Raw genomic sequence first — 72,089 nt, forward strand, 5'->3', positions numbered from 1 at the left:
CACCCTTCTCAGGTCCCATCCAAACTATTTCTAATATCAAGACATTTATAAAATCAAACCAATTAAAAATCAAACCGCTTCCAAAATCAAACCATTTTCATATCTCAAATCATGTCATCAATTCATTTCTTATTAAATATCAATGTCATCATCAAATTTTTTCAATTCCACTTGATCACTAATAACATTCCAGCCCTGAATTCATCAAAATAATTCGGTTCTTAGCTACAGTTAAACTGACCAAATCCTAAACCAATCACAAATTAATATATCACCAAAAATCAACATAAATTTAGTCAAATTCAATCAACAATCAATCACAATATTAATTCACTTATCCAATATCAATTTAACCAGGAAGACATTACCAAAACCTTACTTCTGTAAGAAATCAAAACAACGAAAATTTTGGAAAAACTTTCTAACCGAGCCGCTTAAGAAGAAAGCCTCAAAAATCGTCTGTACCTTCTAGAACTCTAATTGGCCGAACTCAAGAAAAAAAGAAACTACATCACCATTAACTTCTACCGAACAAAAGTGGTACCATCATGTAGAGGAGGAAAATACAAACACTTTTAACGGATTAGATTTTTTATTGGAGTTACGGATTGCAAGAAATCGAAGGCGAAAGTTCAGCGGTGCCATGGAATCCCACATGACGTTCTCTCTCTTTTTTTTCCTTTCCTTTGTTCCGTGGTTCAAAATGGAGAATGAGAGATGATGTTGGGAATTAATGAATAAGGGGTATGTGTCACTTAAGGTCACGTGTCAAGTTATTAAGTTACTGAGACAGCGTTTTAAGTTATAAATATCTTAAACAGATAATTATGAAAGCTGAATATATTAAAACACAAGTAATAATATATATAAGTTACTAATATAAATGACATTAGCAACATAACAATAAAAGATATACGGTGAAGTATTAGCAAAGCTAAGTTTACCGAAAAGTACCGATATTTACTCATATCGGCGGATATTGAGTTCGATAATAATATTATTAATTAAACTCTATTTTTAAATTAAAAATATCAAATACTTAAATTAATATATATATATATATATATATATATATATATATATATATATTAATAAAATTATAGTTTTAATTGTGAAAAATATTTTATCATAATAAAAATATATATAAGAACCTGAATTTAATTGAACTCAAATAGTTATAAAATTAATTTAATTACTTATAATAAAATAATTTCTAAAATAAAGAACTTCAATTTATAAAATAAATTATAACTTATTTATATTTTTAAAAGTGTGGGTCGTTACATGTAACACCTTAACTAATGAACCCATTATGTCTAGGTCATAATCCGCTATTAACTAGAATATTATAGTAACCTTTAACCTTTAATTTAACATATCAATAATATTAACAACACATAAGTAAGAGCTTGTGAGTCGATTTTTTTTATACCAGAATAATTGATAAAATAGAATTAGCATGAATAGATGAATGAAAATAATTAAATAAGAATCTCGAATTCAATTAATACGAATTACACAATACGTAATGATTATCCGAAATCGAAATATGTACATTAGTTGACGACGGTCCTAACCTCTTGAATCTTTCTTTCTGACCAATCCAAGTCTCAATCAATCCCTTACCAATCCAAGTTTCAACCAACGCTATTCAATCTAATTTTATTCAATTCACACAATGTTCATGCTAAAATTTTACATAAATTATGAAAAAATAGAGAAAAAGAGTTCCCTTACCTCAGTCCACATGAACTTAGGTTAAAACTTTACTAGAATTTGAGCTTAAACTTCCTTTAAAACATCAAAATCACAAACTTAATACCTACCTCAATTCCAAAACGTGAAAATAGTGAGAAACAGAAAAATAGAGGGAAGTTCTTGCAATTACTCACCGCAAAATGGTATAAAAACATAGAGGGAGATGAGAGCGACGCGTAGCCGCAAACGGATCGTCGGTCAAAGCTCCAGTTTGTGAGAAAAGTAGACATGAAGGTGAAGGTGAATAGTATTTTAGGGTTCTTCTTCCCTTCCTCTCTTCACTCTCGAGCTTTCTATCTCTCTTGTGGAAAAAATGAATAAAAAAATGGAATGAAGTCACGTTTTTTACTCCTTAAATAAGGGATATTTTTGTCCTTTTGTCTATTGACTCTATTTAGGGCCAAAATTTTAAAGATATATTTTTCTACTTGTATTCTAATTAAATATTTTTTTGATCATTTTTACATTTTTATTTCTCTCATACATAGTGTTGTACATGCCTAAACATGTATAGTTAATTATAACGTCGGTACATATTTTTCCATAAATAATTGTATTTTCACACTCTAAATAAATTTTTGAGTTCAAATTTTATCTGTAAATTTTTAAATTATGAAATTTAAATTTTTAACCCGAATGATGTGTTTTTAAACACTCAATTTTATCTCAATCTTAATTATAAAATTGGCTAGTAAATTTCTCGGATCTTACAACAGACCCTTAATAAATAGAGTATCAATACGTGGTGGATTAATCCTTGTCTCGCCAAGTTAGGAAATTTGTAGAAAAAAATTGTATTTGTCTTTAAAATAGAACAATTTCTCATTAATAGCAATACTCATGAAGTTTTGTCTTTGTTGAAATTTACCTGGGACAATTTTATTTGATAGTATCATATTCATTCTTAGCTTGAAGTCAAATAAAACAATATGATCAACATTGTTACTTGTTAAAACTTCACATTTTATGACATGATTTTCAAATTTTCAAATTTATAGACTTTATCGTTACAAAAGTTATTAGATTGATTAATTTTTCTTGGTAACATGGTGTACCAAAATACCATCGTTAAGTATTAGTTAGTGTGAAGAGAAACCTATAACAACTTTTGTTTTTCAATATATAATTTATTCTATTGAAAAATAAATTAGTATTTTCTCAATTAATAAATACATTTTTTTTTAATTTCTTATACTATGTTATTTGACAATATTTGTCATTAAAAAATAACAAATGATATCACACTATCTTACAATATGATATACAAAATAATTTCTCATCTTGAAATTAATTTTAGTTAGTAAGATTAAATTTAAAATATTTTTTATTTTCTTACTCAAATTTATATTTAAATTTATTATTGATTAACAACTCATTTATTTTTAATTTCAATAACAGAAATAAATTGGTTAGGTGAAAAATGTGCAGCAAATAATTTTAATCATTTAAATTTTAGTTACCAAAAATTAGATTAAAAATTAATTATAAACTCAAAAATCGATATATATATATATATATATATATATATATATAAGTACGTAAATAATAATATTTAATATATTAACTATTTATTTTTTTTGACAGGACTAATGTATAATCTATTGAGGATTAATTTATTATCCAAAATTTTTATCATAAATTTTATAGTATGTGAAAATAATAATCTTATTTTCTATTATTATTTAAAAAATTATTCATAATTTTTTAATTATATAATCAACTTAATTAATAACTTTTATTATTACTTTTATATTAAAAATATTAATTTATACAATTTACATATTTTCTCATTACTAATAATTAAGTAAATATTTGCACTATTATATTTATTGTCCTAGATGATGACTTAAGTTATTTATTTTGTATGTTAAATAATATTTTGTATCTTAAATTCATTAAATATTAAGATAAAAAAAATTATGCAATAAATTATATAAATAGTCATTACAAAAAAAATTATTTATCATACATAATAATTCTTGATATATGTAGTGTCATGTATATATTAGGATTATCTATTTTAAATATATGAGTGATTATTGTTATTTTCACTTTTTTATTACATTAATTAGTAAATAATATTTAAAACTAAGAAAACATAATTAACTTTTTTTAATTTGAATTAAAAAATCTCTTATAAATATATCCAATTTTTACATATACTAAATGTTATAATATTAAATACTATAGCATTTATTACAACAATGACTCAAAATATTAATCCAATATATACTTGGACCTAGTAAGACCTCAATGAAAGCAAGATCAACCTGGGTCCATTATTAAGATTTCAAATTCGACTTAGGTTCATTACCTTAAATGTCCAATGTAGATAAAGTTCACATGCCCCTCTCAAATTAGCTCAAGTTGTTGAATCTCCATTGTTAGTTAGGTATGATAATCGGTACTCAGGGGAGCGTAATAGACCCCTTTTTCATCCCTTACTCCCGTTTAAAAAAAATTAGAGAAAATGACAAATAGGTCCTTGACTTTTTGTCCTGCGGACATTTTCATCCCTGACCATTGAAAAATACTTTTAAGTCCCTAACCTTCACAAAACTTGGATGGATCAGTCCCTGACGGAGACATTTGGACGGATCAGTCCCTGACGGAGGCATTTGGATGGAGGGACTGATCCGTCCAAGTTTTGTGAAGGTCTGGGACTTAAAAGTATTTTTCAATGGTCAGGGACCAAAATGTCAACGGGACAAAAGGTCAGGGACCTATTTGTCCTTTTCTCAAAAAATTAAAATGCCCCATCCTTTCTCCGTCTTTACAAGTTCCAATTTAATTATTCTCTTAGAGAACGCAGATCTCCTCGGGTATCTATGAATATTCTTTGAAAATTAAAAAAAAAATGAACACAAAAAGCATAATATAATAATCATACAATAATCAATTTAATATAATTCAACACAATTCATAACATATTTATTATGAAGAGTAACATTTCAAAAGAAAAAACATAAAAACATATTCTAACTTAATAACATAATATAATTTTTTAGGATAATACTGAGCGACGTAGTGATGGACTTGAAAGGGAAAGAAAATAAGTATGAGAGAGAGAGAGAGAATCAAGACTGAGAATGAGTTTGAAAGAAAAAGAAAAATTTGAATTGGAGGCAGGAATTAGGGTTACTAAATTTAAAAAATTGATTTATGTATATATAAATTATGATAAAGTAATAATTTTATATTTGCGTGGATTTAATGGATCTCATAGAATGGATACTTATGTCTGTGTCCCCATCCAATTCGCGTGGGTAGGTAGTAGGATTTCACGAGTCCCCATCTAGCCCCAAGACGCGAGTAATCCCCGCAAATATCTGTTTCAGCTGTTTTTGTGATAATCTCTATTGCTAGTATTCGATGATTCGTGACGTGGAGTTATTCGAACCACTTAGTAAATTCTCAGATAATAAAATCTAGGTTATATCATTCTTATAAAGTCACATGCATGTATCCTTGTTATAACAATATTAATAGAAGATAAATGGATAGACAATAACTAAATAAGTTATATTTTTCATATATATAACAATAACTAATATCACATATTATAACTTGTGAAATCATAATACTTTAAGAAGTGATGTATAGACAATTTAAATGTTGATAAGTCTAAAAATATTTTTAAAAATTAAAAATATAAAAAAAATTGCATGTTGATCATAAATTTTTTAAAATTTGTTCATAGTCTATGATTAATAACTTTGAAATTATATATATGTTATTTATCTTATATATATTTTATTTTATAGAGACTTATAATTTTTTTATCTGCAATATTAGTGGTTATAGAGAGATTTTTATCTTTAAATAAAATTATAAAAAAATTAAGAGAAAAGGACAAATAGGTCACTGACCTTTTATCCCGCGGACATTTTCGTCCCTGACAATTGAAAAATACTTTTAAATCCCTGACGTCCTTAAAAGTTGGACGGATCAGTCCCTCCGTTCAAATGCCTCCGTCAGACTCAACGAAAAAGTCTGACGTGGCTACCGTTCTGCTTACCTAGCATTACGGCTGCCCACGTGGCACGTTAGTCAAATGAAACTTTTGAAAAATGGACAAAGAAGTCCCTGTCTCTCAATACTCTCAATGCGACGTCGTTACCCCACCACCATCAACCAAAGCCACACTTTCCTCATTCCCTCTCCCAAAAATTCATTACACATCAAGTTCATTATGTTCTTCAACTTCAAGAAGATTCAGAGTCAGGGCCTACAACAACACCAGCAAGTTTGAAAATTTTCTCAACTTGAAGCCTGCCCATCAACCTAAACCCTTGGATTTTGATCTCCCATGGTGCCATCCTTTTGATCGATCTCGTTTTGACGTGATCATCATTGGATCTGGCCCTGTAGGCACTCGTCTAGCAGAGCAAGCTTCCCGCTATGGAATTAAGGTTTGTTGTGTTGATCCTAACCCTCTCTCCATGTGGCCTAACAACTACGGTGTGTGGGTGGATGAATTTGAGAGTATTGATCTTGAGGATTGCTTGGAAGGTGTGTCTCCAATGGGGTTAAATTTCACAAGGGAAAGGTATGGGGAATGAGCCTTACTTGAGAGCTAATAATTCCAAGTTTTCTACTTTTTTTTTGTATGCAATGCCTTTCAGTTCCAATCTGATATTTTTTTAGGAAACTTTCCTTATTAGCCGTCCGATTTTGTCTTACATGGAGGTGAAGAAGAGGATGGTTGCAAGGCTAAGGTACTTGGGAGTCAGAGTGAAAAAGATATTGGACAATGAGAAACAGACATGCATCCACACCATAACCTATGCAAAGAAAGTTTGATTCTTTTGCCGCAAGTGTGCCTTTTTCTAATAGTGATAGTATTCTTTATGCATATGATAGGCTTAATCATGTTTTCTCCTATAACGAAGTTCTAAATAAAAGAAATTTTAGATTAATTACCTTACATTATATAAATGCATCTATAAACAACACGAATAATTTTGAAACTAGTGCATTGCTACAACTAAATACAACCTAAAGAGAAAAAGAACAAAAAGAAGCATGAAACAAGAAAATGGAACATATACCACATAAACAGAAAGAAAATGTAGCACAACAAAAAATTGGTGGGCTAGATAATGGAGTGGTTGAAATTTCATAGGCAAGTAGTGAAAACGCTGAGGATGGTCATGCTTTGGTGGTAAAGTGTGAATTGGTTTGGTTGGTAAAATCTGAGGTACCGTTGGAAGGGCCTTAAGCACTGGTGGATTCTGCTGAGTGATTCTCTGAGCTGGTGCTGGTGCATGCGCCTCTCTTCCAAGCTTTGTCGTCGGGAAAGGTGTTGAGAGCAAGAGTTGGTGGGGTTGGGAGGGAGGAGACAGTGGTGGCGGATATACTCTTGGAAGAGACAGGGACTTCTTTGTCCATTTTTCAAAAGTTCCATTTGACCAACGTGCCACGTGGGCATCCGTAATGCCAGGTAAGCAGAACGGTAGCCACGTCAGACTTTTCCGTTGAGTCTGGCGGAGACATTTGGACGGATGGATTGATCCGTCCAACTTTTAAAGACGTTAGGAACTTAAAAGTATTTTTCAATGGTTAGGGACAAAAATGTCCGCGGGATAAAAGGTCAGGGATCTATTTGTCATTTTCTCAAAAATTAAAAATAAAATTTGTTGCAATTTTTTTACCATTCATTTAGTTTTTTATCTTAAATTAAAATTAAATTATATATTTAATTTATATTTATTTGTTTATTTTAATAATTGTATATAATAGATAATATATTTAAGCATGTGTTAAAAGAAATTATTCAATTTTATATAATTAAAAGTTAATTATAAAATTGAGACTAAGATGAAGTGAAATACATAAATATATGAGGAGTAAAAGTAAAATAAACAATTAAAAATAAGGTAAAAAATAATTTAAAAAATAAAAGAAGATAGAAAAGACTATGCGTGTAGTCGATAAAAACACATCGTAAAAAAAATTAGTATAATCAATGAATATAAAAAATGAAAGACAAAAAATCAAGACATATTTTTATTAAAAATTAAAAAAAAATATATAAAAAAGAATCTATTAATCAAGTTCTATGAAAATATTATAGAAAATTTAAAATAATAGTAAATAAAATAGTAACTCTTTTAAGAACTAATAAGCAAAATATATAAAAGCATATTCTGATTCATATATATAAAAAATAATAAAAGAATAATTCAAATTAAAATTATTTATTTATTATTATTATTATTTATGAAATAATTTAATATTTATCTTGATCAAATCAAATAATATAATTGATTAGTTATAGTTAATGTTATTTATCCTAATGGTATAATTGAAACATATTAAAACTCTAAAGATAAAATTAAAACAAAATAGCATTTGCTATTTTATAATTTTTTAATAAAAATCTCATTTATACACTTTTAAAATATATCCGTTTAATACAATGATATTTTTATTAAAAATAAAAATTATGGTAAATATCACATATATTTGATAGTAAACTATATATAAATATTTTTTGAAGCATATCACTTTTATTATATGAAAATAATTTAGATACCTTTAAATGTAATTATGATAATTAACTATATTTTATATATTATTTAATAATTTATATTTAATAATTTACCTCTAATAATATATTTAATAATGTAATGATTAGTTTGTTATATCTGTAAAATTTTTAATTATAGTAAAAATATAAGATATGACGCAAAAAATAAAGATAAAGTGACATAAATTTTTAACTAAAAAAAATATTTTTTGTTCAATTTTTAGATACGTGCCTATTTTATTTAAGTTATAAATTTTAATTGACATAAATTAATGACAGTTAAGTGTATCAAAAAAAATTAGCAATCAATAAAAAAAAATAAAATTTAAGTAAGAGAAACATATTTTAAAATTTTGAAATAAAATAAAGGCTTCCAATTATGATCATTAATTATAATAATAAATATTTACTTGAAAACTCAGAATATTAATATCTTATATTTTTTATTTTTTTAATTTTAGATTATCACAAATACTAGTTATTCTTCAATAATAACAATATTTGTAAAAAAATTAACATAATTAAAAAATCTTAAAAATATATAATAATATTTAAAATAAAAAATATACAATTATCTAAAATATAACATTTGTGTAGCAACTGAAATTTAATTGCCAATATAAAAGTTATATATAATATCATATCGTATTAAATAAGTGTTTAATCAAAGAATTTAATATTTATATAATATGATAAAATAAATTAAAATTTGAGCTTAACTATAGTAAGCACTCAAGTTTAAATTTTCATAAATTAAATTTTATTATTTTTTTTGTCAAAATGAATTATACAATAAAAAAATTTATAAGGGCATTATTGATACTCAAATAATAGAAATAAAATTGTATTAATTATATTTAAAGTAGAAAATAATATATTCATAAATAAAAAAAATTAAAAAATTATTCTTAAAAATTGAATATACAAATAAAACAACTAAATTATAACTTATAAAAATTATCTTTAGAATTTATTATATAAATAGTAAAATTGTAAAAGTCATGTATCTATATAAATTAAATTATATTAAATTATAAGATATCTAAATATTTAATCAAACTAATTAATTAGTTATAACTGATTTAATTTAATAATTTAAAAAAATTGAATAATACTTTTTAGAAATATTATGCAAATCTAAATTACCTAGATCGAAGAAAAAAAATATAACCAAATTATATAATACAACATAATATTTTTAGAAGTTTTTTTATAACAAATTTAATGCCAAAATAGTTATTATTATCTGTGGTATAATCTAATTTCACAATTATTTAAACTTTATTTTTATAAAAAAATCGCATTATTTATTTAAAAACAAAAAATATTTACTCACTATTATAATTTAAATAAAAAATAAAATAGATATTAAATCAATTTCTTTTAATAATTACTCTGTCACAAATATCCATCAGGAAGATGAGATTTAAAAGCATACAATGTAAATATAATACCTACATTCTTTACACTAACACGATAAGATGATTATCATAAGCCTCTTTAGCACAAATTAAACAGAACAACATATAATAATAAAGAAACAATTAAATCCAAAAAACTTATAGAACCCTATCATGCCCTTCGATTGTTAGCATGCATTGAAGAAGATTTAACTACTCATTCTTTTATTAGTCATCTTTTTATTTACTCTATCTACAAATATGTCAAAGAGCAAATCCATGCTTAAACCTTTCAAAATTTCATATATTTTTGCCAAACACAATATTATTATGTGTGGTCTATATATACTAAAGAACTGAAAATAACAAAACCATCCATCTTTCTTTATAGAAACTACTGAATAAAAGAACCGTTAGTAAAAAGATAAGGTTCTCTTATAATATATATAACTTTTTATTAGGATAAAATAAAAATGAAAGGCATGGAATAATATTGTGTATATCTAAGTTAATTATAATTTTTTTAATAACTAAATTTGTCATAACATAACCGATAAACAATGACAGTTAATATAGATTGGATATGTTTTGGGTATAATGTAGGATTTATTATTTTGTATAAAATAATATTAGTTTTAATTTATATATTTATTATTGAGTATTAAAAATAAAAAGTATTTCCATTGTTAATATTTTTCTAACCTTTTTCAATTTCAACTATGATTAAGCCTAAAAGCTCGCCCACTTCATTTAAAATAAATGTTATCTAATCAATTTTCATCTGATAGTATTATATATTGGCATAATCATAGGAGAATTAACTTTAACGAGTTAATAATATGGTGTTTAGTTATTATAAGAGTATTTTATACGAAATTTTTTCTATTGTAAAATAATAAAAAAAAACTTTATTTCCCCAAAAAAGTTATTCAAACTTTAATTTTTCGAAACCAACTTTTTTCTGTGTAGGCAAATTCGCTGTACTCCCAGCCAACTTTATAAAAAAATGAAATTCCTATGCTTCTCAACCGTGCTTCTAATTTGGAAAAAATATATACTTTGCAACTGGTTCTTTGCTTCTAATTTAGAAAAAAATATATACCATGATCAAAACTCTTGATTTTGAATAAACATAGTTTGGTTTAATTTGGGTGAGAAAGAAAGTTGGGAATTTGAATACTGGACAAACAATAAACATGGCTTCTTCAATATCGACAATTGTTGACGGCGGCGATGTTGAAGAAGCCATGCTTGTTGTTTGTCAAACTCCCCAACTTTCTTTCATGTCCAACTCCCCAACTTTCTTTCATGCCCAAATTAAACCAAACTAGTTTTTTTTTAAATTAAGGTATTGGAAAGCACTATTTCTACTACACCATTGTTAAATACGACTTATTCTTGTGTACTCCTATGTACTCTTGGAGATGATGATAATGATTACCATTACCGCCGACAATATTATCCGATATTCAACTTTTCAACTTTTCTTATCACTCAGTCTGATATTTATGGAGAGAGACGAAATGAGGTTCGCAAGAGGATGCGACGAATTCTATAAAAATATAGAAGTTCATCGGAGATGTAGCGAACCTTGCGGCAAGCTTAATCTAAATGCAAAAAAAAAAAAACGTATTTTAAGAATTAAAGTTTGATTAATTTTTTAAGGAAATAATGTTTTTTTTATTTTGAATAAAAAAATCCATAAATTTATTATTTTAATTATTAATATCTTAGTTGTCTATTGTATTCATAGATTTATTATTTTCATAAATTTATTATTTTAATTATTAACAAATTAATCAAATTAATTAATTAATACACATAATTAATATAATTAATTTGGTTTAATAAATTAAAAAATACTAACAAAATATTAATAAAAATAAATTAGAAAAAAATTACTAAATCAAATTGATATAAATTATAATAAATTATGTGATATTTAAATAGAAGCCTGCTACACATACAAGCATTTTGGCTTACAAGCTATACAAGTTAGCCCAAATCCAAGAAAAAAAATACGCGCACCACTCCTTTAAATTGAGCGTCCAACGCACGCGCCTTACAACACGTTTATTATGCCGTACTCTTCTTCTTCTTCCTCAATCAAAACGCAAACCGTCAAGATTCAAGCGACATTTGAAACAAACTACGATTCTGCGAAGAGTAGAAGAAATCAAGAAGAAAAGATACAAATTTTCATCAAAATTCACCAGAAAAAATGAAGAAACAAACATTATTCAAGGTACTATTTTACTGTTCTTCTAGGTTTTTTTTCTAGATTGTCTCTGCCATGTGCCTCATCCTTAACCAGCAAAACATTAAAAGATTTCAAGAAGAAATATACTGTCTCCCCTGATATTGGGTGTATTTCTTAAATCCTTTGGATGTATTTCTGTAATCCTTTGGGTGTATTTCTGTAACCGTTTAGGTTTATTTCTGTAACCGTTTTGGTGTATTTCTATAATCCTTTGGGTGTATTTCTGAAGTTCCATTATCTTCAAAACAATTTTAAAACTTGATTTCAGAAACCATGAAAATCGAAAAAATACAGAAGGAGATCGAAGGCAAAGAGAGAACGCAGGAAGGAGATCGAACAAATTTGGCAAGAAACTCGAAAAGGGAAACGAAATCTTTTGAAAAATGGAACTTATATATTCACGCATTAATTGATTTGGATTGATTTAAAAGTTTGTTAAATGGGCCCGTAACCTAAGCAGCGCATTTATAGGATTTCATTCTCTTCAGACTTGTAAAGCTTGTAAACGTAAAACACTTGTATGTAGAGATTAATCCATTTAAATATCTAATCAAATCAATTAGTTGATATAGTTAATTTATCGTAATAAATTGTATTTAATGAGTTAAAAGAAATGAATCGCTAAACACTCTCAAAAATATGCCACATCAACTCCATCATTAAGTGTAGAAACCTGATTTTTATATAATATAATAGAATAATAGATAGAATAGATAAAAATATGACATATTTTAATTATAAAATTAGTAATATATAATAGATTTTTTATGAATCTTTATTACTTGTTCATTGTTAATTTTTACATTATTACTTAATAGTTTCGGCTTATAAAACTATCAATTACCTAATATTATGGTTTAGTTAATAAGAATGATGACATCAATATTTTTTTCTAAGTCTTGTTATTATTTATAATTAGAAAAGAGTCATAAATAATTTTATTTCCTTAAAGAATGTTAATTTTGTTGTGAATTCTATATTACTTTTAAAATTTTAGTGTAATTGAGTCTGATTCCTACATTTTGAAATGAATTTATGCGAGAAAATTAAAATGTAAATCATATTATTATTACAAAATTACTTTATTAATATAATTAGTGGTGCTTACTTGAACAATTAAATTTAACTTCTAATGATATTAAAGTCAACCTATTTTATTGTCTTGTACCTTCAAAGAATTTACAAGACTGACATAAAAATCTAATATTCAAGAAAATTCATTACAATGACTATATTCATTTTAATAAATATTCTTCTATCCAATCCTATAAAAAATATATTGGCCATCTTGAATTACTACAGGTTCAACTTCCATCGACAATGATATAATGCCTTAATTGAGATATTTTTGAGCTATAGTATTCGTCAAACAAATAATCAATAATGAAACATGGTGCACGAATCCCATGTTTCGTACAGCTGAACCAGCAAGTGCACTGGGTCGTCCAAGTAATACCTAAGCGAGTCAGGGTCGATCCCACGAGGATTGTGGTTTGAAGCAAGCTATGTTTATCTTGCAGATCTTAGTCAGGCGGATAGAAGAGTTATTGGTTTGAATTTGGTTAAAATCATAAAAGGAATAAAGGGTATAAAATACTTTGTGAATTGAATTATAATCAGGGATAAGAAGATGGTTAAGGCTTGGAGTTGCTTTGTCCTTCTGGATTAACTCTAGTATTACTATCTTCTTCAATTATGAATGATTTCTTCAATGGCAGGCTGTATGTGATTGATGCTGGTTTGAGCAGCCGCTAATACTCCTCCAGATCTGAACCCCAGGGTTAGTGCGAATCTATTCTGATTGAGGGTGAAGTTCCTGCAGTCCATTCTCCTTAATGATCCTACTCAAAACGTTACAGACAAGGTTGGATCTTTCGGATCAGAGAATACTGCATCTTTTTCTAGCCTCTACCACAGAGACCTTAATCTCTCCATACCTCGGCTGAACTGGTGTTTCAAGAAGTCCCCAACGAAGTCGTAGATTAGCCGTATGAGAGATGTATAGTCAAGTTGGCGGTTCGATGCTTTCCAGTCACGTATTCACACGAACCCAAGAAGAACACGGGTGGTTGTCAGCCACGAGATCTTAGCATGAGGAACGGAGCTGATTGTCATGGATCATCCTATTCATCAAGTTGAAGAACGAATATACATCTTAGAATTGAATCAAACACGGATTGAAGAGAAACGGTAATACTTTTATTAATTCATAGAACTCAGCAGGGCTCCTCCCCTTAACCTAGGAGGTTTAGAAACTCATACTGATAGGAAATACAGTGATAAACAAAAATATGGCATAAAGGTCTTATATGATTATGTAAAATATCCCTTAAATACTAAACTAATGACTAAGAATTACATAAGAAAGGGTAAAACAATCTTTTAGTGCTAAAATCTACTTCTAGGGCCCACTTGGTGATTATTTGGGCTGGCTTTGATGAGATCCACATGCTAGGAGGCCTCTAGGGTGTTGAATGCTGGCTAGGGGGTCCTCTTTGGGCGTTTGGACGCTGGTCTACTCCTTTGGGCGCTGGACGCCTGGAATGGGCAGGAAACTAGCGTTGAACGCCAGTTTTGGGCCTTCTATTCTGAAGCAAAGTATGGACTATTATATATTGCTGGAAAGCTCTAAAGTCAGCCTTCCATAGCCATTGAGAATGCTCCATTTGGACTTCTGTAGCTCCAAAGAAGCTCTTTCGAGTGCAAGGAGGTCAGATTCGGACAGCATCTGCAGTGCTTTCTTTGTCTCTGAATCAGACTTTTGCTCCAACTCCTCAATTTCTGCTAGAAAATACCTGAAATTGTATAAAAATACACAAATTCAAAGTAGGATCCAAAAATGTGAATTTTTCACTAAAGCCTATGAAAACTTAATAAAAATTAAACAAAACATGCTAAAATCTATATGAAAATGATGCCAAAAAGCGTATAAAATATCCGCTCATCACAACACCAAACTTAAACTGTTGCTTGTTCCCAAGCAACTAAAAATACAGTAGGATAAAAAGAAGAGTAAGATACAATAAATCTCAGAGTTTCCAATGAAGCTCAGTTTCAATTAGATGAGCGGGACTTAGTAGCTTTTTGCTTCTTGAATAGTTTTGGCATCTCACTATCCATTGAAACTCAGAAATGTTGGTCTCTTTAGGAACTTAGAATCCAGATGATATTATTGACTCTCCTAGTTCAGTTCTTTTTTATTCTTGAACATAGCTTTCAAAGTCTTGGCCGTGACCCTAAGCACTTTGTTTTTCATTATTACCACCTGATACATAAATATCACAGACACTTTAACTGGGTGAACCCTTTCGGATTGTGATTCAGATTTGCTAGAATACCCAGATAGAGGTGTCGAGAGTTCTTAAGCACACTCTAAGGATCTTTGGATCCTTTTACCCTTGCCTTTTGGTTTAAAGGGTTACTGGCTTTTTGCTCTTGCCTTTTGGTTTAAAGAGCTATTGGCTTTTTCTGCTTTTTATTTTTTTATTTTATTTTTTCGCTATTTTATTAATTTTTTCGCATGCATATATTATTTTTTTATTTTGCAACATGCTTTTTCTTTTTGCTGCTTTTTCTTGTTTCAAGAATCAATTTTTGGATTTTTCAGATTACCAATAATACTTTTCCTTTTTCATCATTCTTTCAAGAGCCAATATTATAAAATTCTATCTTCAAATATGCACTGTTTATTCATACATTCAGAAAACAAAAGCAATGTCACCACACCAAGATAATTGAACTATTCTTATTATAAACTTGAAATTCATGTACCTCTCAATTCTTTTCAATTAAATTTTTTTTAAGCAAGGTGAGAGATACATGAAATATTTTATAGCCTTAAGACATAAATGAAAATGATCATGCAATAAGAACAAGAGAACAGAAAACACAACATAACAGAAAATAGAAAAATACAAAAGAAAAGGAGATAAAGAGAACGAATCCACCTTTAATGGTGGCGGCTAGTACTCCTCCTTGAGGATCCAATGTGGTGCTTGATCTCTTCAATGTCACTTCTTTGTCTTTGTTGTTCTTCCCTCACAGCTCTTTGGTCTTTTCTAATTTCATTGAGGATGATAGAATGCTCTTTATGCTCCAACCTCAATTGCTCCATGTTAGAGCTCAATTCTCCCATGGAAGTATGCCATTGATCCCAATAGCTTTGAAGATGAAAATACATCCTTTGAGGCATCTCAAGGATCTCATGCTGAGGCGACTATACAGGCTCTTGTGCATGCTCTCTAGTTTGCTCCATCCTCTTCTTAGTGATGGGCTTATCCTCCCCAATGGAGATATCTCCTTCTATGACAATTCCAGCTGAATTGCATAGATGACAGATGAGGTGTGGGAATGCCAACCTTGCTTTGGTGGAAGGCTTCTCAACTATCTTATATAATTCTTGAGGGATCACCTCATGTACTTCAACCTCACTTCCAATCATGATGCAATGGATCATGATGGCCCTTTCAATGGTCACTTATGACCGATTGCTAGTAGGGATGATAGAGCGTTGGATGAATTCCAACCATCCTCTAGCTATGGGCTTCAGGTCAAGCCTTCTTAATTGAATGGGCTTGCCTTGGGAATCCCTTTTCCACTGTGCTCCTTTCACATAGATGTCTGAGAGTACTTGATCCAGCCTCTGATCAAAGTTGACTCTCCTAGTGTAAGGATGTGGGTCTCCTTGCATCAAAGGCAAGTTGAACACCAACCTCACACTTTTCAGGCTAAAATCTAAGATTCTCCCTCGGACCATGGTGCTCCAATTCTTTGGATTTGGGTTCACACTCGTGTCATAGTTTTTAGTAACCCATGCATTAGCATAGAACTCTTTCACCATTAAAATCCCAACATCTTGAATGGGATTGGTTAGGACTTCCCAACCTCTTCTCCGGATCTCTCTTCGGATTTCCAGATACTCATTCTTCTTGAGCTTGAAAGGGACCTCAGGGATCACTTTCTTCTCTGCCACTACTTCATAGAAGTGGTCTTGGTGGGTTTTGGTAATGAATCTCTCCATCTCCCAAGATTCAGAGGTGGCGACTACTGCCTTTACTTTCCTCTTTCTAGAGGATTCTCCAACCTTGGGTACCATAAGTGGTAATGGAAAGCAAAAAGAAACACTTTTTCCACAGTAAATTTAAAAGATTTGCTTGTACTCGAGCAAAAATAAAGAAAAGAGAAGAATAGAGTAGAAGAAGAAGAAAATATAAGGAGAAAGAGGGAGAGAGAGGGCTCAGCCGAATGGGGCTAATGAGTGTATGAGAGGTATGTGTATGAAGGGTTAGGGTTCGGTCATGGGTGGGGAATTGGGAGGAAAATTTGATTTTTGAAGTGGGTTGGTGGGATTTATGATGGTTTTGGGGAAGTGTGAAAGAAAGAAGGAAGAAGTAAGGTAGGTAAAGATGCTGTGGGACCCACTGGTCTTGAGAGGCTCGGGAATTTAGATTCCCTGCCCTCTGTATTGGCGTTTGAACGCCCATGGTCTGCTTCCTGGCTGGTGTTCAACGCCAGCTATGCTACCCATTGGGGGCGTTGAACGCCCAGCCAGTCCTCCCTGGCTGGCGTTCAACTCCAACAACACTCCATCCAGAGTGTTTTGTTTTCACTGCTTAATATTTCTATCTCTGTTCTGACTGCTGCACATGATTATAAACCTAAAAAAATAACTTAAAGAAAAACAAAATGAAAGAAAATAACAATAATTAATTAAGGTTGGGTTGCCTCCCAACAAGCGCTTCTTTAATGTCACTAGCTTGACGGTTAGCTCCTTACGGAGGTGAGTATGGGCTCAGAATTTTGCCCCTTACAGTGAACTTTTTTCCTGTCTTCTCATGAATGAGCTCCACATGCTCTAGAGACAGGATACGACTCATTGTATATGGTATGACTGGTTTCTTGGTGAAGACAACTCTCATGCTAGGTGAGAGGCCATCAGTGGGGACTCTCTTGTCCCTCCAGCCTTTAGGTACTTTTTTCTTGGTACCTTTGTTTTCAGTTCTTGTTAATGGCTTCCCAACACCAAACTTAGAATTGATGTTTGGGGCCTTAGTAAAGCTCTTCACTGAAAGAGAGGGTTGGAACACTAGGTGTTGTACCATGGTCTCTTTCTTTTCAGAGGGAGAATTTGGATTAGACATCTTGAACGAGATGAAGTCCTCTCCTAGTTAGAAAACTATTTCTCCCTTTGCCACATTAATCATGGTATTTGTAGTAGCTAGAAAAGGTCTTCCGAGGATGATAGAATCATCCTCATCCTCTCCTATGTCAAAGACTATAAAGTTTGCAGGGATGTAGTAGTCTTCAACCTGCACTAAGACATCTTCTACTAAGCCATATGGCTTCTTCATTGACTTGTCTGCCATCTCTAATGAGATGTTTGCAGCTTGTACCTCAAAAATGCCTAACTTTTTCATTACAGAGAGTGGCATGAGATTTATGCTTGACCCTAGGTCACACAGAGCCTTCTCAAAGGTCATGGTGCTTATGGTGCAAGGAATCAGGAAGCGTCCAGGTCTGAAAGCTTCTGAGATAGCTTCTGTTGAACCAAACCATTGAGTTCTTTGGTAATCAGTGGAAGTTCTTCCTCCATAGGCTTTGTACCAAATAACTTGGCATTCAGATTTATGAGAGCTCCTAGGTAACGAGCAACTTGCTCTTCCCTAGTGTCTTCATCCTCATCAGAGAATGAGTATTCATCAGAACTCATGCACTATAGAAGTGCATGCAAAGGAACCTCCATGGTCTCTATATGAGCCTTGGCTTCCTTTAGTTCTTGGATAGGGATTTTTTGAGTGGGTATTGAGCACTCAGAGGGTGTGCCTTTGCTAGCATTCAACGCCAGCTCTTATGGCTCATTGGGCGTTGAACGCCCATGCTATACACCTTTACTGGCGTTAAACGCCAGTTTCCTTACCATTTTGGGCGTTAGCAGGGATGTCCTGGCTGGCGTTCAATGCCAGCTTTCCTGTCTAGTTGGGCGTTAAACGCCCAGTGAGGGATTCCTCACTAGCGTTCAGCGCCAGAGTTCCTGTTTGTTTGGGCGTTGAACGCCCAGCCACTAGCTGGCGTTCAACGCCAGCTCTGCTGCCAGGATGGGCGTTGAACGCCCAGTGAGGGCTTCCTCACTGGCGTTCAGCGCCAGGCTCTCAGCCATTTTGGGCGTTGAATGCCCAGTGAGATCTTCCTCACTGGCGTTCAATGCCTTTCCAGTCTTTCCAGATTCGGCCTCAGCCTCAGTGGTGATGACCTTGCACTCTTCTCTTGGGTTCACTTCAGTGTTACTAGGAAGAGTTTCAGGAGGAGTCTCAGAGATTCTCTTGCTCAGCTGACCAACTTGTACCTCCAAATTTTGGATGGAGGATATGGTTTCATTTATGAAACTATGAGTGGTCTTGGAGAGGTTGGAGACTATAGTGACTAAGTCAGATAGGCTCTGCTTAAGGGTCTCCATATGTTCCTGAGAAGATGGGAATGGTGTTCTGTTGTTGAAACTTGCTGAGGCTTCTGTTGATCCTTCTATGAAAGGTTAAGATGATTCCTCCATGAAGGGATGTAGGTGTTTCCATAGGGTTCTCCCATGTAATTCACCTCCTCCATGGTGGGTTGATCAGGATTATAAGCTTCTACTTCAAAAGAAGCTTCCTGAGTACTGCCAGCTGCAATTTGCATTCTAGTCAAATACTGAGAGATCATATTGACCTGCTGGGTTAAGATCTTGTTTTGAGCCAATATGGCATTCAGAGTATCAACTTCAAGAACCCCTTTCTTCTGAGAGATCCCATGGTTCACAGAATTTCTCTCTGAGGTGTCATGAATTGGTTATTTGCAACATCTCAATGAGTTCTCTTGCTTCTGTAGGTGTTTTTTTCAAGTGGAGTGATCCACCTATAGAGCTGTCCAATGATATTTTGGATATCTTAGATAGACCATCATAGAACACTCCTATGATAGACCATTCTGAGAGCATGTCAGGAGGACACCTCCTGATCAGTTGTATGTATCTTTCCCAAACTTCATAGAGGGATTCACCTTCTCTTTGTCTGAAGGTTTGAACTTCCACTCTAGTTTTGCTCATCTTTTGAGGGGGAAAGAATTTAGCTAGGAAAGCATTAACCAGCTTTTTTCAAGAGTCTAGACTCTCTTTTGGTTGAGAATCCAGCCATATATTAGCTCTATCTCTTATAGCAAAGGGAAATAACATAAGTTTGTAGACCTCAGGATTCACTCCATTGCTCTTAACAGTATCACAGATTTGCAGGAATTCAGCTAAGAACTGATATGGATCTTCTATTGGAAGTCCATAGAACTTGCAATTCTATTGCAAAAGAGAGACTAACTGAGGCTTGAGCTCAAAATTGTTAGCTCCAATGGCAGGTACAGAGATACTTCTTCCATAAAAGTCAGAGGTAGGCATGGTGAAGTCACCAAGAACCTTTCTTGCCTCTCCTTCAGGTTCGGCCATGTCTTCAATTTCTTGTTCAAAATTTTCTGAAAGGTTTCTTCCAGAGTATTGTGCTTTAATTTGTTGTAAGCTACTCCTTAAAGTCCTTTCAGATTCAGGATCAAGATTAAAGAGAGGTTCTTTATCCCTGTTTCTGGTCATAAACAAGAAAAGAAGAAAACAAGAAAGAAAGAAAGGAAGCTTCTATGTCTGATTTGGGTACAGAGAGCTCCCAGTGTGATGTGAAGAAAGAAGAGGAAGATAGAAAAGTGAAGATGGAAGAGGAGAGAGGAGAATAATTCGAATAAATAGAAGTAGAGAGGGAAGAGAATTAGAAATAGAAGAGATAAACAAGAATTAAACTATTTTTATTTTTATTTTATTTATTTATTAAATTCAAAAATTAAGGTTAATTAATTAAAAAGAATTAAAAATTTGATTATTAAATTTCGAAAAAGAAGAGAGAGAAATAGAAGAGAATTTTCGAAAATTAGGAGGGAGAAGAATTAGTTAGGAAATTTTGAAAAAGAAGAAGAGAAGATAAGTAACTAATTAGAAAATATTTAAAAACAAGATAAGATAGATGATTAGAAAAGATTTGAAATTAAAATTTGAAATTAGAAAAGATAAGATAAGAAATTAAAAAGATTTGGAAAAGATTTAATTTTAAAATTTGAAATTAAAAAGGATAAGATAAGAATTTGAAAAGATTTGAAAAAGATTTTAAAAAAGATAAGATTTGAAATTTAATTTTTGAAAAAGATTTGATTTTAAAATTTGAATTTTGAAATTTTAAATTTGAATTTTAAATTTTGAATTTGAAATAAGATAAGATAAGATTTTCGAATTTTTAAGAAAGATAAAAAGATAAGATGAGATTTTGAAAAAGATAAGATTTTTAAAAAGATTTGAATTTTGAAATTTAAAACTAAGATAAGATAAGATAAAAAATTTTGAAATTAAAATCTGAATTTTTATTTAAAATTTTCGAAAATTAATTAAAAGATAAGAAAAGATATTTTTTTATTTTTGAATTTAATAAGGAAAGAGAAAAACACACAAAAGATACCAAACTTAAAATTTTTAGATCCAATGACACCTAGTTTTTGAAAATTAAGAAGAAAAACACAAAGACACCAAACTTAAAAATTTTAAGATCAAAATAAAAAAGAAAAACAAGAACGCTTTGGAGATTAAGAAGAACACCAAGAACAAAACCCAAAGAATTCAAAGAACACAAGAACATGCAAGAGGCATCAAACTTAAAATTTTTTGAAAACCAAACACAAAATTTTTGAAAAATTAAAGAAAACACACAAGAAGGCATCAAACTTAAAGATTGACCCAAGATTTAAACAAAAAACACAAATTTTGAAATTTTTTTAGAAAAAAGACTCAAAAATTTCGAAAATGTTAATAAGAACAAAAATAAAAGACTCAAACCAAGAACAAATATTAAACAAAGAAAAGAATTTTTTTTTGAAAAAGTTTTTGATTTTTTCAAAAAAAAAGAAAAATAAAATAAAAGACTCTAACAAAATTAAAAACAGTACCTGATCTAGGGAACAAGATAATCCGTCAGCTGTCCAAACTCGAACAATCCCCGGCAACGGCGCCAAAAACTTGGTGCACGAATCCCCACACTTCGTACAGCTAAACCAGCAAGTGCACTGGGTCGTCCAAGTAATACTTGAGTGAGTCAGGGTCGATCCTACGAGGATTGTGGTTTGTAAAATGCTATCGTTATCTTGCAGATCTTAGTCAGGTAGATAGAAGAGTTATTGGTTTGAATTTAGTTAAAATCATAAAAGGAATAAAAGGGTATAAAATACTTTGTGAATTGAATTATAATCAGCGATAAGAAGATGATTAAGGCTTGGAGTTGCTTTGTCCTTCTGGATTAACTCTGGTATTATTGTCTTCTTCAATTGTGAATGATTTCTTCAATAGCAGACTGTATGTGATTGACGGTGGTTTAAGCAGCTGCCAATACTCCTCCAGATCTAAACCCTAGGGTTAGTGCGAATCCATTCTGATTGAAGGTGAAGCTCCTATAGTCCATTCTCCTTAATGATCCTACTCAAAATGGCACTGATAAGATCGGATCTTCCGGATCAGAGAATGCTGCACCTTTGGGTTCTAGCCTCTACCACAGAGACCCTAATCTTCCCATACCTCGGCTGAACTGGTGTCTCGAGAAGAACCCAACGAAGTCGTAGATTAGCCGTCTGAGAGATGTATAGATGATGAGCGGATATTTTATACGCTTTTTGGAATTAATTTCATATAGTTTTTAGTATGTTTTGGTTAGTTTTTAGTTTATTTCCATTTTTTTTAGGAAAAATTCATATTTCTGGACTTTACTATGAGTTGTGTGTTTTTCTGTAATTTCAGGTATTTTTCTGGCTGAAATTGAGGGAGCTGAGCAAAAATCTGATTCAGGCTGAAAAAGGACTGCTGATGCTGTTGGATTCTGACCTCTCTGCACTCAAAGTGGATTTTCTGGAGTTACAAAACTCAAAATGGCGCGCTTCCAAATTCATTGGAAAGTAGACATCCAGGGCTTTCCAGAAATATATAATAGTCCATACTTTGATCAAGGATAGATGACGTAAACTGGCGTTTAACGCCAGTTCTCTGCCCAATTCTGGCGTCCAGCGCCAGAAAAGGATTACAAGTTGGAGTTCAACGCCAGAAATGGATCCAAACCTGGCGTTGAACGCCCAAAACAGCCTTATGCACGTGAATTTCTTAAGTCTCAGCCCCAGCACACACCAAGTGGGCTCCAGAAGTGGATTTCTGCTCCATCTGTTACAGTTTACTCATTTTTTGTAAACCTAGGTTACTAGTTTAATATTTAAACAACTTTTAGAGACTTATTTTGTATCTCATGACATTTTAGATCTGAACTTTGTACTCTTTGACAGCATGAGTCTCTAAACTCCATTGTTGGGGGTGAGGAGCTCTGCTGTGTCCCGATGAATTAATGCAAGTATTTCTGTTTTCCATTCAAACATGCGTGTTCCTACCTAAGATATACATTCGCGCCTAACTATGGAGAAGGTGATGATTAGTGACACTCATCACCTTCCTCAATCCATGAACGTGTGTCTGACAATCACCTCCGTTCTAAATCAGATTGAATGAATATCTCTTAGATTCTTTAATCAGAATCTCCGTAGTATAAGCTAGATTGATGGCGGCATTCGTGAGAATCCGGAAAGTCTAAACCTTGTCTGTGGTATTCCGAGTAGGATTCTGGGATTGGATGGCTGTGACGAACTTCAAATTCGTGAGTGCTGGGCATAGTGACAGACGCAAAAGGATAGTAAATCCTATTCCGGTACGACTGAGAACCTGCAGATGATTAGCCGTGCGGTGACAGTGCACCTGGACCCTTTTCACTGGAAGGATGGATGGTAGCCATTGACAACGGTGATCCACCTACACACAGCTTGCCATAGGAGGACGTGCGTGCGTGAATCAGAAGACAGAGGAAAGCAGAGATTCAGAAGACAAAGCATCTCCAAAACTCCAACATATTCTCCATTACTCCATAACAAGTAACCTTTAATCCATGCTCTTTTGTTTGTTAGCAATTCAACTGATTAATATAAGCGACTTCCTGACTAAGATTTACAAGATAACCATAGATTGCTTCAAACCAACAATCTCTGTGAGATTCGACCCTTACTCACGTAAGGTATTACTTGGACGACCCAGTGCACTTGCTGGTTAGTGGTACGAGTTGTGAAAAGTGTGATTCACAATTCGTGCACCAATAGACAAGCTGGCGGTTCGATGCTTTCCAGTCACGTATTTACACGAACCCAAGAAGAACACGGGTGGTTGTCAAGCACACGGTCTTAGTATGAGGAATGGAGCTGATTGTCACGGATCATACCATTCATCAAGTTGAATAACGAATATACATCTTAGAATTGAATCAAACACGGATTGAAGAGAAACGGTAATACTTTTATTAATTCATAGAACTCAGCAGGGTTCATCCCCTCAACCTAGGAGGTTTAGAAAATCATACTGATAGAAAATACAGTGATAAATGAAAATATGGCATAAAGGTCTTGTATGATTATGTAAAATATCCCTTAAATACTAAACTAATGACTAAGGATTACATAAGAAAGGGTAAAACAGTCTTTAGTGCTAAAATCCACTTTTGGGACCCACTTGGTGAGTGTTTGGGCTGAGTTTTGATGAGATCCACGTGCTAGGAAGCCTCTAGGGTATTGAACGCTGGCTAGGGGGTCCTCTTTGGGGTTTGGACGCTGGTCTACTCCTTCCAGAGATTCATGCTCTCTATTTTCTCTGATATGGTGGAAAAATTTCTGGAAGTCTTCATGGATGACTTCTCAGTATATGGTGACTCATTCAGCTCCTGTCTTGATCACCTAAAACTTGTTCTGAAAAGATGCCAAGAGACCAACCTGGTCTTAAACTGGGAAAAATGTCACTTCATGGTGACTGAAGGGATTGTTCTTGGGCATAAAATTTCAAACAAGGGAATAGAGGTGGATCAAGAAACAATAGAGGTAATTAAAAAATTACCACCACCTGCCAATGTTAAGGCAATCAGAAGCTTTCTGGGGCATGCAGGATTCTATAGGAGGTTTATAAAGGATTTTTCAAAAATTACAAAACCTCTAAGTAATCTGCTAGCTGCTGACACGCCATTTGTGTTTGGCACAGAATGTCTGCAAGCGTTTGAAACGCTGAAAGCTAAGCTGGTCACAACACCAGTTATTTCTGCACCAGACTGGACATTACCATTTGAGCTAATGTGTGATGCCAGTGATCACGCCATTGGTGCAGTACTGGGATAGAGGCATGACAAGCTTCTGCACGTCATTTATTATGCTAGTCGCGTTTTAAATGATGCCCAGAAAAATTACACAACCACAGAAAAAGAATTACTTGCAGTGGTTTATGCCATTGACAAGTTCAGATCCTACTTAGTAGGATCAAAAGTGATTGTGTATACTAACCATGCTGCTCTTAAATATCTACTCACAAAGCAGGATTCAAAACCCAGGCTCATCAGATGGGTGTTGCTTCTGCAAGAGTTTGATATAGAAATAAGAGACAGAAAAGGGACAGAGAACCAAGTGGCTGATCATCTGTCCCGGATAGAGCCAGTAGAAGGGACACCCCTCCCCTCTCTTGAAATCTCTGAGACTTTTCCGGATGAGCATTTATTTGCCATTCAGGAAACACCATGGTTTGCCGATATTGCAAACTATAAAGCTGCAAGGTTCATACCCAAAGAGTACAACAGGCAACAAAAGAAAAAATTAATCACTGATGCAAAGTACTACTTGTGGGATGAACCCTATCTCTTTAAGAGATGTGCAGACGAAATAATCTGTAGGTGTGTTCCTAGAGAGGAAGCACAGAGGATCCTATGGCATTGCCATGGATCTCAATATGGAGGCCATTTCGGAGGTGAGCGAACAGCCACCAAGGTCCTCCAATGTGGCTTCTATTGGCCCACACTCTTCAGAGATTCCCGAGAGTTTGTACGTAACTGTGACAGTTGCCAACGAGTGGGTAATCTGCCTCATGGTTACGCCATGCCTCAACAAGGAATCTTGGAGATTGAGTTGTTTGACGTATGGGGAATTGACTTCATGGGACCTTTCCCACCATCATTCTCAAACACTTATATTCTGGTGGCAGTTGACTATGTATCAAAATGGGTTGAAGCCATTGCCACACCCACCAATGATACTAAAACAGTGCTGAAGTTCCTCCAGAAACATATCTTTAGCAGGTTTGGTGTCCCTAGAGTACTCATCAGTGATGGGGGCACTCACTTCTGCAACAAATAGCTTGACTCTGCCATGGTTCGGTATGGGATTCGCCACAAGGTGGCTACTCCATATCATCCAAAAACTAATGGGCAAGCTGAAGTCTCTAACAGAGAATTAAAGAGAATCCTAGAACGGACTGTAAGTACCCGTAGAAAGGATTGGGCACGGAGCTTGGATGATGCTCTGTGGGCTTACAGAACAGCATTCAAGACCCCTATAGGGACCTCTCCATACCAACTTGTGTATAGTAAGGCATGTCACCTGCCCGTGGAACTGGAACATAAAGCCTACTGGGCAACCAAATTCCTAAACTTTGATGCCAAATTAGCAGGAGAAAAAAGATTGCTTCAGCTAAATGATAGAAAGCTGTCATCTAGAATCTTTGAACCAGGACAGAAGGTTCTGCTGTTTAACTCTAGACTCAGGCTATTCCCCGGGAAACTGAAATCCCGGTGGAGGGGACCATATGTGATTACAAGTGTATCACCATATGGTTATGTGGAGCTTCAAGATATTGATTCTGATAAGAAGTTCATTGTCAATGGACAGAGAATCAAGCACTATCTTGAAGGCAACGTTGAGCAAGAGTGCTCAAGGCTGAAGCTAGATTAAAAGCTCAGCAAGGTCCAGCTAAAGACAATAAAGAAGCGCTTGCTGGGAGGCAACCCAGCCATGGGGCATCAATCCTCTAAGCATTTTGCCCTATTTTTATTTTTATTTGCTTATATAGAGTTCATTGACAACAAGGTAAAGAATCAATTGCATAAGTTCACAGGGTTACAGAAGGAATCTGCACACAAAACAGAGACAAGGAGCTCACTGGTAAGAAAACACCAGTAAGAGCCTGTTTTCGGCGTTCAGCGCCGAAAAGGGGCAGCCAGTGGGCGCTGAACGCCAGTAAGGATAGCAATCTGGCGTTCAACGCCAGAAAAGGGCAACAACTGGGCGTTGAACGCCTAGGAGAGCAGCATTTGGGCATTGAACACCCAAAACAGGCAGTGTTTGGGCGTTCAAACGCCAGGATGGTGGGGAAGAGCTCTCCTTTTACCCATCTCCTTTCTTTTCTTTTGCTTGAGGACAAGCAAGCCTCTAAGTTTGGTGTGCTTATCCGTGATCACTAAGATCATGGCCCCCAAAGGAAAACAACCCACTCCAAGAGGCAAGAAAGAGAGTATTCCAAAACCACTTTGGAATCAAGGGAAGTTCTTAACCAAGGAACATTCAGACCATTACTACAAAATAATGGGTCTAAGATCAGCGACCCCGGAAGTTAAGTTCGATCTGAAAGAAGATGAATATCCGGAGATCCAAGAGCAAAATCAAAACAGCATGCTCTGCAAACTGCTCAGGGAACAAGAGGAGCAAAGGCGTGACTTAAAGGAACTGAAGCGTCAGAAGTTATCTCTTGAAGGACCAAGCACCTCACAGACTAGAGGAACATCCACTTCCAAACCTCAAGGTTGTTGAGTTCTAATCTTAGCTTTAACTCTGTGATAACTGTTCTTATTTTAGTTTTACCTTAGGAGTCATATAGTAGTAATTAGTATCTAATTTGATTTTATCTCCAATTAAGCTATAGTCTATTTTTCTCATCATCAACAAACATGAATAAAATAGTAGATCTTTTGAATAAGAGGCAATAAAATTTCGAGTTTTTAATAAGAGAAATTCTAATTAGTTACATGTGGTGGCAATGCTTTCTGTCTTCTGAATGAATGCTTGAACAGTGCATATGTCTTTTGAATTTGTTGTTTAAGACTGTTAAATATGTTGGCTCTTGAAGAAATGATGAACATGAGACATGTTATTGATAATCTGAAAAATCATAAAAATGATTCTTGAAGCAAGAAAAAGCAGCAAAGAACAAAGCTTGCAGAAAAAAAAAAAGAAAAAAAAATATAGAGAAAGAAAAAGAGAAAGCAAGCAGAAAAAGTCAAAGATCTTAAAACCAAAAGGCAAGAGCAAAAAGCCAATAGCCCTTAAAACCAAAAGGCATGGGTAACAAAAAGGATCCCAAGGCTTTGAGCATCAGTGGATAGGAGGGCCTAAGGGAATAAAACCCTGGCCTAAGCGGCTAAACCAAGCTGTCCCTAACCATGTGCTTGTGGCGTGAAGGTGTCAAGTGAAAACTTGAGACTGAGCGGTTAAAGTCAAGATCCAAAGCAAAAAGAAGAGTGTGCTTATGAACTCTGGACACCTCTAATTGGGGACTTTAGCAAAGCTGAGTCACAATCTAAAAGGTTCACCCAATTATGTGTCTGTGGCATTTATGTATCCGGTGGTAATACTGGAAAACAAAGTGCTTAGGGCCACGACCAAGACTCATAAAATAGCTGTGTTCAAGAATCATCATACGGAAATAGGAGAATCAATAACACTATCTAAATTCTAAGTTCCTATAGATGCCAATCACTTTGAGCTTCAATGGATAAAGGGATATGCCAAAACTGTTCGGAAGCAAAAAGCTACTAGTTCCGCTCATCTAATTAGAATCTGAGCTTCACTCACAAACTCTGAGATATTATTACTTCTCAACCTATTAGTCTTCTATTTTATTTGTCTAGTTACTTGAGGACAAGCAACAGTTTAAGTTTGGTGTTGTGATGAGCGGATATTTTATACGCTTTTGGGGTTAATTTCATATAGTTTTTAGTATGTTTTGGTTAGTTTTTAGTTTATTTCCATTAGTTTTTAGGAAAAATTCATATTTCTGGACTTTACTATGAGTTGTGTGTTTTTTTGTAATTTCAGGTATTTTTCTGGCTGAAATTGAGGGAGCTGAGCAAAAATCTGATTCAGGCTGAAAAAGGACTGCTGATGTTGTTGGATTTTGACCTCCCTGCACTCAAAGTGGATTTTCTGGAGCTACAGAACTCAAAATGGCGCGCTTCCAAATGCATTGGAAAGTAAACATCCAGGGCTTTCCAGAAATATATAATAGTCCATATTTTGCTCAAGGATAGATGACGTAAACTGGCGTTCAACGCCAGTTCTCTGCCTAATTCTGGCGTCCAGCGCCAGAAAAGGATTACAAGTTGGAGTTCAACGCCAGAAATGGATCCAAACCTGGCGTTGAACGCCCAAAACAGCCTTATGCACGTGAATTGCTTAAGTCTCAGCCCTAGCACACACCAAGTGGGCTCCAGAAGTGGATTTCTGCACCATCTGTTACAGTTTACTCATTTTCTGTAAACCTAGGTTACTAGTTTAGTATTTAAACAACTTTTAGAGACTTATTTTGTATCTCATGACATTTTAGATCTGAACTTTGTACTCTTTGACGGCATGATTCTCTAAACTCCATTGTTGGGGGTGAGGAGCTCTGCTGTGTCCCGATGAATTAATGCAAGTATTTCTGTTTTCCATTCAAACATGTGTGTTCCTACCTAAGATATACATTCGCGCCTAACTATGGAGAAGGTGATGATTAGTGACACTCATCACCTTCCTCAATCCATGAACGTGTATCTGACAATCACCTCCGTTCTACATCAGATTGAATGAATATCTCTTAGATTCTTTAATCAGAATCTCTGTGGTATAAGCTAGATTGATGGCGGCATTCGTGAGAATCCGGAAAGTCTAAACCTTGTCTGTGGAATTCTGAGTAGGATTCTGGGATTGGATGGCTGTGACGAACTTCAAACTCGTAAGTGCCGGGCGTAGTGACAGACGCAAAAGGATAGTAAATCCTATTCCGGTATAACTGAGAACCTGCAGATGATTAGCCGTGCGGTGACAGCGCACCTGGACCCTTTTCACTGGAAGGATGGATGGTAGCCATTGACAACGGTGATCCACCTACACACAGCTTGCCATAGGAGGACGTGCGTGCGTGAATCAGAAGACAGAGGAAAGCAGAGATTCAGAAGACAAAGCATCTCCAAAACTCTAACATATTCTCCATTACTCCATAACAAGTAACCTTTAATCCATGCTCTTTTGTTTGTTAGCAATTCAACTGATTAATATAAGTGACTTCCTGACTAAGATTTACAAGATAACCATAGATTGCTTCAAACCAACAATCTCTGTGGGATTCGACCCTTACTCACGTAAGGTATTACTTGGACGACCCAGTGCACTTGCTGGTTAGTGGTACGAGTTGTGAAAAGTGTGATTCACAATTCGTGCACCAATAGACAAGCTGGCGGTTCGATGCTTTCCAGTCACGTATTTACACGAACCCAAGAAGAACACGGGTGGTTGTCAAGCACACGGTCTTAGTATGAGGAATGGAGCTGATTGTCACGGATCATACCATTCATCAAGTTGAAGAACGAATATACATCTTAGAATTGAATCAAACACGGATTGAAGAGAAACGGTAATACTTTTATTAATTCATAGAACTCAGCAGGGTTCATCCCCTCAACCTAGGAGGTTTAGAAAATCATACTGATAGAAAATACAGTGATAAATGAAAATATGGCATAAAGGTCTTGTATGATTATGTAAAATATCCCTTAAATACTAAACTAATGACTAAGGATTACATAAGAAAGGGTAAAACAGTCTTTAGTGCTAAAATCCACTTTTGGGACCCACTTGGTGAGTGTTTGGACTGAGTTTTGATGAGATCCACGTGCTAGGAAGCCTCTAGGGTATTGAACGCTGGCTAGGGGGTCCTCTTTGGGGTTTGGATGCTGGTCTACTCCTTTGGGTGCTGGACGCCTAGAATGGGGCAGGAAACTGGCATTGAACGCCAGTTTTGGGCCTTTTATTCTGAAATAAAGTATGAACTATTATATATTGCTGGAAATATTTGGAAGTCAGTTTTCCATAGCCATTGAGAACGCTCCATTTGGACTTCTGTAGCTCCAGAAAAGCTCTTTTGAGTGCAAGGAGGTCAAATTCGGACAGCATCTGCAATGCCTTCTCTGTCTCTGAATCAGACTTTTACTCCAGCTCCTCAATTTCAGCCAGAAAATACCTGAAATTGTACAAAAATACACAAACTCAAAGTAGAATAAAAAAATGTGAATTTTGTACTAAAACCTATGAAAACTTAATAAAATTTAAACAAAACATGCTAAAATCTATATGAAAATGATGCCAAAAAACATATAAAATATCTGCTCATCAAAACACTCATTCATGCCTTCTCATTTTGAGTATATTTATACATAAAAAATTATACATAAAAAAACAAGAAAAAAAGAAGAGTTAAAAATGATTATTCTTATCATTTTGTGTGGTCATCTATATATAGTAGATCAGAAGACTATGATTATGTAACAAAATTAATTTGTATTTATTGCATTCAATTTGAATAAGTAAGAAATCATTTTATTTTGTCCATGAGTTATAGCTCAAATGGTATAATCTCCCCATACTCACTTAAGAGGTCGCGGGTTCGAGTCTCTCTATCTTTGATATAAAAAAAAGAAATCATCTTATTTTAGTTTAGTCCTTAATTTATATTATTTGAATTTGGCTCAATATATGGTTTGATTTGATTTAATTATTAGTTAAAAATATTTTAGTTACCTATTTTATTCATAGATTTATTATTTTAATGACTAATAAATTAATCAAATTAATTAATTAATACACATAATAAATTTGGTTTAATAAATTAAAAAAAATAAATTAAAAAATACTATCAAAGCAAATTGATATAAATATAATAAATTATATGATATTTATCTAATCAAATCAATTAGTTGATATAGTTAATTTATCGTAATAAGTTAAAAGAAATAAATCAGAAAATACTCTCAAAAACATATTACGTTAGCTCTATTATTAAATATAAAAATTTAATTTTTATATAATAAAATAGATAGAATAGATATACATCTAACATTTAATTTATTTTAATTTTATCTTTAATGTTAAAATAAATTTTAATTTTATTCTTACCTTAAAATTTTTAACAGTCAACTATCAATTAGAATTTATTTTTATTATTTTATCCTTAATGAAAAAATATAATTCTAATTTATATTCTCCTCATTCCTAATCTATTTCAACTAATACTAACTCGAGTAATAAGACTTGGTTTGGTAAAATTTTTCGAAAAAATACTTGTATTTTTCAAAAAGATAAGCACCTCGTTTTGTATTTAGTAAATTAAAAAGCTCATGTACATGCAACTTTTAAAAATTAAGGGTGCTTTTGAAAGCACTTAAGAGAAAATTTTAAAAAATTGGCTTATGCATTAGTTAATATTCAAATTTAATTCTTACACTAGTTATTAATATTCAAATTCAGTTCTTACATTAATGTCTATTATAGTATTTTTAAATTTCAACCAAATACACTTGTGTTACTTGTATTTATCAAAAGTCATTTTAAATTTTAATTTAATTTACCAAATATAAATGTTACAAGTTTAAAAAAAATTTTTAAAAATTAGTTTCTATAAGCTACTTTTGAAAAGTAAAAAACTTTATCAAATCAAGTCTAAGGGCTAGTTTGAGTAAATAACTTAATTAAGTTCTTTTGAAAAAAAAGCTTAAAATATAAATACTTATATTAAAAGCAGCTCATAAATAAGTTATTTTGTATTTGAAAAATTATTATAGAAGTACATATTTTAAAGTTATGTAATAAATAGGAATAATAAAATAGGTTTTGAGAAGGAGAGAAATCAAATTTTTTAACTGTTTCGAAAGCTCTTAAACAACTTTTTAAAATATTGTACCAAACACCGTTAATGTGACTTTTCATAAATCAAAAGTCCAAAAAAATAATTTTTAAAACTTTCAAACGGGGCCTAAGTCCCACAAAGACCAGCATCATCACCCCAACACCCACTACCACCCTTCCTCTTCTGTTGACTACACTTCTCGCCATCCACCGCCCTCATTTGTCGCTCTCATCATTATCGTCTCTCTTTTCATCCAGCTTTCACCACTCACTGTCATCTCATCTCACACATCTGATCTCATAGTTCTTACCATCGTCTCACCTTTACCATTGTCATTAAGGACATCATCAACTATAAACACAAGAACAATAGCTACTAGCTACAATTATTTTCTTAATTTCTTTAAAAAAAAGATGAGAGAGATGGGAGGGAAGCAATCCAGAGAAAAGCAAGGAGGAGAACAAGGCTACCACAGTGCAGGCGATAGCGGCGAAATCAAAGGAAGAAGGAGAGGACACGGCGGAGAATAAAAGAGGTAGCGGTAGCAAATATAGCGGTGATGGAAGCTCACGTTGGTGACCAGCTCGCAGTGGTGGAGGAGGAGTGTTTAAACTCAATAAAAACAAGCAACTTTGTTGATTTGAAATTTGTTGATATTGTCTTTTTTCTTCTCACTAGTTCAAACAAAATCTCAATTGCATCTTTACTCTTTATACCTGACTTGAATATATCATTACAGTGTTAGAACTTTTATTCTAATTGTGATCTAGTTTGTTATTATAGAAATTAGTTTAGGTGATGTTATAATTATTAATTAATTATATTAGTAGTTGGTCTGTTTTTTTATGGAAAGAACACGACTGTTCATCAACTTTATAAAGTTTGGGTCTCCAATTTTGATCACACAACAAATAAACACATTTTGATTCGGATTATAGGTAGACAATGACTTTTGTGAACAATATGAACAATAGGCTCTAGAATTGGCCCAATAAAGTAAAAAAACACTCCACTCTCAAATTATTCCCTAAACCCTAACATTAGGATAACCATCCGCACACCTGATGAATTGAACATCCACCCATTATTAATTGTGCATGAGTAAACCGAATTAAAAAGAATAACCATCTAATTAAAAATAATGGATATAATCATCTGCATACCTATTGAATTGAACATCCGACATATCCATTGTTTACATTATTTAGTATTCTCATTGTCTACCTATACTTTTTCAAATGTTATTACTTATGATTTTGGTAGGTAGACAATGACTTTTGTAAACAATGTGAACAATGGGATTTAGAATTGACCCAATAAAGTAAAAAAAATGAACTTTGCCAGGTAGATAATGGCTGTTGTGAACAATGTAGACAATGGCTGTTGTGAACAATGAACTCTAAAATTGGCTTGATAAAGTAAAAATACACTACACTTTTAAATTACTCACCTAAATCTTAATATTAGAATAACTATTCACACACCTAGTGAATTGAACATCCAATATATCTATTGTTTACATTGTTTAATATTTTATTGTCTACTTATACTTTTCTTTTGATTCTATCTAATTTAGTGATTCAAAAATTGAAAATTCTAAACTAAATCAAAATTTTATTGGCAATAACTGAAGTACGTAAATTATTGATTTTTATAAAATAAGAAAAAAATGAATAGCAAACTTGAACTTTTGGACAGGGGTTTGGCCCGATGAAGATTAGGGGATTTGGGGATGGGTTGAATTTGATTAGGATTAGGTTAGAATTGTGGCTAAGGTTGGAATTGAGATTGAGTTGAGTTTTGATTAAGGATAAAATTGAAAAGAAAATATTGACTAAATAGTTGATTTTATTGACAGTAGGAGTACAAATAAAATTTATTTTAAATATTGTGTGTAAAAAATTGAAACAAGTTAAACATTAAGACTATTTTTAAAACAATTCAAAAATATTAAAAATAAAAAAATATATTTTATTCAAAAAATATAATATAATTAACATAATTAACTAATACTAATATTAATATATACATTTAATATTAAAACTTTTTTTATCATTCGAATTTAAATATGTTTGTTATCAATTATCATGTGGTCAAATTTATACCCACCATCATATACAAGGTTCCACTCTTTAGCCATTTTTTGTAACCATGCTGGCATTTCCTCGTTCTCAATTAACATGTGCGATTACATTAGTTTTTTTTTTTTTTTTTTTTTACCATATTTTTTAATATAATAGATGAAAGATTAATCTGTTAATATGAATTTGAAAAAAATTTTGTTATTGGATAATGAGTTATCCTCATATTAATAAAATGTTTTTTGAAATCCACATTACCAAACTTATGATTGAAATTGTTAGTAATGTGACCGAGTCAAAACGTATAGTGAGCATGTGGCAGCACCATGTTTCGTATGTGGATTTCTAGCAGATTCAATGATACTTTTACGTCGATTAGATATTACTATATTAGACAAAGTCCATGGCTTTGGGTAACAATAAGTTCTAACTCCTAAGGCAAACCAAAAACCAGGACCATACAACCTTGGTTTCACCATCAAGAGAAAATGCTAATGGTAATGAATTTTTGTTCCCATATTAAGTGGTCGCAGTAAACAATTTGAACACCTTGACACTTGTAATGTTATGTGATTAATAGTTAAATTATGCATAAAATTGAAAATATAAATTTAGTTAATATTTGCGGTCAAAATATATGGTGTAGCGATATTGTTAAGTGGAAAGCTAATAATCATAGTTGTATTAATACACAGAAACCAATAAAAACTAAATACCTAAGTGCTATACAATATGGTCTATTTAACCGGGGTCCGGGGTTACCAAACAAAATTGATATTAGTGACTAGTGAGGGAGATTTGACTCTATGGACAAATATTTATATAGGGATTATACTATCATAGAATGAATTAACGAGGCTTAAATAATTATGATAATTTATCTCTATATCCTCTGTTTGACTTTTGTTCACGAGGCTTAAATAAAATTTTGGATCGATATTTTGGTCACAAATTTTCCTCCATATGATGGCTTTCTCGTGCGTCCGCAATTGTCGCACGCATCCGTGCTTTGTCGCGCCTCTTCAACCGTTGCACGCAGTCCAGTTTCGTCGTACTTCCATCGTGTTGCTGTAAACAATTTAACTTCGTTTTTCATCGTGTTGTGATTACTGCCTCTGCCCCCTTATTTCCATCATGCATGGAGATGTTTATTTTTAATGCAAATTAAATAAGATATTTATTCTTAATGCGAATAAGATGTTTGTTTTTTTATATAAATAAGATATTGAGTAAAGGACATTTTCGTTCTTGATTTTTTTTTCACGGACATTTTCGTTCTCGAAAAATGAAAAATACATTTATGTCACTGGCCTCTTTAAAATATGGACAAATGAATCCTTCCGTTGAATTCATTTCGTTTGACCTGACATAAAACTCTGACGTGGCAAAGATAGAGCTGTCCTGTCCGTTACAGAATGACACGTGGCTTTGAGCTTTTGGAAATTGGACATATTAGTCCTCAGCAGTGGCGGAGCTTAGTTCAGACAAGGGGGTCATGCCCCCCAAACTTTTTATAAAAAACTTAGTAGTACTTTTTTAAAAGATAAAAAATAGTTCAATTTACTTAAATATTTTACTATGATTTAAAGTATCTAATAAGTTCAATAAATAACACTCTCTCTATCTTTAAGTTCAAATATAAAAAATTAGATATTTTTTATTTATTTAATTAAATATTATTTTATATTTTACTATTTATTTAATTTAATTTTTTATATAATAAAAAATAATAGAATATTCAATAAGTATTAATATTATTATATTTGTATAAATTGATAAAAAAAATTCAATAAATATTATAAATTTTAATATTTGTCCTTCTAACTTCTTCTTTACATATTTTAAAGGATATATATTCAAATTTTTATATAAAATAATAATAAAAAATCAAAGAATTGATACATTTTTTAAGAGGAATGCTAATATTTAAGAAGGAGAACATATAACTTTTACAATATCAACACCTGTAGATAGTTCTTCTACTTTAATGAATCACGAAGAAAATGAGATATAACCTTCAAAAGTTAAAAAAGTTACATATGATGACTTTAACCTTAACTTTTTGGAACAAAATCTTGAAAAATGGCTTTAAATTTGGCAATATCACCCAAACCAGAGAGATGAGATTAGACGAGCTTATCTTAAATGGAGTCCATATCAAAAATATTTTAACAATTATTTTCTATTTGGCCCCCCCAAAATTTTATTTCAAGTTCCGCCACTGGTCCTCAAGCAAAAAATGACGCCGTTTCAACTAGAATAATCCACTCTCCTTGCCAGCTCAGCTTCTCTCCTTAAACACTCACCGCCTTTCAACCCTCTTCGCGGCCCTCCGAAGTCCCCACTCGTCTCCGGTGCCTCAACCGGGTCGGGTCAATACTTCATGGATCTTCAAACCAGATCACCGCCTCAGAGCCTCCTCTTGGTGGCGGACACCGGCAGCGACCTAGTGTGGGTAAAAGACTTCTCCTTCGGTTGCGAGTTTCGTGTTTCTGGTCCCAGCGTTACAGGTGCGAGTTTCAACGCTGCGCAAGGTGTTCTGGGTTTAGGACGCGTGAGGTTGCCACCGGTGGAAGGAGCGAACCTAGGGTTTGATCTGTGTGTGAATGTCACTGGCACAGGGAAGGTGAAGCTGCCGAAGCTGAGCTTTTCTTTCGCCGGGAAATCGGTAATGTCGCCACCGGCGAAAAATTATTTCATCGAGGCTGCGGAGGGAGTGAAGTGTGTGGCAATTCAAGCGGTGAAAGAGGGTTTAGGATAGTTAGCAGAGCTCATTGGCAAATTAACAAGCCTTCAAGTTCTCAATCTCTCTGACAATGCTTTTGGTGGTTCAATCCCAGAAACCTTCACTTCTTTGCAGAACCTAACAACGGTTTCACTCAAGAGTAACTACTTCTCAGGAAGGGTCCCAAGTGGTTTCAACTTCACCGAGGTTTTGGATCTTTCATCAAATCTACTCAACGGTTCTCTACCAAATGAGTTTGGTGGGGCAAACTTGAGGTACTTGAACCTCTCTTACAACAAGGTTTCAGGGACAATTCTACAAACATTTGCAAGGCATATTCCTGGAAACACCACTATTGATCTCTCATTCAACAACCTCACAAGTCCAATACCAGATTCTTCTGCTTTACTCAACCAGAAAACCGAATCTCTATCTGGGAATGCTGATCTATGCGGGAAGCCTCTCAAGATTCTGTGTTCCATTCCTTCTACACTCTCTGATCCTCCAACCAATGCAACTACATTTTCACCTGCAATTGCAGCCATACCGAAAATAATCGACACAACACCACCAACAAACGCAACAGAAGAAAGCAATAACGTGTCACCGAGTGGCCTAAAACCTGCAACCATAGCCGCCATTGTTGTTGGAGACTTAGCTGGCATGGCCATTCTTGCATTGATCATTCTCTTGGTCTACCAAAAGAGAAAGAAAAGGGATCCAAATCCAACCAACAACAGCGTAAACAAAGACGAAATAATCATCACAAAATAGAACCACGAGAATGACGCGAAAACAACATCATCACTCCCATGCTCATGCCTAACAATGAAAGAAGAAGCGACCTCATCAGAAGAATCAACAAGCTCAGAGAGTGATGGTGGATGACGGAGGAAGAGGTCGCCGGCATTGATGGTGGCTGACGGAGGTGCGACTGTGCGGTGGTGATGAAGGCAGGGGCCGAGGAAGAAGAATGGAAGGGAAAAAGGACGAAGAAGAAGAAAAGGGCAAAGAAATTTGAAAGATTGGGGGAGGAGACGAAACAACGTCGTTTTGGTCTCCAGGGACTTATATGTCCTGTTACGAAATGCTCCATGCCACCTGGCGCCTCCGTTACGTGCCACCTCAGCGCCACCTCTGCCAGCTCAGCCTTTTCCGTCCAGTGCAAACGGCTGAATTCAACGGAAGGACATAAATGTCCACGTTTTTCAGAGGTCAGGGGCTTTAATGTATTTTCCATTCTTCGAGGACGAAAATGTCCGCAAAAAAAAGGTCAGGGACGAAAATGTCATTTACTCGAAGATATTTGTTCTTAATACAGAACGACTTACTTGCACTCGAAGTTAGTGACGGCGGGAGACAGCGACACTTAAGAGCTTTCTTGTTAGCGAGAGGGACTGCGTGTTGGGGTAGGTGACAGATAGCTGACTATTGTTAAAATGGGATTTGGATTAGAAAGAGGTGTAATTAGGTCAAAGTGAAATTAAGTAAAAATGATAGATTTAGGATGTAAAATTGGAGGGTTAATGGACCTAATGTAACTCGTCGTTCACGTTATTCATATTTTTCATTGTTTATCTAGCGGGATTGATGCTAGGTAGCCAAAAAATAATTACAATATAGGAATATTACATAAAAATTCCTATTCTCTTGATAAGCAAGTGATACACCTCTTTATCACTTATCCTCCTTATACACCTCCTTATCACTTATCCTCCTTATCACCTATTATTTTGCTGCATGTTTAGAGTCATTAATGTTCTTTCCAAAATTAATTTCAGTTTCTTCCAAATCAAATCCCTAACATCTCTCAATCATATTATTATCCATTAAAATGCAATAATTCTCTGCAAAAAATATGAAAATTAAATTAAAAATTTTTAACAACTTCTACTATACATCTTATATTTTACATATAGATTATTAAAAAATAAAAAATAAACAAAAATTAAAAAATAATTTTTTTAAAAAAATTATTAACTCGTCATATTAAAATCAATAAATAAGCATACATATGAATATTAAATAAAAATATTAAAATAATTAAAATCATGGCCTATTAGTGTACATATGAGATAATTTAAAAAATACAATAAGACGTATAGTTTAAAATTTGATAATATTAATTATAAAAATTTATTAATTATAAACATTATAGATATGAAATTATAAATAGGGATAAGTACTTTTTTCGTCCCTAAGGTTTGAGGTCAAAATCAAAATCGTCGCCGACCTTTTTTTCTTATTAAAATCATCCTCAATATTACAAAACGTTATAAAATCGTCCTTTTATACTTCAATTATATTTTTTGACCAAATTACCCTTCATTATTAATAAAAATAATATTAAAAAAAAAGCAAAACCCCACCCCACCCACTCCCCAGCATCTCTTCAGTCTCTCCCCCACCCCTCCCCCAATCCCCTTCCTTCTACTCTTCACCATCACCCTCTTCTTCTCACCTTCGCCGCGACAATTACCACTACCGGAGGACACCCACCCCTCTTCCCCTTCCTCTTCTCACTCTTCTTTCTTCTTCTCTTCTTCTCAAATTCAACGTAGCTTCATCTTCTTCACCATCATCATCAATCTAGCTCGCTCTTCCCCTCTCCGCCGGCAACCAAACCCAATCAAAGCAAACCAAACTACAGGTTTCAACAATTCTAGCAGCAATCTGTCAATGGATTCAGTTTTAATCCACAACAACCATATATTCAAGTACGTACCCACATATTTAACACAATCCTCAGCAATTCGAATAACAAAATCTTCATAAGACAAACACATACAATTCAACGGCAATACTAGCAACAATTCAGAAATCCAAATACATACAATCCTATTACCACTAACAAGCCTAAACTAACCTATCCTAATAACCTAGTATCCATTAACAGAAAAATCTAATCTAACTAAACTAATTGAAAAACTAGAACTGATTAAAAATTAAACTAAAATTCTAATTAAACCTAAGTTAAATTAAACGAAAATTAGAGGAACTGAAAGTGGGTTGGTTCATGAACCTGTAATAAAGAGCAAAGTAAAAAAAAATCAGGGGAGAGGTGGATGTTGCAGCGGTGGTGAGGACAGCAGCTGCTAGAGGCAGCTGAGGTAGTCGCTGGTGGTGGTTCGGACATGGGTCAGTGGACAAAGGAGAAGGGAAAAGAGTAGAGGAAGAAGAAAAGAGAAAGGGTTGCGACGGTGGACTGAGGCAGGGGCAAGTGGCGGCTTCGGGAAGAGGCAGGGAGAACTCGAACAGGGAACAGCGGAGGGTCGGGAGCTGGACGGCAGCGGCGGTGCCTCCATGCAAGCTTGCGACGGCCGATGGATGCAGGTTGGACACAGCGGCGGCAGCGGGTGCACCTCCGAGGCATCCCAAACGACGGCATGACCTCCCCCCTTCCCCTTCTCCCTTCTTTTTCCCTGCCCCCACCCTCTGCGTGACTCTCCCTTCCCCTTTGTTTTCTTTCTTTTTTTTCTTTTTTATTTTATTTTATAATTTTTTATAATTTTTTAATTATTTTTATTATTTAATAAGGGTAATTTGGTAAAATAAAATAAAAAGGACGATTTTATAACGTTTTGTAACGTTGAGGATGATTTTAATAACAAAAAAAGGTCGGGGACGATTTTGATTTTGACCTCAAACCTTAGGGACGAAAAAAGTACTTATCCCTTATAAATATTATGAATACAAATTATAGATATTATTAACATAAAATTATGAATGTTATGTGTATGAATTTATAGATGTTATGTGTAAATTTATCAATTGAATAGATTAATTTAAGAATTTGATTTTTTTTTAAATTCAATTATGATAAAATTTAAAAAATATTTGTGTTAAATTTATATTTACATATGCAATAACTAAAAAATGATATGTGTATGGATGTAATATCTAATAAACATGAATTTAATTTTTAGATGTTAGTTGTATGTAATTATGGATGTTATGTATATGTACGTATGAATGTTATATATATGAACTTAGTTAGTATACAATATAATTATAAATGCACATAAAAGCACAAAAAAAATTTAAATCAGTTTATTATCATACATCATCAAAGTTAGTGTGATTTTTCATATTCTCAAAAATTGATTGACTGATAACAACCTCGTCGGGTGAGTCCGTCTGTTATTCAAATTCTTCATCAGCACCTTCTACCATAGGTACCGTATTAAGGACGAATTCAAATGTCATACTATTTGCAACGATAAACGCGACTTCTTGTAAAATTTCTTGACTTATACACTATTCTGCTTGAAATGGTATTATAGTCATGATTTTTGAATAATCATAATTAAATTAATGGAAGGTATATATTACAAAGAATCAAATGCAAGTAAATGCCTTAACGAAAACAAAGAATTAATAATTTTTTTTGTATTTCCATTGATTGATATTAAATGCCTTAAGGGAAACAAAGAATTAAGTGTAATTAACTCAATTAATGTATATTATCATTATCGTCCATTATCATTATTATTATTATTATTATTATTATTAAATATAAAAATTAAATTATAAAAAGAATATTAAATATTGATTACAAGAATGTCTAATAGTAAGGAATATGATATTATAATTCAGAATATTAAGTAGAATTGATAAGAATATGATAAATAAAATGATAAGAGAATGAGATAAAAAATAAAATTGTTATTAAGTGATATAAATAAAATAAATTATAAAAACTTTTGGCTAATTATGGTTAAAAATTTTTTGTTACTAAACTTTTTCCTGTTTTATTTCAATGGGAACCTGTATGATAGGAAATTTAGTGAGCCAGGTTTCTTTTTAGTTCTAATGGATCACTGGCCGGGTTTTTTATTTTGGCTTTAGTCTTGTATAAAATTTAATATGATTACAGACTGTAAGTATAAATCCAGAATTAATGTACTCAGGAACGGTGATTTATATTAACACTTTAACAATAATATAATATATTTTTTTTCACAATAATAATATAAAAATATACAATAAAATATATTTTTACTTTTTATTAGCTCTTTTAATAAAGAGAAAGCAAAGATTCTCAATCCAAACTCATATTTTTTATACACTTTATTTAAAGGAAAAGTCTAGGGTCAACAACTTTATTAAATTTTAACCAATATATAACCAGCAAAAAAAGTGAGTCATTCGATGAAATCTCTCACCATTAAAACCATTAAAACCATTATTAATGACTATTTGATAACTAATTAGCTATAAATCACAAAAATTGCTGACCTATCATTCTTCTTATTTAAATTATACATTATACATAAACCTTTATTTATAGATAAATAATTATAATAGTGATATTCTATATTCTACATATGTAGAATGTAATGAAGTATCTTAGACATTAAAATTAGTTATCATGCAAATCAAATATAAACAACTTTATAAGTTTACTGTTATTGCCACAATACAAGAACACAAGCGAATGGGAAGAAGCATCACCAGAAACAATGCACACCTAAACTAACAAGTAATATGGAAGCGAAAGGAGGGCTACGAAAGTCAAGTACTGCATTGCTGGCACCAACTTTTCGCCGTCATTGTAATCATCGTAATCCTCTCCTACTTCCGGCCCTTCAGGATACAGTGGTGGCCGTGGTGGTGGTGGTAGCAGTGGTGGAAGTGGTGGCGATGGTGGTAATATTGGTGGCAATATTGGTGGCAATGGTGGCCGTGGTGGCCGTGGTGGCCTTGTCGGCCGTGGTGGCCAAGGTGATGGAAGCCCTGGTGGTGGTGGACTCTCTATCACAGGGACCGGCGGTGGTGGACTCTCTATCACAGGGACCGGCGGTGGTGGACACTCTATCACAGGGACCGGCGGTGGTGGGCACTTTATCTCCGGAGGCGGTGGAGGTGGCAATGGTGGGTTTTCTTCACACTCATTGCACATTGTGTGTTGAGGTTGTTCGTGATGGCGAGTGATCTCTGAAACAGTTGAGGGTACTGAAAATAAAACCCAGATTATGGACAAGGTGATGAACAACATGGCTAAATTCGTCATTTTCCTTTCACAGAGATGGAAATAGGAGCAAAAGAGAAAGAAATGTTGTGACTGAAAATGGGGAGATATAGTTGTTGTAATATATGGTGATCAGTGACCACACCATTTGTCGGTGTTTTATCTTTAAGGATGTTGTCTCATCAAGATCATCGTCATATAGCAGAGCGAGCATATGAAACACACACTTCCTAGCGAAAATCTGCACCAATATAACTTCTTTTATTCAACAAAGCTCGATAATTAATCATTTTGTATTCAATATATATATATATATATATATATATATAATTTTAATGGATTCGTCGATATAAAATAATTTTACACGTATGTCTAATTACATAAGGTCACATTTATTAAAAATAATTATATTTTAGATTAATGTCTTCAATAATTATTCAAAAAAATTAATATAATTAAATAATTATGTAAAATACATTAAAATTATTTTTTTATTCATAAAATAGAAAGAGATTCTATATAGTTAATTTTCTTATTATTATTATTATTATTATTATTATTATTATTATTATTATTATTATTATTATTATTATTATTATTACAGAATTGTTGGTCATATAGCATGATAATTGATAATGGTTTTTTTTATATACTAGTGTTGTGATGCATAAGACATCACAAAAAATAAATCAATCTCGTTACTGTGTATATTTTTTTATAATAAATACTATCTTAACATTAATAGTTTTTAATAAATAAATATATATTTTTTATTTTGTTAATTAAAAAATAATCTAAATACATAATTAATTAATAACAATCATATTTTTATACATATATCGTAATATGGTATTAGAGTTTTATATCTGAAAAATTTAGATTTCAATACTTAGTAAATTTTAAAATTGAAAAAAATAACATTAGACAAATAAAATAAAAATGAAAAACAAAGCTTGTATAAAAATTAAACAAATTCAAAAAAGATACTTGAAGGGGGAGTGTATATTAAAAATATAATTATTTATATTGTTTATTTTTATCCGTTTAAATTTAAAAAAAAAGTGACATCATAATTCATGACAAAGTAATAATATTTATAAATAGTTGAATATTTTAATAGTAATTTAAGAACTTATATTTTTAAAACATACATTAAAAATTCGTATTAGATACTGCTTTTATTTTTGTGTAACTAGCAAACCAATAATGATAAAAAAAAAAAAAAAAACTGACACAAAAGTTGTGAATAGATTATCTCCAACACAACAAAAGAATTTTTTTAAGTGTATAGTGATAAATCCATGAAAACAAATGATTCGACCAAAGTAGAAGTATGAACTTTAACTTTGTGTTGGTCAAAAATAATTAATTTCGAGAAAAAGTGTTACTCGAAGAGTAGTGAGTGAGTTTTTGTAAGAGAATTGGTATCGAAGGGATCTTGTGTTTAAGGTCATCGAGTAAGAATCTGGTTAGTTTAACAAATCGAGGAGCTATTCGAAGAAGTGAATCGAAGATCTTGGGATTCGAAGGTTGTTCTCTAGCCTTTGTAAGATCAAGCAAAAGAGCGGGAACCTTTACTCACGTTTTTCACGCACATGGAAGTTACACTTCAAATCGATTGGTTAGGAAATGGCTATAAATAAGGGAAGGCTCGAAGAAACAGGGGTTGGAACTTCATTTCAGAAATTACTCACGCACACTCACATCCCAGAGACTTTTTGAGTCTGCTTCGAGTCAAATTTCTGTAGGGTTCCTTCCACTTGTTTTCATTTTTCCTTTACATTTTCTGCAGACTTTTACTTTCCTTGCAAGTTTATATTTCTAGTCCAAATTTATTTTTGAATTCGAAGTCCTTCAATTTAATCGAAAGAATTTTATTGCTTTAAATTTAATACAAACCATTTCAAATTCAGTCAAGTTTATTTTCAAAGTCTTTATGTTTTTGGTCTTTTCTTCAAATCTCGTCTAATTCGAGGATCTTTGATGCACTATTAGAAAACTGGTACCTGCAAAAGAGGAGTTGGTTTCGCTCCCAGACCATTAGAATCGAAACACATCGATTTGCTAAAAATCGACTAAACAAATTGGCACGCCCGGTGCGACAGTTTTAAATTAAAGTGTGTCAAATGATTTTGGTGTCACTTAGTGTATGCAATTAAGGAATGGAAGAATTATTCACATGGCTGACGAGGTTTCTAATGTGAATGGTGGTTCAGCCACAAATGATAGTGCACCAGTAAATGTACAACCTTTGGACGTTATTTCACGTTTGGAAGGGGCAGTTGTAAGTGAAAGTGTGCCAGTTACTAATGTACAAGCTAGAAATAACGGGCGTAATACTCGTCCACGTGGTAATCCACCGCCAATACAGCCACAGATAACTATTGGTTGGCCTCCTTATGGCCTTCCTCTAGGTTATACTCCACCAATAAGTGGTTTTGATCCTTCGATCCGATTTGGAGGCACAAGTGGAGTAAACAATGTTCAAAATCTGCAACAGCAATTCGAGTATTCTCGTGATCATAATAATGTGGGTTCTACATCGAATACTTCTAATTCAATAGCAGCATTTCGACAACATGTAGAAGAAATCCATCATGATTTGGTCAATTTATTGACTCAACAAATGACCACAATTCTAAATCCTATGATGGCCGATCACAAATCAAAGTTCGATCGTCTTGTGAGGAAAGTCGAGCGAATTGCTTAAATCGTTGATTATGATGAAGGAGAAAGACAAGATGCTAGAGGAAATAATGAGGGTTTTGAAAATTTATTTCAAAACGTAAATGATATTTTTAGAAACAGAGAAAATCCTCAGTTAGTTCCTCGCGGTCAAAATGCAGATGATGTCCTGGCTCGATTACGCGCTAATCAAGTCGGTGAACGTTATCAGGTTACAAGAATTGTGGAAGATGTGCTTAATAGGGTTGGATTTAATATAGGATTCATGAATCAACCTCATTTTGTGCCAGCTTTTCCTCATAATGTCCAAATGGCCGAAGTTCCAAGAGGAATAAAAAATCCAAAAATAATTACAAAATTTACAAGAAAAGTTGGGGAATCGACTACTGAACATGTTGCTCGGTATTTGGTCGAAATTGGAAATTTGGCTAATGATGAAAGTTTGAAAATGAAGTTTTTTCCTTCTTCGTTAACGAAAAATGCGTTTACTTGGTTTTCTAATCTTAGACCAAATTCGATAACAACATGGGCTTAGTTAGAAACTGCTTTTCATGCCCAATTTTATCGAGGAGAACTGAATATGGCTGTTACTGACCTAGTGGCTTTGAAACATGAAGATGGTGAAACCATCGATGACTACATGATTTGTTTCAAAAATGCTAGAAGTCATTGTTATGTATCACTTCCTGAAAATGAAGTAGTAAAGATAGCAGTTATGGAGTTAGAATTTTATATGCGTCGAAAACTATTTAATTTGCATATTCCTGAATTAGCCTATTTGGCTGAAAGAGTTCATCAAGTAGAAGTGCTGAAGAAAGAGAAAGAGAGATATAAGAACGAAAGGAGGTTGAAGAGTAAACCTTTCTCTCGTAAGGAGAAAGTTTCCTATGTGGCCATGGATTCCTCTGATGAGGAGTTTGATTTGGATGCAGAGGTTGATTTGACTAAACTTAGGAAAGGCCCTCCTTATATCTGTTCTTTACTCAAGAAAATCTCTAACAATGAGAAGTCAAATGATTCAAAACTGAAAAATGGAAAAAGATATAGTTTTGATATTTTGAAATTTGATCAGATTTTCGATGTGTTGCTTAAAGATAAACAGTTAGTTTTACCTAAAGGCAGAACTTTGCTTTCGGTAAAAGATTTAAAAGAGAAACCTTATTGTAAGTTTCACCAAGCAACTAGTCATTCGACTAACAATTGTGTTCGTTTCAGGGATTTGATACAAGAAGCCATCATGGAAGGACGGTTGAAGTTCGATGATGGAAAGAAAGAAATGAAAGTAGATTCTGATCCTTTTGATAGTGAAGCCAATTTTGCTGAACCATATTTCGGAGTAAATATGGTTGGAATATCTTATGACTTCGATATGGCCCTAGGAAACTTTGAATCAGATGTCCGATCTATGTACCCTGGGGCAGGAGATGGGTTGTTGGATTTCTTGGTGCAACAGAAATTAAAGGATCGAGATGTATCTCTGTGTCCTCGATGCAATGCAGTTTTTTATGCTGAGCCTGCGCTTATTATCGAAAAGAAAAGGAAGAAGAAAAAATTGGCTCACAGAGAAGAATAGGCCCGTCAGAAATAGCCTATTCGACGAATGGAAGGGCAAAGTTCTGGAGTTCCTCAGAAAGGCACTATTGCGCCTGTAAACCGTTCTCAAGCCATAGGTGTACAATGGATTAGAAACTGTCAAAAGTTTCAGAACACGGACGTTTATTATAAGCGTAACCCACATTGGGGGAATAGAGGTCCTCCTCGAGGTCGATATCCTTACTTCCATGGCCGACCTAGAGGGTATCCTAGGGGCAGAGGACGAAGAGGACGACAGCTTCCCAAAGAGCCTCCAGTTGACAAAGTCAAGGGGGCAACACCTTCAGTGCATTCTCGAATAGTCTTCCCGACTGATGTAGAGATGTATCCAAAGGGAGTTTCTTCCCCTGTGAAGTTGGATAAAAGAAAAGGAGTGGTTACTACTTCAGATGGTGATAAGGATAAGGTTGCTGGTTTGGATGAAGAGTACTTTGAAGAAGGAGAAGATGATATGGTTGGTACCATTTCAATTATCCCAACTGAGTATCTGAGAGAATATGAAGGTAATCCAATAGAGGATTATGATGTTGATGAGGAGGAAGCCTTTTCATTCATTCGATATGAGGATGAATTGGGTTATTTTCGAAGGCCCTCTAAGAGAAAAAAATCTTATTTGCGCCCACTACACGTTACCGCAACCATGAGTGGGATAAAAATAAACAAAGTTCTGATTGATGGAGGAGCAGCTATTAGCCTCCTACCAGAAAGGATGTTGATGAAGGTCAGAAAGCATCCAGATGATTTAATCCCTACTAATATTTCGGTAACAGACTTTAGTGGTGCTTCGACTCCTGCTAAAGGTTTGGTTACTTTGGGAGTGAAAGTTGGGTCCTCTGATCGAAACACTGTCTTCGTTGTGGTGTCTTCAAAGGCTAGTTATAATACCTTACTAGAACATGATTGGATCCATGGAATTGGGGCTGTGCTATCCACCGTGCATCAAAGCATCCTCCTTTGGACAGATGATGGAAAACATAAAGTGGTTAAGGCTGATTCGAATCTGTATGTCAAGCAGTTTCACGTCGATTTTAGAGTGTATAGTCCTAAACTGAAACCTTTGAATGTTGACAGGATACTTAATTCTTACAATTGTGAATGGTGCTATCTGACTTCAGAGGGTTTGAGTGTGAAGCTTCGTTATCCACAACTTAGTATTCCTCCGACTGGGTGGGATTGCTCAACACAAGTGGTGATTCGAGGACGTTCTTCGATGGCAAGTGAACAAGATGTCTCGAATTATCTGGTAACTTTAAATAAATATCTAAGTAATTGACGGAGGAAAATTGTCAGTAACGATTTTCACAAAAATGTCACGTTGCAAGTATAGTTATAAACCAACAAATTATCCTCGGTCAATGTTTAAATTGTTTGTCATAAATACAAACCCAATAAAATAACCGAAGTTTTTAAACCTCGGGTTGTCTCTCAAGGAATTGCAGGGAAGTGTATCCATTATTGGTTATGGAAAAGTATATTTTTGGGATTTTTGAAATAAGGAACAAGAAAATATAGATTGCGATAAAAATAAACTAATAACTAAGAAAGCTCTTAGCAAGGATTGAGAATTAGAAGTCCTATCCTTATTATCATTATCAATTGTGATGGTAAATGTGAATTGCCTTCACAACCTCTAACCAATGGAGGAAGGTCAAGTGCATACAATTAACTTGAGTTCACAAGTCCTAGTCAACTCACAGTGAGAGACTAGCTTTGGTGAAGTTCAAGCTAACCGGAAATCTCCAATTACCATTTAACAAAGGACTTTTGATAATTCAAGAGTCTCTAAATAATCAATTCAAGTCAAGAACATAAAAATCTAAATTAAAATCCAGCCAAGCATTTTATCAAACACTTAGAAGGTACAAATTAAAAGCAAAGAAATAACCATAACAAAACAATTGAACAATAAGAAACATGAAACATAAATTGCATTAATGAGAATTGAGAGTAACACATGAACTCATAAACTAAATTAGCAAAATAAAGGAATCTATAAGTGAAGTAGATAACTAAAGTGCTAGAACAAATAAAAGTAAGAGAAAACTAAATTAAAGGAAGGTAGAAATCTGAATTTGAGAAGAACTAAGACTAAAAACCCTAAAACCTAGAGAGAGGAGAGAGCCCCTCTCTCTAGAAACCTACATCTAAAACCTAAAATTGTGTGTATGAATGTGAAGTGAATTGATTTCCCCTTCCAGCTCCACTCTACAGTCTCTAATCAGTATTTTTGGGCCTGAAACTGGGTCCAAAGCAGTCCAGAAATCGCCCCCAACGTTTTCTGTTTAATGCAGCACGTGACGCTCTGTTACGCGTACGCGTCAGCCATGCGTACGTGTCGCTGGACATTTCACTGGCCATGCATAGGCGTCATCCACCCATGTGCATCATTTGGACATTGGCTCAGTCACGCGTATGCGTCGTCCACGCGTGCGCATCGCTACCAGATTCTCAACACTTTAATTTTCTTGTGTTCCTTCCACTTTTGCATGCTTCTTTTTCATCCTCTAAGCCATTCCTGTCCTATAAATCCTGAAAATACTTAACAAACGTATCATGGCATCGAATGGTAATAAGAGAAGATTAAAATTAGCAAATTTAAGGCCAAAGAAGCATGTTTTCAATCATAGCACGAAATTAGGAAGGAGAATGTAAAATATGCAAATTGTATGAATAAGTGTGAAAAAAGTTGATAAAATCCACTAAATTAGGCACAAGATAAACCCTAAAAATGGGGTTTATCAGTAATTTCTTTTCAGTAGAGAATAAAAATGATTCTTCTGATGAGGTCGAGTCATTTAGAAAAGTAGTTTCATCTTCTTATAATATAGGTTCGATCCCTTCGGTCGAATTTAGTCATGGTTTAAATTCCTTTTTTTTCCTATAATTCTAGTAATATTGTCAACCAAACTGCTGCTGATATAGCAAAAGTACATTGAATTGAAAATAAAACTGTTGTTAATCTAGTAAATGATCAAGTTTGTTTCAATCCTAATGAGTCTGTTGATTTATCTTTTGATTGTATCTATGATTTAGAACCATTGGGTTTTGAAAAATATTTGGTAAAAGATGATGAAAATGTGAGAGGTTTTGAGTCGCAAGATCCCTTAGAAGAAATTAATCTAGGATCTGACGATGATGTTCGAATTACTTACATTTGTAAGGATCTTCCAGACCCATTTTGAACTGAATTATGTCATCTTTTGTACGAGTTTAAAGATTGTTTTACTTGGGATTATCATGAGATGCGTGGTCTTGATCGTTCTCTTGTGGAACATCGACTAGCTTTAAAACCGAATGCTCGACCCATAAAGCAAACGCCTCGATGATTTGCTCCTGAAATTAATCAAAAGATTAAAGAAGAGATTGAATGCTTGATTAAGGAAAAATTTATTCAAACCGCACGTTATATGGAATGGGTTTCAAGCAGTGTCCCTGTAATGAAGAAGAATGGGAAGTTAAGAGTGTGTATTGATTTTCGAGATCTGAATAATGCCACTCGTAAGGATGAATATTTTATACCCATAGCAGATATGTTAATTGATTCTGCTGCAGAAAATGAGATTTTAAGTTTTATGGATAGATATTCGGGATATAATCAAATCTTCATTACAGAAGATGATGTGTCCAAAACTGCTTTTTGATGTCCCAGAGCACTAGGCACATATGAATGGGTTGTTATGCCATTCGGTTTGAAAAATGCTGGTACAACGTATCAACGTGCCATGAATACTATTTTTCATGAGTATATTAGAAAATTTATGGAAGTATATATCGATGATGTTATGATTAAGTCAAATTCTGTGACTCAACATATCGATCATTTGAAAAAAGCATTTATCACTATGCGAAAAAAAAAGGATTAAAATAAATCCTTTAAAATGTGCATTTGGTGTATCAGCCGGGAATTTTTTAGGATTTGTCATTCACAAAAAGGGGATCGCTATCGATAAGAATAAAGCTGATGTAATCTTAGCATTATCCCTTCCTAAGTCAAAGAAAGAAGTACAATCTTTTCTTTGAAAGATTAACTATCTTAGAAGATTTATATCGAACCTTTCAGGTCAAACTCGAATATTTGTACCTTTGGTGAAACTTAAAAATGAATCTCAGTTTGAATGGACAGAAGAACATCAAGAGGCTTTTGAATCACTTAAAGCTTATTTGTCCAGAGCTCCAGTAATGGCAAATGTTCGCCCTTATGAGCCTCTAAAATTATGCGGCATCCTTGAACACAATTGGGTGTATGTTGGCTCAGGATGATGAGAATGGTCATGAACGAGCCGTTTATTACCTTATTCGGGTATTAACTGATATCGAGACTAGGTATTCACCTATCGAAAAATTGTGCTTGTCTTTATATTATGCTTACACAAAGTTAAAATGTTATATGGTTGCAAAACTTATGAAAATTATTACACAAACGGACCTAATTAAATATATGTTGAGAGGTTGAGTAGGAAAATGGATATTGGCTTTAACAGAATTCGATTTACAGTATGTTCCAGCAAAAGCTGTGAAAGGTCGGGTCATTGCAGATTTTCTAGTAGATCATTCGAATAGTCTGAATGACTAGGGGGCAAACACAATTGATGTTCATGTTGATTATTGTAAATTGCATTTTGATGGTTCAAAACATAAGGATGGTGCTGGTGTAGGAATTTTAATTATTTTACCAAAGGGAGTTCCATCGGAATTTCTGTTTGAGTTGAAGTACCCTTGTTCAAATAATGTGGCCGAATATGAGGCTTTAATATTAGGCCTCAAAATCTTGATTGGAAAAGGGGCTTTTGAAATTCAAATCTTTGGGGATTCTCGGTTGGTTTTGAAACAGTTATCAAAGGAGTTTAAATGTAACAATGAGAAGTTGCAAAAGTATTTAGCGACGGCATGGGAATTGTTAACTTATTTCTGAAAAGTTTCTTTAATTCATATTTCGAGAATTCAAAATGAAATCACTAATGAGTTGGCCCAAATTACTTCCAAATATAAGGTATTCCTAGAAACATTGAGGAAACTGGCAAAAGTTTGTCAAATTTTAGTGCCTATCGATGAAAGAGAGGCTTTGTGTTTGGATGAATGGGAAGATGATGATTGGAGGAAACACATTGCCATTTATTTAAAAGATCCTAATGTTTGAGTTGATAGGAAAATAAAGTCGAAAGCGATGAACTTTGTGTTGATGGCTGACGAGTTATATAAGAAAGGAATTGATGGAAGCCTTTCGAGATGTTTAAGTCAAGTCGATCAGGATATAGCTTTAGGGGAAGTTCACAAAGGTATATGTGGAGCCCATCAGGCTGGTATGAAAATGAAATGGGTGTTATGTCGAAATCATGTCTATTGGCCTTCTATAATTACAGATTGCATCGATTATGCAAAAGCATGCCAAGAATGCCAATGTCATGGAAGGATACAACAGATACCAGCATCTGAATTACATTCGATTATTAAACCATGGCCTTTTCATGGATGGGCTTTAGATCTAATTGGGTTGATATACCCTCCTTCATCGAGAAACCATAAATTTATTTTGGTAGCAATTGATTATTTCACGAAGTGGGTTGAAGCTGTTCCCTTAATAGAAGCTGGGCAAAATGAAGTGATAGACTTTATCGAGGAACATATAATCCATCAATTTGGAATTCCCTAAACTTTGAGTACTAATCAAGGGACTATGTTTATTGGTCAGCGAATTAAGAATTTTGCACCTTCGAGAAACATTAATATGGTTACTTCTACCCCCATATTATGCGCAAGCCAATGGGCAAGTCGAGGCAGCAAATAAAATATTGATTAATCTGATCAAGAAACAAATTGGTAATAGACCTCAAACTTGGCATGAGACTTTGAGTCAAGTATTATGGACCTATCGAAATTCACCAAGAGGGTCATCAGACACTTCTTATAAATTGGTGTATAGTCATGATGCAGTTTTACCTTTAGAGATTAATCTCAATACATTGAGAATTTTGAGGCAAGATGACTTGCAAGTTAATGATTATTGGAATGCAATGTATGATGAGATGAACGATTTAGACTCAGAACGCATTTTGGCACTCAAAAATATGATTCGACAAAAAGAGAGTGTTGCTCGAAATTATAATCATCGCATAAAATAGAAATGTTTCAGTATAGGAGAATTTGTCTTAAAATTTGTATTGCCAATAGAAAAGAAGTCAAGGTTCCTTGGTAAATGGTCTCATACTTGGGAAAGGCCTTTTCAAGTAATTGAATTGTACTCGGTAAATGCGTATCGAATTAAAGATATTGATTCTGGGAATGTGATCAATTTGATAAATGAAAAATACTTGAAGCAATATCGATGTATGCCAAATCAAGACCAATAATAAGATAGATGGATAAATAAAAGCACAAAAAGAGTCATTGTACATAAAAATACTCTAAGTAGGAGGATTAGAAGGTGCTAAAAGCTTTGCTAAGTCAGAGTAAAGTTGGACCCTTTCACTGTCCAAGGTAGACAGTGCTTCAATATGCTCATACTCTTCATTTTGATCTTTGTCAAGCTGCTTCTGACATTCTTCTTGTTTGGCTTCTACGGTGCAAAGCTCTTTGAAAAGTTTTTGTTGCTTGTTTTGAACTAAAGCCAAGGGTATAGCTAAGTCAGCTTTCCTCTTTCAAATTTTGGACAATTTTTCTATTAATTTGGGCCAGTTCTGTTTTAAGCTCTGCCTCTTGTTTGTTATAATGGGCTTGAGTAGTGCAGGCTTGAGTAATCCTCAAATCAAATATTTTGTAGGATGCCTTCATCGGTCGAAGAACTTTGTTGACTTCTTCTGTCTCAGTCTTGATTATGACCACTTTTTCCTTAGCTTCTTATAGCTTGTCTTGAAAAATGATGCAATCATTAGAAACCCTTACAAACTTCTTGACTATAGCAGAGAATTGAGGAGGAACCTGAAATTCAATGGAAGAGCTTAAAATATCAGGAAAGAGGGAATTCATGTGTGATTGGCCGGTCCATTCAGTAGGCAGATGTGATAAGAGCATAAGAAGGGTGTTTAATTGTTCGCGGGTGTGTTGATTGAGTTCTGAAGGAAGGCTAGATGTAGAAAGGCCGGTAGGAGGTGAAGTTGAAATCAGTACTTCGTCTTCTTGAACCATTCGAGTTAAGACGAGAACCAGTTTAGCAAGGTCAGCATCAGAATGTTGTGAAGGTATGTCAGGGACCTCAAATGATGATTCTGGACCTTGCGAAGTAGAAGGCTCAATGTTTTTGTTTGGACCTGGAGATTTTTATGGAGAAGGAACAGTCTTTGGATCTTGAGTGGGTAAATAAAAAATACGAGTAACAGGAGATTCATTGAGAGTTGCAGTGTGAGTTGGAGATGGAGGATTATTGATATGTTGGTTTTGTGGTGATGAGAGTTGCTCTTGTGTCAAGTCCACCACTTGGGTTTCAGTTGGTGTTGGCAAAATAACCTATATATGTTCAGCAGATATGACAGTCTGAGCTGATGAATGGGATTCTTGTTGCTCTGATCTTGGTTGGTTTTGTTGTGGTGGTTGTTCAGGAGCAAACGAAGAAGGTATGGTTTGGGCAGTTGTCTCAATCTGGAATAAGACATTTAGCAAGTTAAAGCTTTCCAATTAATTTGACATATTCGAACTTGACATAAAATTACCGGAATGGATCTTTTTCGAATCAGCTGGGGGATCGGTTCGATTTTTGAATCATCATCCGAATTGGAAGAAGCAGAAAATATATTTTGTGTTGGCTGTTCACTTTCTTCAGAAGAGTTCTCGCTTGATGAATGAACCTAGTAATGAAGGAAAATTCGAAATCAAGATGTGTCTGAACGAATATGATCAAAAGAGGTTTAGAAAAGTTTGATTGGAAGATTACCCTTTTAGAAGTTCTTGTATGAGCTTTTCGAGTTTTCTTTTGCAGCTGCTTTGGTGGTGCTACAGCCTCAATTCTTCGCTTCGAAGTTCTTTTTGGTGAACTTTCAGTAGTCGGAGTGGTCTTGATGGCAGAATTTTTTATCTCTTCGAGGGTGCAACTATATTTGGAAAAATATGTAGTCCACCAGTCGAAGTAAGATTTAGTTATGTATGAACTACGCTCATAAATAAGATGAGCATAGTTTTCTTTTTGTTGTTGGTTGGCAGAGAGACATAATTCAAGTTGTTCCTTCGAACCTAATTCGAAGTGACAAAGGGGTCGACTGTTTTGAGGAAGAGGAGCTAGAATGGTTTGGGAGAAACCAAGTTGCCTGGCAATATAACGAGAAGCACAGAGAGTTGCTTTGAATTGTTCCTTCTTGTATTGAGGCAATCCAGTAAGAATTATTTGAACAGAAAGGAAGTTCACCCAATTTTTATTGGCAATCTCATTCTCTTGGTCATCATTTGGAAAGAGAATGTGTTCAAACCATGAAGGACCACAGTTTCGACGTAGAAATGGGGTGAAATTGAGATCATTATTGTTGAAGTCCTTTCAAGAATGAAAGAGAGAAAAAAATAGCCCAGAAATGGTCCTCAGTTGTCTGGGTATCTGGAAATTTGGTTGAAAAGGGGCTAGACGGAATTATTCGATATGTTGTTTGTCAGATGAACCGTACCCATCCTTTCGCATAAATTTCTCAAAATTTGCATTCAACCAAAGTTGGAGAAGCCAGAGGGGACCTCCTACATTAATCGGAGAGTTGTTTTGAAGGCAGTTGACTAGGTGGCCAAGCTCTTCGAATAAATGTCCTAGAATTAATTTGGCCAAATTAAAGTTATGACCCTCATCTAAAAGAGCTGCCAAAGGGAGAAAGAGCTTCTGCATTTGAACACTTCGGAGCAGAAGACAATGGCATTCAGCCAATAGTAGAGAAATACAACATACTCTTCATCAGTCACGGGTTCATTTTCCTGACCTATGTTCTGAGTAATAAAATCGCTATAGGAAGTTCTATGAACTACCCTATAATCTGGATTTGGTTGCACATCAGTGGTCAGTTCAGGAAAACTAACTGGGAGGCCAGTAATAGCGGCCATGTTGAGTAGAAAAAAGCCAATCATTCCACAAGGAAGGTAGAAATTGTTGGTAGTCCTGTTCCAGAAGTTGACTACAACCCCAATAATCCAAGGATGAGTTAAATGTGTAAAGTGAGAAAGTCGAAGTAGGTCCTGGATACCAAGGGCCCTCTAGGTGGCACTCTTCTCCAATTCGAGGCGCCTGTGCAGGTCCATAAGTCAGCTCCTCGTGGGGTGATTTTACTGTTGTTCCTAAAGGGTTTCTGGGGATTAATGAAAGGGGTTATGAGAATATTTTGGTTGATAAGTAAATCTTCCCCTTGTGCATTAAGGAAGAAATGAAGACGTTTGTTGGCACGATCTAGGGTTTGAATAGGGCATACAAAGCAGTGAGTTTCATTGTTGATGGTAAAAGGGATGAGAATCCTTGTGTCATCAAGTCAAGGTTGAGGATCTTCAATGATCTCATCATTGATTTGGTTTAGTATTTGCAAGGCTGGGAGAGCCTAATTTTGAGCCATATGGCCTTTGCCCTTGTTTTGAGCAGCAACGTGAGTCGAAGAAGAAGCCATTGATGAGGGAAATGAGAAGTTGGTAAAAAGACTGCAGTTGCAGAACAAAGAGTTCAGAGGAAAAAGAGACATTGGAGCTTCAGAAAGTAAGAATTTGGGAAGTAAGATGATGGTAAGAAAGTCTAATTTAGAGAAGAGTAGTTTTTAACCGTTGTTGCAGAAGAGAATTCAAAAAGAGAGGCAACTTCCTGAAGAATGCGAAGTGGTGGAAGAAAGAGACTGTAAATTGTGGGAAACGTGTCAAACAGATGAAAAGTTAATGGGGGAAAGTAAATATCATTTATGACTAATTAAGGTACGTCCCGTTAATGATAAAATCAGTATTAAGTGTTGTCTCTTCCAAAAAATGATTTTGAGAACAAACACATTAATCTTAGGGGGCAATTTGTTGGTAAAAAATAATTAATTTCGAGGAAAAAGGGTTACTCGAAGAGTAGTGAGTGAGTTTTTGTAAGGGAGTTGGTATCAAAGGGATCTTGTGTTTAAGGTCATCGAGTAAGAATCTGGTTAGTTTAACAAATCAAGGAGCTATTCGAAGAAGTGAATCGAAGATCTTGGGATTCCAAGGTTGTTTTCTAGCCTTTGCAAGATCAAACAAAAGAGCGGGAACAGTTACTCACGTTTTTCACGCACATGGAAGTTACACTTCAAATAGATTGGTTAGGAAATGGCTATAAATAAGAGAAGGCTCGAAGAAATAGGGGTTGGAACTTCATTTCAGAAATTACTCACGCACACTCACATCCCAGAGACTTTCTGAGTCTGCTTCAAGTCAAATTTCTGTAGGGTTCCTTCCACTTGTTTTCATTTTTCCTTTACATTTTCTGCAAACTTTTACTTTCCTTAAAAGTTTATCTTTCAAGCAATGTTTATCTTTCTCGTCCAAATTTATATTTTCGCATTGTTATTTTTTAATTCGAAGTCCTTCGATTTAATCGAAGGCATTTTATTGCTTTATTTTAATTTAATACAAACCATTTCAAATTCAGTCAAGTTTATTTTCAAAGTCTTTATGTTTTTGGTCTTTTCTTCAAATCTCGTCTAATTCAAGGATCTTTGATGCACTGTTAGAAAACTGGTACCTATAAAAGAAGAGTTGGTTTCGCTCACAGACCATTAGAATCGAACCACCATCGATTTGCTAAAAACCGACTAAACACTTTGTAAGGCTATAATTAATCTTAGGTTGTAAAGTATACCTTTGACGTCATATACGTTTTATAATTTTTATACTTCGATATGTTCTCGAAACCGATGAAAAAAATATTCATAGTGTATTCTAGTTGTCATATTTTTCAACAATATTCTCAAAAATATTCTCGAAAACATCAAAAAAATCTCGCTTTAGGAGGTTACATTTTTTTCTTTTTTAATAACAATTATGGCATTTTGGCATAATTAACAATAAATCATTGAGTTGTATAACCCCCAATGTGAAGAGCGAGTTCTTATGTACAAACTACAACCCATAATTAACTACAAATTTCCTTTAAAAAGTTAACATATTTTTGTGAGGGTTAAACATGTCTTAAATGAATTATTAGTTTTTTGTTTCTTTACAGAGAAATAATGGAAAATATAAAGATATTTTAAAAAATCCAGGTGGATTTCTTACAATTTCTTTGTATATAATTATAACTTACTTAAAAGACAAATGGGTAAATGAAAACGATATCATAGTATCTACCCTGTTTATAAACCAAAATACAAAAATAGAGTTGATGGTCAAATTACATCACAAAAAATGCATTTAATATATAACGTCGGATTTAGCGTCGGCCGTTACCAATCAGTTCAACGGCGAATTTTCTAATGGTTACGAATAAAAATTCCTTCCTAGAATAAATTACCATCAGATCCATAACTAAATCCGATGACAAATAGGGGCTCGAAAATAAATTTTATTAGTGCCAGGTATAGCGTTAGAAATTTTTGGCGGTAATACAAATGAGTGAAACGCAGCGTTTAAATAGTGACGAACACCTGATCATTGAATTTTTTCGCCAGTAAATTTGACAGTAAATTTGGGATAATTTTCAAACGTGAAGCTCCTCCCTATCACTATTGCAAACTCACTTTCTCTTCTCTTCTTCTCTCTCTCTCTCTCTATTATATTTCTCTCGTCTCTCTCCCTCTCTTCCATTGAAAAAGGTTCTTGTGCCACCACCCAAAACTGTTGTCGGCCCATCGTCGTTGTCACAGATCAGCACATTGCCATCACTGCTGTTGGAGTCTCCGTGAAAAGCCTTCGCCGCCGCTGTTGGTGTCCCTTGCTGTCGGAAGTCATCACCACCGCTAAAGTCCACCATGCCAAATGTAAGGTTGTTATTCATTTTTTCTTTTGGTTGTTTGTTATATTACACCTGGGATTTACTAAACTTTAGCTCCACCACCATAGGTTTCACTGCCGCCTCCAGTCACTATCACGCTTCCACCATCTTGCAGCTACCATTAGAGATAATTTTTTTATAGTTTTTATTTTTAATTTTTTTATTTGTTAGAATTTTATTAAGTATTTTATTAAATTTTGATTAAAAAAATTGTGATTAGGATATGTTATATTAATTTAATTAGTTTAATTAGAAATTATATTAAGTTAGGTTAGATAAGTGTAATTTATAATCATTAGTTGGATAAACGGTAAACCCTAATTTACGGTGTAATTAGGGTTCAAATTTCTGTTTTGGTCTTACCAAAAGAATTGCTGCTTCTGGATATGCTGCTTATGCTATGGATTGATTACCCAAGTTTTGGCCTTTAATTTCTAAAGGCTTACACGGTTACATTCCAAACTTTGATGATCTCACTGATGATGTTATAGAACAATATGCAAAAATAAAAGGAAATGTTACTATTGCAAAATTTCGTTAGAGGCATGGCCTTTGGTGATTTTATTATTATTTATATCATAGTACAAATGTGATTTGGTGTCATTGTTCGGATGTTAAGATTGCAAAAAAAAATATTATCATCTAAAAAAATGTTACTATTCAAAATTAAAAAAAATAAAATTGAAGTTTATTGTCGATTAAATTTGTCGGTGGTTATTAATTTAATTACTAATAAATAATATATTACTGTCGGTTACAAGCTCAAAAGTTTTGACAATTAAAAGTTTATATCCACTGGTAATTAATTAACAGCGGACGAAAAATTTGCCAGTAAACAGTTACTAGCGAGGTTTTTACCATCTGATTTAGTCTGCCACTAAATCCGACGATAAATAGATTACTGGCAGATTTTTTCAGTAAATCTGACGATATTCGGCGACTTTCTAATAGTATTAGTCCCTAAAAGATGGGACATTCTCCACATTGGTCCTTGAAAAATTTTATGAATCAAATTAGTCTTTAAAAGATTACAAATTAATTATTTTTATCATTTCGTCACTCAATTAATAGTTTTCGTTAATGCTGGTGATATAAAATGTTAACTGATAGCATACATGATACCTAGCATATCCAATTGGATGCTGAATAAATATATTCATGAAAATCTATCAATTTAGTTTAGTTTTACAATTACACTACAAGAAACAATGTATTTTTCGACGACTTATTGTCGATATAATTTAAAAAAAAATATAATTATAAATAAAATATTAAAATCGACAACCAACCTGTCTATTATTTTGGTGATGTTTTTACTATCATCAGATTGTCGACAAACACACGGATGAGAGTTTTTTTTTCTTTAAAATTGACGGATATACCGTTGATTTTAGTATTTAAAATATTGACATCGTGATGCCGTCGATAAATTTGGACGATCTAAATCGCTTTTGACAATCAGATGGATGGTGTAGATTTAATGTATAAAATAGACGGTTAAAGTGTTCTTTTGTTTTTCCTAAATAAAATCGACAACATCGATTTTTATCAACAAAAAATGATCCCAGCTCACACTTCTTGCACTTCCTAGTTTTATCCAAATTCACCATTTCACCCAAATTCCTTCATTTCACCACTTCTCGCACCCCAACCCTCCTTCTCTGCTATCGCCGCACCGCCATCACTCTGTCATGCTCCCGCTACCGTCACTCCGACACGCTCGCGCTACTGTCGCTTCAACACGCTCGCACGCCGTCGTTCCATCACGCTCGCATGCCATTGCTCCACTGCTGTCGTGACGCCATTGCTCATCAGACACTCGTGCCGCCGCTGCATTGTTGCTTTTGCACTACCGTTGGTCCACTAATGTCCTGTCGCCGTTGCTCCGTCACTCTACGTCGTTGTTGTTGCTGTCCTAATTAAAGGTACTCAATAAAAATCAGTTACTCTCTCTCTTTCTCTTTCTGCAATTTCATTCTTCATTAATGATGTTCATTTCTTCGATGATTTGTTATAATTATATCGACATTGTTATGATTTATTGTGTACGTTCTGTGTGACCTTGTTTGAATGTTTACATTTGCCTGTGTTGCAAATATAAGTGTTAAGAAAATTTGTTGTTTTTTAATTGATTCAGCTTCAGATTGAAATGGTTGAGAATGCTTCTAAGGTAATTCAAATTTACTTTCTGCTGCTTTTTGCTACTTAATCCATACAAAAAGAAATAAGAGTGATTCTAGGTTTGTGTATGCTTGTCATCGTTATTAATTTATTTCTTATATCTAATTTGATTTATTTATTTATTTAAAGTTCATAAACCTGGGTGAGTTTATGATTTTGCATAATATCCTTTGCTTTTAACCTCATTCAAACCAACACATGTTGTACATACATTCAACCTTTGATGATGAAGGGAACTTATGAACCAAGTATCTCCAAGAACAAAAGGATACCATCATACCAAGTGTTTAGTACTCACATCTTAGGCAATATAAATTTTGTAGGGAGCAGAGATTTAAGTCTAGGAAGGATAAAAATAAAGAGGTGCCACATAAAATAATGCATTATTTGTCATTGATTCCAAGGCGACAAAGGCTATATGCCTCACTGAGCTCTGCCCCTCATATATTGTGCCATCACCAAAAGTGCAGAAACGATGGTGTGATGACACATCCTTCCTATGGTGAAGCATGGAAGCATTTTGATGCCAAGCATCCTTGTTTTGCAAGCGAACCATGTAAGTTATTACATTTAGAAGGTATGGGAGTTATGATCCATTCATTCTTGAGCCAAAAACTAGACAAGTGTATTACATGCCCACAAAGTTATAAGTCTAATTAGAAGGTTGTGATTACATGTAAACCACGAAAAATAATGGAGGAAGCAAAAAATGAGTCTTAAACTAAGGTGTATTAGAATGATGAGCCTCCACATGCTAAGATCATTTCAGAAATCGAGTTTCTACCATCATTAGCATCTATGTCAGGAGATGTTGATATGATACAAATTCAAGTGGCTGACCTCCAGGTTCCTAATGTAAACAATGAGGAGGACGATGGCATTGAGATCTATGATGATGATGATGCTTACATTGATGATGATGGAAGTTCGGAACTCTCGGATTGAGGTTTTAGTTGTAAATTCTTGGTTTGCAAATATATTAATTTACTTTAATTCATATTTTGTAATTTCTTGTATCGGTTATGTTATAGATAATAATTTGCTTATTTCAATGTGTACAGGATATGGTTGGTAGAGACAGAGATTGTGGTTGTGGTCATGGTCAAGGCCGAACGGGTGCGTCAAGATCATGCGTTCAACAAGCCAATGAGCCTCCTAACACTGCTATTTCTCCTCATTGTAGGAGATATTTCAAGAGTGCATGTTTCAGGCTGATCGAACAAGAGCGGTAAGCTACTATAGAGGCTGGTGTAATTGATCCACTGCTTATCTCTGAGGAAATAAAGCATATGGATTGAAACAGTGGGTGAAAAATGAAGAGGTAGGGTATATGACATGGGTGAGGTAAGAAACTCTTCCATGGTGCGACCCCGGGTTGATAGGCCAACCACAACCACCAACACCGATATTTTGGATCTTAGAGAACGAATTATAATACTCAATAAAGAAATTGAACAACATGCTGCTAAACATAGAAAGCTTGAAGACCGCTACCAAAGGGAGAAAAGAGAATGACAATAGACTATTGAATCCTTGCATGAGGACCTCAATACCAGTAACTCACAAATGGATCAGTTTAGTCATCAACTCAGCAACGTGACTGAGTATGTGAGGGTCATGGGTCCTAGCAGTTCTGGAACACGTGTCCCCCACCTCCTCCTTTTACTTTTTCAAGCTCCCAGAAAAGCACAGCTCTAGGTAGAAAACTCCCACCTAACCTGCAGCCACAAGGGCTGCCACAGGGTTCTCAAATGGAGGATGATTCTGATGATCTCGATGACTTAGATGAGGACTATTTAGACGAGTACAAGTAGTGTTATTTACTTTACTTTGAATATTTTGTATTATTATTGGATTGTAATTTAGAAGAATATAAGTCTGAGTTTAGTTATTTATGTTGTCTTAAATTTATTTTAGAGAATTATTTATTATTTTGATAAGATTATAAACTCATTATCTATTATTTAATATAAATTTTATTTTTATATTTAAAAATTTATTTGCCTCGTTATCTAATATTTAGTATAAATTTTATTTCTATATTTAAAAATTTATTTGCATTAATTGTCTACTATTTTTCAAATAAAAAATATATGGCTATTAAAATTGACGGCATCCTTGTTGCTTTTTAAATTCAAAATAGATAAAAGAAAATAAAAATTGATGACATGCTTGTCGGTATTTTAATAATTAAATCGACGGCTACTTTGTCAAATTTAATGTATCAAATATTGACAAGCGCGTTATCGATTTTACTAAATAGATAAAAATCTTAATCTCATATTATAGACGAAAATGGTGTCGATTTTATTGAAAAATTATCGACGGTATCCGGTAAGCCATCGATTTTGTTAGAATTTTGAAAAATCGACATATTTAAAAGCGACAGCTTATGCCGTTGATTTTGCCATCTATTTTTAATATTATCGTCAGCAAAGCCATCAATTTGGTGATCGATTTTAATGGTATTTCTTGTAGTGTTATAAAAACCCTAATTCTAATATAACCTAACGACACTAAATTTATAGATTTTCATAAATATATTTGTTCAGCGTCTAATTGGATATGCTAAGTGTCATATATGATGTGAGTTAATGTTCTGTATCATCAATTATTAACGAAAACTATTAATTGAGTAACTTAAGGACAAAAATAATTAATTTATAATTTTTGAAGAACTAATTCAATTGATGAAATCTTTTAATAACAAATTTAAAGAACAAATCATCTTTTAGAGACTAATTTGACTTTTAATCCTAAAAAAAATAATGCAACATCAGCAACGCTAACAAACAAAGGCTTAAATAGTTATATATCCTAAAGCTATATGTATAGACAATCCCGTTTATATATGACACTTAAATATTTTATTATTCATAATTTATGTATGTTTATTAGTATAACTCGATAAAATACTTATATTAGATCATTTATTCTCGAGTTGAGAACATGAGTGACGAAATAATTTATTATACAATCTCAAGATTATTTGCAATTATAGTGACATATTAGTTGAACGTTTTTCCAGTGATTAGTATATAGTAATAGATATGGAATAGTAAATCTCATACTATATAAACTTTGATGCCAATATCAAAATAGATATGCAGATTGTAGATGAATGTTTTTCAGTGATTAGTATATATATAGTAATAGATATGGAATAGTAAATCTTATACTATATAAAATTCAGCAATACTATACATATAAGTTTTTTTTTACAGCTAAGTTTAATTAAGTTGGTTAAAATACAACAAAAACTAGTTTTATTATCTAGTGCGTGCGAATATGCTCTCACTCTCCACACACATAACGTTTTAATGCAAGCTCTTTGACATGAAAGACCGTTTCGAAACCTCATTTTAACATTGAACTTGAAACGACTCTCAAAAATCTCTCAACCAACCTCTCTCTGCTAGGTTGAATCACCAACAATAACACCAAACGAAAAATCTCTCAACAAACCTCTCTGTGCTAGATTTCAAATCATCAACAACACCGAACAAAAAAACTCTCAGCGAAACTCTCTATGCATTTCCAAAAAACAAAAAGATGAAGCATTATTGAAAGTAACTTGATTTTGAATCATGCATTTCTGCTTCTATATAGGTGTAGTGTTTCTTATGTGATTTAAGCCATGTTGATGAGTCTTCTGGTATCATTATTTCAAGTTTCGGTATTTAGATTTAGTGTGATTCTTGTCTATGCTTGTCATAGGCTTGGATTTAGAGTCTCTTTGTAGTTGTACTGTTTCTTATATTATTTAAGCCATGTTGATGAGTCTTCTCAGGTCATCATTTCTAATTTTCGGTGTCATTTTGATTTAAATTTAGTGTGATTCTTTTCATAGGCTTGGATTTGGAGTCTCTATATAGTTGCATTGTTTCTTATATGATTTAAGCCATATTGATGATTTTTCTAGTGTAATCATTTGCAATTTTCGGATTTTATTATGAGTTACATTCAGTGTGATTTATATCATAGGCTTGGATTTAGAATTTGTATTGTTTCTTCTGTGATTTAAACCATGTTGATGAGTCTTCTCGTGTCATCATTTCCAATTTTTAGTGTCATTTGGATTTAGATTTAGTGTGATATTTGTCATAAGCTTGGATTTAGAGTCTCTATGTAGTTGTATTGTTTCTTATGTGATTTAAGCCATGTTAATGAGTCTTCTCATGTCATCATTTCTAATTTCCGATGTCATTTTGATTTAAATTTAGTGTGATTCTTGTCATAGGCTTAGATTTGGAGTCTCTATGTAGTTGTATTATTTCTTATATGATTTAAGTCATGTTGATTTTCTGGTGCGATCATTTACAAATTTCTACTATGAGTTACATTTAGTGCGATTCATGTCATAAGTTTGGATTTAGAATCTCTATATAGTTGTATTGTTTCTTATGTGATTTAAGCCATGTTCACTACAAGAAATAATGTAATTATCGACGCCAAAAATCGACGGCAAGATTTTCGTCGATATTTATCAACGGCTTGTCGTCGATAAAATGAAAAAAATTATTAAAAATAAAATATTAAAATCGACGACAATGTCGTTTATTATTTTAGTAACCTTTACCATTACCGTCATATGGCCGACGAGATAGTGATAGATAATTTTTTTTTAAATCGACGGACTAGTTGTCTATTTTAATAATTATAATATCGACGATTTTCCTCGTCGGTAAATTTAAACGATAGAGATCTTCTCTTAATATTGGATAAGTGGTGTAGATTTTTATTTTAATTAAAATCAACAAAAAATACCGTCGACTTTTATCAACAAAATATTACTCCCACGTTTGCTTCCCGACTCCTCCGTTGCAGTTAATTCCCCAAATATAAAATAGACAGTTAAAGTGTCAATTTTTTAACTAAAATCGACAAAGCGATCGTCGATTTTTGCTTTAACTAAAATCGACAAAGTTACCGTCGATTTTTGTTTTAACTAAAATCGACACAGTTACCGTCGATTTTTATCAACAAAATATTATACCCACATTTACTACCCACCTCCCTCATTTCAATCAATTCCCCAAATATTAACCCATTATATAAAATAGACGGTCAAGATGTCAATTTTTATTTTAACTAAAATCGACAATTGTACCGTCGATTTTTATCAACAAAATACTATACCCGCGTTTACTACCCGCCTCGCTCATTTCAGTCAATTTCCCAAACTTTCAGAGAATGAGAGTTCATAGTGAGGCTGTTTCTTCCTTTCCAACGCCTGAGAGTAGAGACAAGAGACGGAGTTACCGGAGAGAGGCAGAGAGCAGATCAGCAGATCTTCTTCTTCTCCGATGCCTGAGAAAACCCGCCGTCCTCCGCCGAAGAGCAGAGCTCTTCTTCTTCTTCTTCTTCTTCGCCTCCGCCGCTGAGCCCGACACCGTGCCATCCTCGTAAGTTCCTCTCTCTCTCTCTCTCTCTCTCTCTCTCTCTCTCTCTCTCTGTTACTCTATCACATTGTGATTTGTGAATCTGCATGTAAGTTCTTCTTCTTCCACAGACTTGTCGTTGCAACGTCTTTGTCGGTCCCATCGCTATGAGCCCGTCGCCAGATCCCATCGCCGTCGCAACTTCTTGTACGTTCCTCTCCGTGTCTCTGATTATTAGATTTATTTTTGCAATTTTTGTATCTACTATTTTCATAATGAAATTCTAAATTTGCGTTTGTTAATAACAATCACATCAATATTACTAAAACCTAGTTAGCATAATCAATTCATCACATTACTTCAACTCAATTAGTTTGACAAATTAGTTTTACAATGTGATTACACTAGTTTGTGGTTTAGTGTTTGGTTGTAGGAGAAAGCTCAATTTCTGGATATGCTCTTGTTACTATAAAACGGTGTTCTGATCATAGATTTTGTGCCAGGCTTGTGATTTGGGGTTGTCGATTGATCTCTCTCTTTCTCTGCTTACGTCAGGTCCATTCTCTCTTTCCCTCTCTCTTTATCTCTTCCAATGATTGTTACTTAAGTGTCCGTCACTTTCTCCTGGTCCATTCGCTTGGTTTCAATTTGATTTGGTTCATGAAGTTTTGATGTTTTCAACTAATTAATGTGTGCAAAGGCTCATAGTAAGTGTTGACCATTTGGAAATTGGTTCAGGATTTGAACTTGAGAGATTTTGACAATGGCAGCCAATGCTTTTAATGGAACAGCAAAGCAACCTCCTCAGCCATCTCCCTTGTGCTTCTCCAAGTTCTTTCAGGTCATCTCTCACATGGCATTCTATTATTTCAGATTATTCTAAGGTTATTTTGATTCATGCAAGCTTCAGAATTTGATAATTCTAATTCCTTTTCTTTAACTAATGATCTTATTTCATTTTCCACATGGTTGCTATTCTTCCAATTTTGACTTTTAAATTGTTTTAGGAATTATAGTTGGCAGTGTTTGTTTCTGATAAAGTTCCAGACATTGTTATGGGAGATCCTGGGAGATTCAGACAAATAATAAAAAATCTTGTTGGCAACTCGGTTAAAGGAAGTGTATTTGTGGATGTGGACTTTGTTCTAGGTGTTGGAGGATATGATCTTGAGAGGTAATAAGTATCATGTTGATTTGTATCTTTCAAATATTGGTACTTAAATGTTTAATTGAATAGGAAATGGAAACAGTTTTTTGTTGTTTTCGGTGATGATTTTGTTATTTCATTTGAATTTGATATGTGACAGTGGTTCAACGGTTGTGGCTTATGGGAAGTTATTGGGTGAGTTGAGAAAGCATGGGAAATGGAAATAGGCAGAGGAGGAGGAAGAAGAGGAGGAGTTTGAAGAACATGATGCAGTGCCTGTGCTCAGGGGAGTAGTTGAGACGAGAAGGAAGCACGGACGAGATGGTAGTTCCTTCGTCATCGGATTCTCTAGAGCACTTGGCTTGTTAAGAATCCTAATTTACAAGGTACAGACATTGATTAGTTATTGGGATTTTTCATATTGAGCTGAGAAATTGGGATAGGCTGAAAAATGTTTCTCATGGTGCAGGTATATGTGGATGGAACAACTACCATGTCTACTCATGAAAGGAAAGCTAGCATTAGAGATTCTATGGTATTTGTTCCTCTATTTTATTGTATGATAAGTTGTTTTGCATCTTTGTGTCAGTTAATTTGGCTGATTTGTTGAGTTTTTGCACTGATCAGCGGTAATTTATCTGTCTTTATTACAACTTCAGAGAGGGGTTACAGATTCAGAGGATAAGAAATAGAAGCTGTTTGTATGGAGAGGTATCGAAAAAAAGACGATGAGGATCATCAACAACATTCTGATATAGACATTGAAAGAGAAGAATAATGTGGAATATGCATGGAAGTGAATAGTAAGATTGTGTTGCCTAACTGCATCCATGCTATGTGCCTGAAATGTTACCGTGAATGGTACTCACTCTTTCTTGGTTGCTACTGCATCATGATTCTTTGTACTTCTCCATCAATATATTTTTGTAGTTGAATGTTATTTGGCAGTGTTTAGGGTGCTTTCATGCTTAGTTGTTGATTAGCACTAGAATATTGTTATGAAAAAAAAGGCAATGAAAGGCAATATTGACTGCAATATTGGTGCTTAAGTTGTTTGCAATATGTTCTTACATGATTCATCAAAAACATTGTCTATAAAGTATGTAGTGCTTTGATATGATATGATACATCAATATTTTCTCTGCACTACTAATGATATGATATGATACATCAAATAGTATGTAGTGCTTTGATTATCAATCTTTCATTCCTCACTAATAAACTTAATTAGCTTAACCTCCACATTAGGCACAACATCAGCTCTAGCTAGCTTATGATTTTTTACATTCAATGAAGTTTATTAGCACATCATTATTATGATGATACATGAGATTGAAAAAGACCAAACATGCAAGGCATACAAATTAAGCTAATTAATTAAGCAACATGATGCAGAACTAGTACTACTTAATTTTGAGTCAGATACTAATAATTAAAAATCTATTAGGAGGTGCAAATGGTGCATTTGACAAGACCATTCTCGTTGCACTCTGGACACCTAACAAAGAAGAAGTGATAATCCTCATGAGCGTGAATAGTGCTAAGTTTGCGGCTTCCACTGCACAAAGAGCAAATAGAGAACCTGAAATTGTTGCAACCAAGACAAGGGCAGTGATCATTATCGGTAGTGATAGTGGGAGCGCCTTCTAGAAGGTTTCTAAGGCAGCCGAGCTCATGCAAGGCAAGAACCTCGTCAGTGCCGCCAAGGCAAGAACTTTTGACTAATTTAATTTAGCTTTTCGAATTGTCTCTAAAAATATAATATCCAATTATAAAGTCATCACAGATTTAAAGTCATCACAGCTAAATGTTTTGTTCTATTTTGAATATTTTGTATTATTAGTGGATTGCAATTTAAACGAATATAGGTCTAAGTTTAGTTATTTATTTTTTCTTGAATCTTTATATTAGATGATTATTTATTATTTTGATAAGTTTCTAAATTTATTATCTAATATTTAAAAGTTTATTTGTATTAATTGTTTACTATTTTATTTCTATATTTAAAAGTTTATTTGCATTAATTATTTATTATTTTTAAATAGAAAAAAATAATTAAAACATATAACTATTAAAATCGATAGCAGAGTTGTCGCTTTTAAAGTTTAAGATAGACAAAAAAAATAAAATATAGACACAGAATTTGTTGGTATCTAAATGATTAAATCGACGGCAATTGTGTCGATTTTATTAAATCAAATATCGACGGCAACGTCGTCGATTTTATTAAGCATATTATAGACGAAAATGTTGTCGATTTTAATAAGAAGTTAAAATTCCTAAACTCATATTATAGACAAAAACGCTGTCGATTTTATTAAATTATTATCGACGGCTAGGTAAGCCGTCGATTTTATTAGAATTTTGAAAAATCGACAAGCTTAATAGCGACCACCTTCGCCGTCCATTTTGCTGTCGAATTTTAATATTATCGACGGCTTAGCCGTCGATTTCACCGTCGATTTTAACGATGTTTCTTGTAGTGGTTGATGAGTTTTCTGGTGTGATCATTTGCAATTTTTGGATTTTATTAGGAGTTAGATTTAGTGTGATTCATCTTTTTTATTCCTTACATGTAAAATGACAAAGAAAAAAGTTACTAAGAAGAACATCACCAAAATATTATGTAAGCATATTTTAAACAAAACAACTTTGTTTTTGTTGCATAAATAAATTTCATAACAGTTTTCAATTACTTTGCAGAAAACTCATGATTTGCAGTGCTCTACAAGAAATATAGCTAATGTTTTTAGAAAAAAGAGTAAAGAGAAAAAAGTTATTGTGGATGAAATGGGATTTAGTGCTCTGAGCCATATCCTATTCTTAAATGTGACACAAGCTTTTGAAGAAACTGGCTAATTCCTTCGATTTGTATGAAAACACCCTCATCACACGGTATGGGAAAATCACCATAACCCCTGTAAAGATAAAGGATGCCTTGGGCTTAAATGCAACAGCTAAAATTTGCTTTTATAATCTATTCTCATGATTAACTTTTGGTGTTTTTATTCTTTGATAACGTTGTTTTTGTTTACCTATTTCGGTGTTATTATAAGGGATATTTTTTTAGAAAAGATTATAAATAAAGACATCACTGTGGAGCAAAAGAAAGTTATTGAAAGCATCAAAGGCTCTTCATTGTCTTCTTTGACAAAACCTTTGTCGAAAATGAGCGTGGATGGAGAGGAAAATAGGCTGAAATTCAAGAGAACATTTATTCTCTTCATCTAAAAATGCTTCTTATTGCCAACAACCATAAGCAAAGTCTCCCTAGTTCACATGCTAGCAATCCTTGATACTGGGAACATACGAGGATAGAATTGGGCTACTCATGCGCTGAACTTATTAATTAAAAGAATAAAGAGTCACAAAAATTAAAGAAAATACTCAATCGATGGGTGTCTTTTTGCACTCATGATTATATACTTTCATAAGTCCAAATTTGTTGATACCATAGCCAATACGACGCCTGGACTACTGTAGGTTTCCCACTGGACAAAGGAGATATTTGTTAAGAGGATTAAATGTGAGGGAAAGGAAGAAATGGTAAAACAAGAGAACTCATTTCTTTCAAATTTTAGTATCATTATTTCTCTACAAAATAACACCAGATGTCATTCAA

At 33.7% G+C, this 72,089-nt stretch overlaps 4 protein-coding genes across 4 annotated transcripts; 3 read left to right on the forward strand and 1 right to left on the reverse strand.

Annotated features, from left to right (window-relative positions):
• The first annotated feature begins 5,828 nt into the window (after positions 1 to 5,828).
• On the forward strand, positions 5,829 to 6,561 carry LOC148543930 (capsanthin/capsorubin synthase, chromoplastic-like). The gene is made up of 2 exons (XM_088498785.1): positions 5,829 to 6,307; positions 6,423 to 6,561. The coding sequence occupies exons 1-2, from the start codon at positions 5,829 to 5,831 to the stop codon at positions 6,559 to 6,561; spliced, it is 618 nt and encodes a 205-aa protein (XP_088354911.1).
• A 4,325-nt stretch (positions 6,562 to 10,886) lies between these two features.
• On the forward strand, positions 10,887 to 37,784 carry LOC148543931 (aspartic proteinase nepenthesin-1-like). Its single transcript, XM_088498786.1, has 2 exons — positions 10,887 to 10,975; positions 37,181 to 37,784. Exons 1-2 carry the CDS (start codon positions 10,887 to 10,889, stop codon positions 37,659 to 37,661), a joined length of 570 nt encoding a protein of 189 aa, XP_088354912.1. The 3' UTR covers positions 37,662 to 37,784.
• Positions 37,785 to 43,010: 5,226 nt separating this feature from the next.
• On the reverse strand, positions 43,011 to 43,822 carry LOC148543932 (uncharacterized). Its single transcript, XM_088498462.1, has one exon. The coding sequence runs from the start codon at positions 43,636 to 43,638 to the stop codon at positions 43,096 to 43,098; it is 543 nt and encodes a 180-aa protein (XP_088354588.1). The 5' UTR covers positions 43,639 to 43,822; the 3' UTR covers positions 43,011 to 43,095.
• Positions 43,823 to 68,083: 24,261 nt separating this feature from the next.
• Positions 68,084 to 68,694, forward strand: LOC148543933 (uncharacterized). The gene is made up of 3 exons (XM_088498463.1): positions 68,084 to 68,161; positions 68,337 to 68,494; positions 68,628 to 68,694. Exons 1-3 carry the CDS (start codon positions 68,084 to 68,086, stop codon positions 68,692 to 68,694), a joined length of 303 nt encoding a protein of 100 aa, XP_088354589.1.
• The last annotated feature ends 3,395 nt before the right edge of the window (positions 68,695 to 72,089 follow it).

Source organism: Arachis ipaensis, chromosome B9 (assembly GCF_059453495.1).
Source record: "Arachis ipaensis isolate K30076 ecotype BB chromosome B9, ASM5945349v1, whole genome shotgun sequence".
NCBI classification, from domain to species: Eukaryota; Viridiplantae; Streptophyta; class Magnoliopsida; order Fabales; family Fabaceae; genus Arachis; species Arachis ipaensis.

Bases quoted from the DNA above. Each gene is read 5' to 3' on its own strand.
- LOC148543930 (XM_088498785.1), top strand. From the start codon at position 5,829: ATGGACAAAGAAGTCCCTGTCTCTCAATACTCTCAATGCGACGTCGTT. The intron at 6,308-6,422 runs GTATGGGGAATG...TTTCCTTATTAG, and splicing joins TTAAATTTCACAAGGGAAAG to CCGTCCGATTTTGTCTTACA.
- LOC148543931 (XM_088498786.1), top strand. From the start codon at position 10,887: ATGGCTTCTTCAATATCGACAATTGTTGACGGCGGCGATGTTGAAGAA. The intron at 10,976-37,180 runs GTCCAACTCCCC...TCTCCTTGCCAG, and splicing joins ACTCCCCAACTTTCTTTCAT to CTCAGCTTCTCTCCTTAAAC.
- LOC148543932 (XM_088498462.1), bottom strand. From the start codon at position 43,638: ATGACGAATTTAGCCATGTTGTTCATCACCTTGTCCATAATCTGGGTT.
- LOC148543933 (XM_088498463.1), top strand. From the start codon at position 68,084: ATGGCAGCCAATGCTTTTAATGGAACAGCAAAGCAACCTCCTCAGCCA. The intron at 68,162-68,336 runs GTCATCTCTCAC...TAGGAATTATAG, and splicing joins GCTTCTCCAAGTTCTTTCAG to TTGGCAGTGTTTGTTTCTGA. The intron at 68,495-68,627 runs GTAATAAGTATC...GATATGTGACAG, and splicing joins GGAGGATATGATCTTGAGAG to TGGTTCAACGGTTGTGGCTT.